Source organism: Falco biarmicus, chromosome 2 (genome assembly GCF_023638135.1).
Source record: "Falco biarmicus isolate bFalBia1 chromosome 2, bFalBia1.pri, whole genome shotgun sequence".
In the NCBI taxonomy this organism is placed as follows: Eukaryota; Metazoa; Chordata; class Aves; order Falconiformes; family Falconidae; genus Falco; species Falco biarmicus.
This window is the reverse complement of record NC_079289.1, coordinates 20,635,981-20,708,069: the sequence shown is the minus strand read 5'-3', so window position 1 is coordinate 20,708,069 and position 72,089 is coordinate 20,635,981. Positions and strand designations below refer to the sequence as shown.

The window sequence follows — 72,089 nt, the reverse complement described above, 5'->3', positions numbered from 1 at the left end:
TGCTCTTCTCCCAGGAATTTTTTTCTTCATCATGTTTCAGTCACACCAGAGATCCTGGACAACCCAACCATGTCCTCCTATCACCTCTGTTGCCTTTACTCAGGACTTGCTCCTTCTGCCTCACACCCTGCCACCCCCACCGACTTCCAGACACCCCAGCCTTGGTCATCCTTTCCAAGCTCTTCTTCCCAGAAGAACTGCCCTCCCCAGCCACTGAATGTCATTGCTTTTCTTCTAGAAAAACAACCTCCTCTGCAAGTCCTTCCTTCCCATTTTAATTTCTTCTTCATTGCTGCTTCAACACCTGAATTTTTCACCCATTTTGCCTCTGCCTGGGCTAAACTATACCCTCTACTGTGAACAAGGACTCATTTTATTTGCTTTGTAAAACATCCACATACATGGATGGAGCTGTATAAATAATTAATACATGCCTTAATCTAAAGATTATGAAGAAGAAGGTGGTGATTGCTGCAGAAAGATTAATGTGAACGAAATAACTCAACCAGACTATAATTTTTCTGGCGACCCATGAAAGAATTAAGCCAAAGGAGGCCCCCTTAAGTACTTTTGCAGATAGCCCAATGAATTCCAGGTATGGCTTCGCTTTGCATTCTTCATTTTCCTCTTTCTTCCAAGATATGTCTGCCTATCTTGTATACAAGCATACACATATCCTTGCCTGTTCCTCTGTGGATAGTTTCTCCAAGGCATTTCACACTGTAGCTCCTGATAAATAGTGTTATTTTTTTCATGGTGCAGGCAGGGTAGCTGGAGAGCAGAAGAGGCAGTTACCTACATACCTTTTTGCAGAGAGCTCAAGTCACACAGTATATAGCTCTTGAAACAAGGACTTAGAGCTTCAGCCTGGGTGCAGAAATGCTTCCTGGTCTGACGCTTATTTTTAAATGTATCTTCAAAATACATCCTCCAGGCTGGAGCTCAGCTCCCGCTGGGAGGTAGGACAGGCAAACCAGCACAGGCAAGATCTGTCAGCAAGCTGTACAGAGCTCTCCAAAACAATTTGGTCAACCCAGTGTTTTGGCCAAGTTAATGAATCTTGCAGAAGGACAGAACTCATTAACAAGCAGTAGCCTGGTGCCAGCCAAGCTAACTGCTTCCCAGATCCCAGACTCAATACTTCTGTACCTACCAGCTTATTAGGATTCAGCTTGGATCTGCCTGACCCTCAGGAGGCTTAAGACACCTCAACCGGGTGGGAGCTCTGTGTGTGTGTGTGTGTATCAGAGTGTGGGCATGTTTCCCCAGCCCCCAGCCAGAAAATCTCCAAGAATTCCCAGCTCAGCGACTGCCAATGGCAGCAGGGTCCTAGCCTTGTTTTCTTCCTAGGGTCAGCCCAGTGCTTCTTTTGTAAACCATCCATTTTCTCCATCCTTTGCTCTGAGAAGCTGTGAGAGCAGTGGCTGGATGGGCTGAGGGGACTGTGAAGAGGGAGGGGACACAGAAAGGAAGCACCTGCAGCTGGGGCAGCTGAGGCTGAATCCAGCCAGTCCACCACAGCTGTGAGGGGAAAGGTCTCTTTTTACCCTTCTGTCTTTCTAGCAATTCCTTACAGGGAAAAAGTAATTTTATAATGGCTGGAGCTTTCCGATGCCAAAGAGGAATGAAGGAAAGTTACTTAAAAGCCCAGAGCAGGCTTGCACCAGACATCATGGTAGCAGCAGACAAGTGAAGGATGGATACTTTCCACCCATGGAAAAGCCTTCACAAGGAGCGGGACAGAAGTGGTTTTGTCCCTCAGGGCTCACAGAAGAAGCTGAGTATGTGTAAGCCTGAGGTTTTATGCCTGGCGTGGGATCTCAGTCCTGTTAAGGATGGGAACCTGGGGAGAGCATACGCAGCTGGGTTAGGTGTCTCAGTGAGACACAGCGCTTGTGTTGCCTGATGATGATGACGATATGCAGAGGACAGGTGAAGCTGGCACAGAGAAGGACCAAGTCTGAAAGGCTTTCAGGCACCCCAGCAGGCCCATGCATCCATTTGCCTCTAGGTCTGTACACAAGCACATCACTGCCAGTTCCTGCTTTCTTTCCATCAGTGCCAGCTTATGCCTGGTGGAATAGTCAAATGTGAAACTGGGTACAATCAGGGACCACAGAGAATAATGCAATGCACTGGGGGCTGCTTCCAGCTTTGCTAAAATTCATTTATCTGTTTTTTTCCAGGTGAGACCACCTGCAAACTGCACCATGTGCAGACACAAGGCATCCTCACACCTTCCTGGGCAGAAGGGGGAAGCAGAGGTTGCTTTGCTTGAAGAAGAAAGGACAGGCACCTGCCCCCCTGCTGGGGACATTATCACCTTAAATCTGTCCCTCCCCTGCCCTTTGTGGGGATAGGGAGGAAGCCCAGAGACCTCACCCGTATGGCTCCTGCAAGCCCTCATTAAACCAGTTGTCTGGCAACTCACCCTCTCCCTTCTAGCCCCTTTGAGTCTCTCATTGCTCAAATGTCACAACTTGCTTTTTGAAACACGGGATTTTGATCTTCCTTCCAGATCTTTCTAGAACTTTCCTCTGATGTCACAGAAACAACTCCAGTATTTTGCATACAATAAATCACCTAAGTGCTGACTCAGTTTTTTGCAGAAGACATTCAGCTTCCACTGATTTCAGTGGGAGGCGAGGTCATTCAGTGCTTTACAAGATCAGACCTTAAAAGTAGGCTTAATGGTAGTCCCTGAAGCTCAGCTTTCTCCTTTGGTTTACCTTGAGTGATGACTACCATTTGTTCTCTTTTTCTATAAATTTGCATGTCTTCACCAAAGATACTGATTTTCTTGCTGGTGTAATCTACCGCATGCCATTTATCAACCTATTAAAAAAAGATGGGTACAGTAATTTCTTATATGGATTAGGTGTCTCAGATAATTCCCAGATACTGCTTATCTATTTAGCAGATTTCTGTGCTCACCTGCAAGCTTTGCCTTGATCCTTTTCTCTGCTTAGCTCCCACACATAAAAAGGGAGACTCAGCTGCCCAAACACACACTCCTCAGTAACAGTTTACATCAGTGCCTCTCTGCTTATCCTGTAATTGCAGTGTGTATACTCTAGCTCTTTGCATTCATGTTTGTGGAAGTGGATGTATCTTGTGTGTACCTGTTTTATCTATCATAACACCAAGAAAACAGAGACACTTCGAAGTACACATTTGGAAAGTGCACAGTCCAACTGTTCATAAATACACTGGTTAATCACTTCATCCATGGGTGGAAAAGACTGTCTTAGTCTTGAGAAATGTTGGGTGTACAGGGCATTCTGCATTACTACTTTTCAAGATCCGGAAGACAGATTAAGCTGTGAAGATTTTTCTTACATATAATATTTTGCCTTTTGGTTTACAACCAATGCCAGTGTCTGGGCTACGAAAGAGTCACCAGGAGTAACGGTTTCTGATCACACAATTAAGTTTTCATGACTACACAATAACTGAATCATGTTGCAGTTTCAATTAACATGATGTCTCTGTCTTCAGTCCAAATATGTTGTCTAAATAGTGGTGCATTAACTAAACTGAATAAATCGATGATGGCATCAAGTAACTGCTAGGGTGAATAAAATGCCTTTTAAATGAAATGAGAGGATCAATGCTCCCTACGTGCTTACCTATACTGTGCATTGCAGCATGCCTATAGAACAGTTTAGGATAGAAAGATTCAATCCTGCCATGTGCTACACATTCTGGACGCTCTCCAGAAAAGCCCTAAGGGCAGTCTTGATTTCAATCAAATTAATAGCTCCCCCCCGCACCCTTCCACAATACAGTTATATGTGCACTCTTAAGGATGAAGGCCATGGTTCCCCCAACATTGCAGGATGCAGTCCTTGGCAAGGAGAAATTCAATATGCAGCAGTAAGCACCGCAGGCTAACATCATAGTGAGCCGGGGAGCGGGAGGGAGGGAGGGACCTGCTCCCAGAAACAGGCTGTGCGCAGGCTCCTGTAGAAGTCAGTGATTCAGGATCAGATCAAAAGGGATTTAAGCTATAGCTGAAAAACAGATGGGGAGTTGGTGAGGTGGAAAGAGAGAGAGAGCAATTAATCCAGACAGCTGGCACGGCAGCGAGGCGGGCCTGACCACCAGCGGTGGAAGGGAGCGAGGGGAGAGCCAAGGGACGGGCGGTGTGGGAGGTGCTGGGCGGCACGGATGGGCTTGCACACGTGTGCAGGGTACAGAGGCAAGAAGCTTCAGAGCGTGATTCTTAGAGTAGAAAATGAAATTGCTAAAGCTCATACTAATTGTGAAAATCTTGTCGTGCTGGCGGTGGAAAGCTCAGATATCAGTGATCCCCTGAACTAATGTGGGCAAGAAGGGAGGGAGCCAGCAGCCTCCACAGCAGCCTGGCATTTGTGGGGCTCTGGAAGAGTTCTGGGGAGGAGCAAGAGTTACAAAAGCATGAAGCATCCTGCATTCAAATGAGAGATCAGCAGAGCATATGTCAAAGCCAGGGAGCTGGACCTGCAGAAAGGCAGCTTGCCTTGGAAAAAACATGATGTCAGTCGAAGCATCCTCCAGTGACCTGTGTGCTGGGGCTTGCACAAGTGCCACCAACACTGCGGCAGGCATATACAGGCAGAAAATACATGAAGTCTGTGCTGACATGGGGATACAAGACGTGGTGAACAAAATCATACACGAGAACTTCTCTGCCTACACATGCCTGCAAGAACCACCCCCATCTGGTGCATCAGGAAGCCTGTGGGCTTTCCTGGCCTCCTTGGGATAAGCTTTACCTCCTGATGCCAGGAGTAGTTTTTATAGAGTTTCAGCCATCACTTTCATAAAAGAAATAGGCTGGGGCCCTGCTGACTATGGAGGAAAGCTTGAAAACTCTAAATCAAGAGCTTCAGAATCCCAGTCAAAAAATGACAATATTTACCTCTATTTGATGACATTCTGTGGCTTGTGGTGGTTTGGGAGTGCTCAGGGTGGGTGATACAGCAGCAGGCAGGAGGCCGAATCACAACCTCCTACAGCAAGCGTGTGGGCAGCGCGGCTGCGCTCCAAGGATAGTACCTGGTCATCTGAACCCAACACAATGCTGCAAAGCAGGTCCTGTCTTTGGCTGTCCCGGGCAACAGAGTAAGCTCTGATTCATCACATTTTAGCAGCAAAATGATGGTTTCTGCTGTTAGGTAAGTATTAATTTCAGTCAGTGTGGGCTTTATCGTATTTCTTTTATTTTTCTCCCTTTCTTTCTAATCATGAATGTATGTGCTATATAATTAGGCTGTATTCAATATCAAAGGCCCTGCAGAGTGAAGAATGCTTTCCAAAAGGCTTATGAGTCCCTTTTGAAAAGGACCCTGTGGTGTGGTTGCCTGCAGTAGTGAAGATTGGATTCAGTGACCTTAGAGGTCCCGTCTGGCCCTATCTATTCCTTTCTCCCTCCATACAGCTTCATTCTGGGGTATTTTATTTTTAAATAGAAAGTCTTAAGACGTTTTTGTGCAACATTAAAAAGCTGCTGAACATTCTAGGAGACCACAGATTATGATCTAATTTGTGAAGTGGACTTCAAAATATGCGTATCCCATCATCTGATCCACAAAACCAACTTGGCTAATTGCAGCCCTTCAGCAGTAGCAGCAGAGCACTATGACACAGTGAGAACATTAAAAGGTATCTTCTTGCGTAATAAAATGATGTGCTAAAGCCAGGGAGAATTGGGAGACAACAGTGCTGTGAGGATGAGGATGCAGTTAAGCATGACTTCACTTCTCTGGTACTTATCGCAGCAATGCCATAATGCATGTTAACTCAGAAACTTCAGCAAAACTAAACCAAACTACCTCTTCGAGGTTCTGGTTTCATATGACTGCTTTTGATAAAACTCTCTAGAACTTCAGGGTCCGAACACAGCTAATCCCATTCTAACTAAGGTTTTTACTGGCTGAAACTCACCATATAAATATAATGTTTGGTTACATGTTACTGTAGCATTCTGCAGTAAAAATAATTTTTTGGAAATAAATTAAACAAAACAAACCCCATGAGTCTAAATTATTAATGGTTTATGCTGGTACAACTGCTGAAAGCAGTACAATTAATCCAATTTTCAGCATTGTATGGTGTGAAGTAAAGCATGTATTCTAAGCTGTTAAATCCTTTTTAGCAGTATAAAAATTAAACTTAAGCAAATTTTCTTTTGTGCCACCTCAATGTAGAATGTTTATTTTAAATTAAAGCACCTAAACTCAACATTGGAGGGTTTTTGATATGTAACTTATTTCTAGTAAATTTATAATGGCTGTTACTTTTCATATGTAGCATGTGGAACTTGTTAATTAAAAGCTACTTCCTTGTGTTAGGTCCTGATCACGTTCCAGCATCTCATACTTAATGTGCTATTAAAATCACTCTTTGACAGCCCAGACCGCTGAACACAATCTAACTCCCAGTTGCTTTGCACTTTGGAGGTTTTCAGTGGGTTAAAAGTCAGGCAGGACTGTCATGATTGTCCCAGCTGGGTGAACATCTACCCCCAGGCTCCACATACTGGGGAGGCATCAAGTCCAGGGCTCTTTCCTCACCAAAATTAAATTTTGAGTAGTTAGGAGCAGGCAGAGAGTACACACACGTTAGCCACACTTACCTGATGGCTCACTGATTTTACTCAGGGACTCCTAAAGGAAGAACTGCAGATACTGAACTCAGACCTCAAAGCTTTAGAAAAAAAGGGTATTATTTTACCAGCTATGGAGAAAAGCTTTGGGGAAACAGGCTACAGAGAAGTGCAGTTCTCTCACCTTCCTCCATTAGTAGCTTGGGAACATTTATCTTTTAGCACCTGCAGGGCTTACTGGCATCATCTTGGTTCCCTCTGCCTACGTGTAGGTCCCCAGTGACTGCTGCTCCTTGGGAGAGACAGGGACTCTTTGGTCAGAGTGCCCTGTCCTTGGCAATTCACATTCAAGTCCTGACTACATAAACCAATGGAGAAGACTCAGCATCAAATCTAGCCAGGTTCTCAAGATGCCTCTGCTCCATCACTGCCTTTCCAGCACTCACTGAGGCTTTTGCTCTTTTTGTATCTTTTCCTTTCAGCTATCCCAAGGCTCTGCCAGAGGCAGAGATGAAGTCAGGCTCAGATATTAGCATGGCCAGGACAAGTGTATGGCATTCCCAGACCGTGCCAGAGCAGCCTGGACACCTAGAGGAAGTCCCTACATAAAGCTTACTACAGAATTTACCCCAATGGTTCCTCAATCAAGAGAAATACCTTTCTAGGGAGACCACAGACAGTGTTTTAAGGTTTCTGGTCTTGATTTAAAGCATTCAGGTGGTGCATTCTACTACATCTCCTTCATGAGCCTTCCCAATGATATAATTGCCCATGCCATTAAGATGTTCATTGTGTAGTGTTGTTCTAGCAGGTTTCATCTTTTCATTTGTCAATTCTGCAAACTTAATTATGTTTTTTAGCATATTTTTCTACATGGCTTCCTTGCCATTTGAAAAAGGAAAATGCTGATTCTTCCACTTCTCACTTACCCTTGCAGATTTCCTGCTTGGTCCTGTCTGTTGACCCTCAGTTATTCCCCCTTCACCATCCTAACCAGTTTTCCCCCTCTCCTTTTTCACTGCAAACCCAGTGCTCAGGGCACTTATGCACAGTGCTCCCACCCTCAGGTCCCATCTTGAACTTACAGCTACTACCAGTGGCGCGGTGAGTGCCCGATGTGTGGACATCTGAAATACAACTTTCCATCCCTGTCTCATACAGCTGCTCCAGCCTGCATGGTCTAGTTATTCCTTGGGCTGGAGAAATGTGGTTATGACTCTGCAACCTGGGCTGAGCGCCCTCGGAAATCCTGAAAACTAGGTTCGGTTTCTGCTCCTGTGCTACTTAATATAAAACTATAAAATAGTGAAACAGAAATTCAGGTCTTTCTTTCAAATCTCTTCCTGCACAGTTAAATAGTTTCGTCTCTAAAGAAAGAAATGCTGCATGAAATCTTCTTTAATTAACTCAGACTTGGAGGTAATCTCAAATCATACCAAGGATGGAATTAAAGACTCTTTGCCCTTGCAATTTGTGGACAGGGGGTCGATCAGCATCTGCCATCTGCTGATGTGCCTCCCTCCCTCACTCCTGCCTTCCCTCGCTTTCTAGCAGTTCAGCTTTGCTTAGCCAGGCACTCACAGAGCTGGAATACTGGCAGTACCTGGCGCAGCCAGACACACTTTGTGGAGGCCAGGCTCTGCACACAGTGGTCCTCAGGAACCAGTGCCCACCAGCCTCTGCACAGCTCTGAAGGGACTCTGCTGAAATGAACTTTTCTGAGGCAAACCCGTGGGTGAGTGCTAAAGGTCAGGATGCTGGCAGGGAGAATATATAGCAAAGCATAAAGGAGCTTTTCTGAGGAAGTGCTCTTGGATAAATATACTTAGTTCTGAGGAAATGCCAGAGTAGGCAGCAAGGGGATTGCAAGCCATCCCATTAACCAGGGAAGAGGCAGCAGCCACACGCCTGCCTCCTGACCTGCCCTGGGCCAGCAGCACCCAGCAGGGCCACCTGGGTGGAAGGGCATCCAGCTGCACAGCCCTCATCGCCCAAGGATAAAAACTATTAGGAGAGCTTGAAAGTGCCACTGGGGTCATCAGCGATGTGCTAACAAGTGAGGTCCCAGCATGGACTCGGTTTCCTCTAGCCACTTAGCAAGTGTCATCAGATAGCAATATTTGCTCACTACTGAGCTGGCTGCATCCAAACCCTCCTCCCAGTGCCCGGGGGTGGGGGGGCTTCCTGCCACCCAAAATCTCTATTTAAAAAAGGAAAGTAGTTACCAAGATGTATTACACATGGCAGGTTAAGATTAAGACTATCATTTTTACCAAACAAATAGCCATGCATTCCTAAAGGTCAATAAACTGGCAAAGGAAAATGTACAGCTAGTCATAAAGAAGCTTTTCTGTGAAAGTGTTCTTGGATAAATAAACATGAGTTCTTGTAAACACTGTGTACTCTCCAGATGTAAATATTCAGAAGGTGTGCTCAAAAAGCTTGAGATGGTTCCAGCTAAGCATTTTATTAATAGGAGATGGTGAATTTCTGGTGAGATATTAAGTACAACTTAATGTGAAAAAGTGTTTGTTTGCCTAACAAGACTTACTGCTTACACCAAGCTGCCTCCAAGACTTTGATAAGAGTTTTCAGAACAGTAAAAGATACTTTGGATGTTAGCAAATACCTTGTGCAATATAGTGAGATTAGATATGAAGCAGGTCGCAGGATGCAGGCTGGGACGGAGAATGGGGCAGGGGGCAGTTTACAGAGTTCAAGCAGGGGTAGAACAGGACAGGTTTGCTTCTGCAATATTGCTTTGTATCATTAGAAAATTATAGGGTAATTTTCTGCTTTTTCCTTTTGAATTTGAGCTTTACACAAGCCTGCAAGTTGTTTGAGCCCAGGATTTATACTTGCTGTGTGAAAGGTGGAAAATCTGTTCTGAAGACAGTAACCCTGCTGGGCTAGGAGGGCAAGGCGAGGTGTTGTTCCAGTTCAGGAGCACACCTGAGGGGACAGGTTTAAAAACTCCGGGCTGCTCTGACGGTGCAGAGGAGGTCTGGGGCATCACTGGAGAGCACCAGCCCCTGCCATCGAAGCAGCTGCCTCTTGAGGCCTGGCACCCTCGCCATGGCCCCATGGGGAGTTTCAGGAGGTGACACTGCCCTGTGGGCAGCAGGGCAGTCCAACCTTATTAAACCAGCAGTTGTTTTCCTAATTTGTCCTCACAGTCTTAATTACTGTTGCTCTAAGCACACCACCACCCTCCTTCCAAGAAAACTGGACAGAAAGCACCTGCTGGGGTTAGGCGGTTCACCTCCCTCCTGGTCTGGGAATACTCCTACTGTATGGTTTCTGGCTTTTTTTTCCCCTAGAATGACTCCAAAACCTCTAAGCAGCAAGGCTTCTGCCCCCACCTCCATCTGCCAGCCTGGTGCTAGGGGTTGGGAGAGCACACTGGCCTTCTCCCCCCCGCCCCCCCCCCCCCAGAAGCTGGGATTGCCCATCCTGTGTGCTCTCAACTCAAAAATGGGAGTTTTCTTTGCATCTCGATGGAGACAGTGGAAAAATAACTGTATGCAAATCAGCATAAGATACACATCATACACAGTACCTGTGCAGTCTGGGGCCCAAACACAGGTTGGATATAAACAGTGCAGAAATGCACTACAGAACCTTGCCATGCGAATAACGCTGACATCCGTGTATGGCCTTGCATCATGTCTCCTTCTCCAACAGGGTGAATCTGGCACACAGGGCACCAGGCTCACCCTGGGACCTGGAGCCTACTTTTCCCCTCTGAGCAGCACACAGTGGTTCCCAGCAAAGGCACTGCCAAAGGGCTGAGTCTCAGAGGGGTGGGTTTGGGGAGATGTGAGCCTCTGGGGAGAGTCCAGCTGTGCACAAAGCCCTTTAAGGGGGCTGGATCAGGTGTCATGTAGCAACATACCCTAAAGTGACTGCTGAAATGCCTCTGACCCCTCTGCTTTGGCCCCCTTTGTAGCTCATGCACAAGTCTTCTAGTGACAAGAAATAAAGAAGCTGTGATCCTGCACCGTAGAAAGCTCTGACAAAAGACCAACACAGCATGTAACCCAGCCCCAAGGACAGCCCAGAGCAAGGCTCTGAAGATGAGGGTCCCACTGGTGCTCTCAGAGCCCACTCTCTGGTTTGGCTCCTGCTGGCACTGAGCTCCAGCTCCACCATGGCCCTGCTGCTCCTGAGCAGCAGCTCCCAACCTGCTCCCATCTCAGGCCCCTTGTGTCCATCTTTGTCCTGCCTGAGTATCTGAACATACCCTCACACCACTTATCCCCACACCCCTGCCAGGGCAGAGCCAAATGGCAGCAGTCTCCCCGCAGAGCCTCCAGGCGCTGGGTGCTGTGCTGCTGTGGGCACTGCACCCCATGCACATCGATGCCCAGCTGGGTGCTGCTCCTGCTGCTTGTTAAGTGAGGGGTTCTTCATTGCTTCTCTCTTTATTTGCTGAAAAATAGGGAAAGAGGAAACCAGCACTATCAGTCACACTATGCAGAGTTTTGCAATCTTGTTTCAGAGCACAGGAATTTCCTCCAAACACTCTCCCACACAGAGGAGTCCAGGAGCAGATGCAGAAAGTGTGCCTGTGGGAAACGAGGCTGAGCCAGCCACCTTGCACAGCACCCCGAGGTCCCCATCATGAATGCCATCTCTGGCATCATCTTCTCAGACACAAGAACCCACCCCACATGTGTCTGTCAGCAAGGCCAGGGGTCCCTGCACACAGCTCTGAAGTCCTCAGCCATCAGCCCTGTTTGGTGCTGCAGCAGACCTGGGGTGACTCTGGGATACCCAAAGCTGCTGCAAAGGGCACACACTTCCCAGGAAAGGTCTAAAAACATCTTCCATTCCTACAGTGTAGGCCACATCTCCTTTGCAGTGGTGGTCAACCTTGGAGGATGAAGTAGGAGGAAAACTTGATAGACATGAGGTCAGCTTGCTTTCCTTCTTGCCATGTACAAGAGTGACTTTTCACATTTTTAAATCCATTTTTATACTAACCAGAATGGAGATTATTTCCTTACTGCTTCTCTACTGTAAGAAAAACTCATCTCCTTTCTTCTTTTTAGTCAAAGACCAAAAGTATTCACCAAAATCTAAGAAGAAACTCACTATACTCTTGGATAGAAATGTGTCTTTACCTTATGAACCATCATGCTACTAGGGGTCCCTCCTCAAGGTAGGATGAATGTGATACTTTCCCAGTTGTTTCCATCTTTGTTTCCAAGGTGAGAGGACTCCATCCTCAAGGCAGGCTCAGTATAGCAAACTGCAGAAATATGGAAAACTCTAGCTAGATCTGGCTATTCAACAGATTTACACAAGTCCTCTTTTGCTCACAAGTTCACGTTGGAGTTGAAATAAATTCTCCCTCTCTCTTTTCTGAGATTAAAGCTGAATTTAGGGAAAGCCTAAAGCAAAAGAGTAAAATGGAAGTTGCAGAGGCACAGAAAGTGCACTCCTTACAAAGAGCAGCAAAAGCTGGAGAGAAAAGCCGATCATTTCTGAAAGTCAGATAGCCTTCACATACTGGTTATATGTTTGATCCCTTTTTAGATAGCTGCCTCCATCCAGTTCACAGTTGTTCACAGCCTACCTGAACATTGTCCTCCCCCTCAATTTGAGGGACTTCCCATTTCTTCCTCCCCAGCACGGTTACATGACCTTTCAGCAACAAAATGAGCTGCCTTCCTCTATCTCTTTGCAGATAGAAACCACTGGAGATATCATCCAATAACTCTCCCCTCCCCTCCTCTTCCTTGCAAAGCTTGCAGAGGCTGCCATCTCCATCCTTTTCTCCAAAGCAGGGCTGTTCTCCAGAAAGGGTCTCCATCTCACTTCAGGCATGCCCTGGAGGTACCTGCCTGAAGCACACTGAACTGCACCTCACTTTGAAGCCTGACATAGCCTAAAGCAGGCAGCGTGAGCCACCTGTTTTTTCCCCTGGATCATATATTGGTAAACTCCAGACATCCCTTATTATACTACTTCCAATCATAGCATTCAAGATTTTTTAGTTTATTGAATGCTGCCACAAATCCTTTATATACTGTGGCATAAGAGGCAGTTTTTGGCTCATTCCTCACTTCTTTATGTTTAGAGCAGAGAAACAAAGGAAAGGGAGGGTGGAGTAATCTTGACACTGTCTATTTAAAGGCAGTGATGGCTGTGTGCAAACCAAAGCGCACAGCCATGGGAATTACATGGCTGGAGAAAACAGTTGGATGGGTGTCTTCTGTGACAACCTTTTTCCTAACGCATAGTGAAGGAAAAGAGGTGCAGAATTCTCACATCATGCAAACTCCAACAATTGTTGAGAATGTACTAATGAGAATTAAATGCTGGTAGGTGCTCTCAGATGTCATCTGAGAAACTGAAGTGGTGAGTACCAGAAATAGGTGGCCAGCTGTCTCTGGTCATATTCTTCATACAAGAATGCTAACAGTTCCCCCTCCTATACTCCCAGGGACAAACTCTGCCATGGTGTAAATCCATGCAAGCCTCCAGCTTCTCCAGGACTGCACAGCTGTAAAAGGAATCTCACAGTTTTATTAAAGGCTGAGAAAAAAACACTTGGCACTGTTGCCGGCTGTCAGCTACCACCTTTCTGGGAAGTGCTAGCGGTCCAGCCTGGCTTGCAGCATCTCACCCCCCACGGCAGGCTCAGCACATTCAGCACATCAGGAAGGCAGTATTCTAATTGGCTACAGTATGGGCAAAAATGCCCTGCACAGGGAAAAAAACAGATGGGTGCCAGGCATGCTGAGTTTGATCAGACAGGTTACTCGTGGCTGCATTACTCTCTGTGCTTGCTCTCTCCCTGGGTGGTGCAGCCTTCTCCATGCTGCACTGCAGCTCTGCTGTGTGTTGCTGCTGCATGGGGAAACAGATCCAGGTCAGGCAGAGCACAGACCCCGCTGCTGCCTTCTCCGCAACACCCAGCGCAGTGGACGGAGCTGCCTCGAGGTGTGCATCCTGGGGACCTGCACCCACACGGATGTGAGAAAGTAATTTCCAAAAGCCCCATCGTCCTCTGTGATGACGGTGCCAGCTCAACTCTCACTGTGACAGACCACATATTTAATTTTGGAAATTAATATGCTCTGATTGAAGTCTGAACACCACTCCTTGTTACAGACTTAAAAGTGTCTCCACAATAATTGTATCTCTGGTTTGAAAATTCCCTGACTGGAATATTTTCTGCCAGTAGCCCGGTCCCAGCCCTCCTCTGTGTACAAAAGATACAAGGATAATCTTCTAATTCTACTTTATGGTTAATAATTACTGGGAAAAATCACCCTTCGTCTCCTGTAGTTTCATCGATTATTTCTGCTTCACCCCCCAATTTGCTGTCTATGAATACCCCCTTTTCCCTCCTCTATTCTTTAGTACCCAACATTTTTGTGACATAAGTAGCCAAACTTCAGTGTCCTACACGTTTCCATTGGGAAGAGAATGACGCAAACAAGGATTTCTTTTGTTTTCTGCTGCAATCCTGTTTATTTAAAGACTACACATAAAGCCCTGCTGCCCTAAACCCAGCAGGACTCAAACCTCAGGAGATGGTTTCTTTGCTCACTGACCCAGTGACTGTCCCATCCCCCAGGGCACTCCAAAGCCTGTCTTGCCCGGACCCTCAAAGGCTTCCCAGCTGACCCACAGCCCTTGCCCTCTTCCCACCCACTCCCCTCCAGTTTCCACCATTACACAGGTTGGCCCAACACTGGCTTCTCTGGGCAGCCCTCTCCTACCACCCCAACAGGGACATTAAGCCTCTTTGGTGGCTCCCAGTACTTTGGCAATCTGTAAGGCAAAAGCCACTTTGTTCTCATGTTAAGTTTGAATTGTACCTTGCTACACCCACCAGGAGCAATGAGGCTTCTCCCAGGTTATCAATTTTAAAAATAATGTCTGACTTGTATTGTTCACCTCTGTTTTCCTGATGGATCTCGGGTGCTTTTACTGAAGCTCTAATGAAGTTCTCAATACGTCAGTATTTATGGCAAAGGGAACAGCGTTACCACAGCTGGGTACAGCTCAGCACGCTGGGTGCTGTATCAGATCTCCTGGAGTCAATCTGAAATTTTTAGAGGCAATGAAGGAAACTTGTACTGGGCAAGCTGTCCACAAGAAGCAGAAACCTTTTCTTCAATAAAAACCTCTAACAATCAGGAATTGGAGAAAATGTTGCCGAGATGTTCTTTTGAAGGTGGAAATTGCTGCCTCCTAGAATTAAATTACACAAAGCTGGACAAAGAAAGATAGCAAACCGCATGCCAGACGAACTGCCACTCAGCTAATACATTACTTTCTAAATATAAAACCAACCTACTGCTTACAATGACAGCTCAGCACATAAGCAAGAAGGGAATTATGTACAACACCATACTGAGCTGAGGCTGCAGAAGCACATTCTCATCTTAGTTTCCTTTCTGTAATTCTTTATGAGAGAGTGCTGGGGAGGTAGGGGAAAGTGTGTCCAAAGAAGAGGAACAGCAGCACAGAGGTTGCTCAGCTGAGCCCCTTTTAGCCACAGGGGTTACCCAAAGCCACAGCTGGCACTGGTGGTAGAGGGATTTTTATCCTATTTCCCCCCAGGACAATTTCTTGCCTTGTTCATTTATGTAGGTCTTAGAAACACTTTGAAAAAAATGCCTGTAAGCTGCTGCAGTAGCTTCTGACATGCTTGGCCATGAAGGCAACCCTGGGCTCTGCCCAAAGTTATCCTGAAACCTGTTTGTGGAGAAAAGCATGATATAAAATGCTCAGATGTTTATACCCTTCTTCATCCCGCTCGGCTCATTCAGCACTGCAGATAACCTTCTTCAGTCTTAACCAATGTCAAGTACAGGACACCCTGCAGATTGACAGTTTCTCATTTTATTCCAATTCCCTAGACTCATGCAGCGGGAGTAAGACAGTGAGAAGAAGAAATCAGCAGATATTTTTTTTTACTTTTATTTCTGTAGCCTTTATTTCTCATCTGGCCAGCCCCACTAGAATGCTATGCCTACACTGGGCTTCTCTTTCCTTTTCAAATTATAGTAAAATCAGTTCACTTGTGTATGAAGTTATTTTTAGATCTAGTTAAAAAAATAAAAATCCATCTGTAACGCTTTTCTATAGTTGAATTTTCTAAAAAATACAGCTTTCTGAAAGACCATGATTCGTAAAACTGAAGCTTACGTACAAAATTCTATTGATTACCTAAAAACTTAGGGAATTACATGCACTTTTGTTTGAAATTTAAAGCAAAAATTCAGATCTTGGGAAACTTTGAAGATCTCCTATCAGCATTAAGTATGTTGATGCAAAAAATTTTTTCCTTTAGGGGAGAAAATTGTCTCACTTTGGACAGCAGTTCATGAACTACTAGATTTTACCCTCATGCTGCTTCAGCAGCATCATACTTTCTCCTCCAGGCTTCAGCTCTCAATACATTTTCAAGGCTGCACTCTGAAAGTCTGAGGACTAGAATTGTGGTCAGTCATTAGCCCCAGTAGCTGTTGTGGCAGCTAAAGTTGGGTTAAACCGAGAACAGGAGCTGAGAGCATTGAGGGAGCTGGGAGCAGCCCTACTTTAAAGTGTATGCTCTTAACTAAGGAAGGTAATACCTTAAAATAGATTCTACATGGTGCTGAATTTTAGCATTACAAATATTAATAGTTTAAACCGCTAAGTTCTGAATGTTCCTGTTTGTCCTCTGTTGTGTCCCTATGCTAGCCCAGCACAGAACCACTGGTTACTGGGAACCTGGAGGAAGCCGAACATGGAAGCGCTTTATGCCTGCACCTCCGTGAGCATTTGCACAGGCAGGTTCTGCCTGCAACAGGGTCTCACTGAAGCCGCTTAGGTTTGGAGAGAGTGGAAACACAGCAGCTTTCTGAATATTCATCTCTCTAAAGTCCAGGAAATTGTTGACACCTGACACAATTTAACATGGCAAAAACATTGAGAAATTCCTTTTATTAATTCAATATCTCCCACATTTTTAAGACTCAGCATTGCCTAACCTGTCCAGCGTAGACATATTTTGGTACATCAGGTTAGATAACTTTCAGGATTAGTTTTGACAGAGCAGAAATGCAAAATCTGCAGCACTGACTTTGTAGAACCTTTTCTAGTGAACAAAACTGAAAAAAAACGAGTTTGGTTTCACGGGTCCTTTCAGCAGCTGGATCCCCAGCCAGTGAAAGTGCTTTGTATTAATTTCAAACGCCTGCATCATGATTCGAACCTGTTCTTATGCCAAGTGGTTTCCACTAAGTTAACAAACAGAAGTATTCAGCCCGCTGCTGGAAATCTATTCACATTCCAGAGGACTTGAGTAGATGGGCACTGGGTTGTCATTCAGATACTCTGTCTAGCAAAACAACGTTCCCAGCTTACTTACACAGAGCAAAAGTGTTCTAGGAATTTGCATGTGTGGTGTTCTTAGAAACAGAGACCTGCGGCCACTTCTCCTGAAAGCATAAGCAAGCCTTGCTCGTGGCTTGGGGACAGATACTCTGGGGGGAACATTTGCATTGGAAAGGTCAAACAAGTAGGGGGTGAATAGCTTCAGCAAAGCCGTAGTGCTTCTCTGGCCCTGGGGGGTATCTCACAGTGTTGTTAGCACTGGATGCAGGGTGATTCATACCAGGAGGCAGGGGCGACTCACATCCCAGATGTCTGTCTTTCTGTCTGTCTAGCTGGAGGCTGTAGGTGAACATGGGGTGGGTGGGGAGGTAAAACTTGACGATCCGATACACAAAATACCATAGCTATGCTAACAATAACTAGAAAGATACTGTCAAATGGAAAATACAAATAGACTATAAATATTCTGAAAATATCAAGAGAAAATATAAAGAGAAGGCAAACTCAATATGAAGCTGGAAGGAATGAACTGTTTACAGCACTGAGGCCTTCGTGTAACTCAGACTCCAAACGAGCAGGTATCAGCTCCCTGCATTTCCTTTTTGCAACTAAGATGGCACTCAGGTAGGACACACCAGATACACTGCTGCACATCAGATACATATTCAGGTGGTTCCCACTTGAGCATAGCTGTTCGGCCTGTGAGGGGGAAATGCCACCTCCTGTTTCCTCCAGTTTTAAAATAATGTTGCATCAGACAGTAAATCGCAGATTTGCTCTTTCTGGTCTGCCGTAATAAGAATGACAAAGCAACTCAACACTTTGTGACTCAGTCCTTTAGACCTCCTTGTGGGTTGCGGGAACTCCCAAAATTCCCCTTTGAATTTCTCCATCTTGTTTTGCCCCCTGTGGAAGAAAAAGGTATGCAAAGAGAGAGCAGCATACACAGTCTTCCATGAGCACAGACTCCAGTCCTACTGAAAATGTCTAACTTAGGTATTGCCCAAATGTTACATATCCAAAATATATTTTCCACACAGGACTTTCCTCTTGAAATGTCTAGCTGAGCTGAAGTTTTGTCACTGAAGATTTTATTTACTGTTGTTCTTCCACTGCTGGTAAATGAGGACTCCTGTGCCTGTGAGATGGAGTCTTTTCATTTTAGAGGGTTTAAAATATCAAAGTATCCAGTAAGAAATAATCCTAGTTGTCGCAAAATGTCCTAAGAAGATTTTTTTTCCCCCACATCTGTGGTACATGTTTTCAGTTCTAGTGTGTCAAGTTCAAAAAAAATACGCACCAGTTTGAAATACCAGTGACATTTGCGTGTATTTATAATTAAATTATTTCATAGAGTAACTAGTAACTTGCATAGCTTCCCTCTTTTTAGATGCAAAAACGAGAAGCTCAGACCCTGCTGAAGCCAACAGCAAAGTTCTGATTGGCACAAACAGCAACAGGCGCTCACCCGTAATCTATATCATAAAACCATAATTGGCCGTCTCCATTAGGACTAAAGTAAGAGGAATGTTGTAGGTCAGGATGAAGGTGTATTTGCAGCCTGCATAGTTTCTGCACACATTAATAGTCCTTCATGAGTATTATGTTCACATTTTTCAGAATGTATTTGTGGTATTTTATTTGCTAAAGCCTGGTTGGGTGGTCACTGCTGTCTGAGACAGAAAATGATGACAGTCCCGGGCCTAACCAACACAACTGAACAGTGGCTGAGCTCACTTAGGTTTCTTGATAAGCTGTGCTCAGTTGGTCAGTTGGAAGCAGTGCTGCCCATTGAGTATCTTTCTCTAGCTGTCTTAGGACATCTGGAATGAGACAGGAGAAAAAACTCTTTGGGAGGGATGAGAAATGATGAAAATGCACAGTACCTACAGCAGCAGGACTGTACAGTTTGCTTAATTTGTCTCTTTTTCTGTCCCAGCAGGAGAGGAAGCTGAGTTTACAGAACAGCAACTACCTAACAGCAGGGAATGCATTTAGCCAAATCCCTACTCACGCTGCTGGTCTTTCCTGGGGCCAGGGGCTCCACTTTTGCATACTTACTGCAGCAGCAGTCAAAGAAAATCAAACCTGGCGCATTAGACAAGTGGCAGTTATGCATGGCAGCTGTCATAATGTTTGACTTTCAGGGCCAAATAATCCGCTTTGGTAGGGTTTTTTTGGTGGCAAAAAGAAGGGCAGCAAAGGGTGCCCTGGGCAGGAGCTGAGCTGAAGCCCATCTCCAAGCCTGTGGGATCCTTCCCAGTGCCCCTGAGATGCCCCAGCTGCATCTCCACCACAGGAGCTGCTGCCTCTGCCTCTGTGCTCCTCCAGCCCCTAGGCAGGGCTGGTCCAGGGGGACTGGGTGTTGAGGACCACGTTGTGTGCTGGCTCAAGCCTCAGGCTTCCCTGCATACCAATGAGCCTGTTTCACACAGGCAGGCTCTGTGAGCAGCAGCGTTGCCCACCTCGGTGCCACATGCCCAGGGCTTACAGCTACTGCCTCCCTGCTAGCTGCAAGGTGGAGTGAGTGAGTTTGTGTAGCAATAAAACAATAAATATCACATGAAGGGAAATTATATTTTGATCTATTTCTTTGTACTTCGCTTTTCAGCTACCTTTTCATGCAATTCAAACAGGTCAGTCCAAAAACTGGCCGTTCAAATACCATGGTAAAACCAAGGCATGAGAGACAAAATGGGAGAAATTCCCCTGGTCTAGTTTCCACGGTAGAGTATGGACCTTTTTCAACTGCTTCTCCTCAAATATGTGTTGTCATGAACACAAATTAAAACAAGCCTGCTAGCTACAGATTAATTAACATTCCAAATGCATGGGTTTTGTTTTCAGAGAAAGGATTTTGCTACTGAAGGTCACTTTGCTCTGAAGGAGCCAGGAAGAATGCATTCTGCTGCACCACGCTCTGCAGCAAGTGCAGAGATTTAGTCCCATCAACCAAGCACTTCTAGCAGATCTCCACCTTTTGATATGCTTAAGTAACTGGACACGTTGCTCTAATCTAACACATTAAAGCAAGGACAAGGAAGAGGGTGTGAGTTCGATAATTGCATCTCGTGGTATGAAAGGGACTTGGCTCATTGGAGCCCCATTATTTTTAATAAAGGAGGTGGGCGATGTCTGCAACATGTAAAAAATGGGAAACGCTGTGTCCAGTTTTGCACCGCATGCATACAGTTTCAAAGGGATAGCAAGAAACCAGAGATGGTCTACAATGGAGAGTTACCAAGATAGTTACAACAAATGGCCTGCAAAGGCAGATAAGCATCCTATAGCTACCTGAAATACAGGAATAATGAGACCTGAGCCAAGACTGGAGCAGAAAATAAATCAAGAAGCCAAGGGGCTTCCAAGGCTGCATTAATAAAACAGCTACTTAGTGAGCTAAAGTAGAAGGGTCTGAACGGCAGTGGTTCTGCTGCTTCAGCTCACTAAGTAGCTATTCATTTTACCGTTTGCTGTTTAAGACAATTTTCCAATGACAGAGACTTCAGGAGCAAGTGAGATGTTTTTTATGGATCTTACAAGAGTTTCAGTGCTGAATGCTCAATTAAAAAAAAAAAAAAAAAAGGAAAAAATTAAAGCCAGAACCTTGAAAGGACAATAAATCTTCCCAGCCATTCTTTGTTTCAGTATCACAGTTTGGGGTGAATTTTTTTAGATTTATTTTGTTTAGCTTTGGAAATCAAATATTCTGCTGTGGTTTTGCTAAGCATGCAATTTTTTTGTGTTTTCATTAAGCATATCGTCATACAGGCTGTGTGGTTGCAAATTTAAACAGCTGCCTCCCAAAATTACAACATGCATTCAGGTATTGGCTCATCAGCTGCTGTTCCAGTCCCCTTGCAATGTGCAGGTTATTTCCAAAACACCTGCATAACTCATTAGTCACAAAGTGGGAACTACCTGTGTGTTTTCAATTTTTTTGGAGATGGCCCCATCCAAGTCTTCCCAGAACCAATGGCTGGTGCCATCCTTCCTCCACAAAGTAAAACGGAGCAGGCAATTGCATGTGGTTCCCTGTGATTTTCAAAGCAATTCAGGACCAAGTTCTGCTCAAAGTCTCATAGTCTGATATATTTAAGATTGCTGTCAAAACATACATACGTCCTCTAATAGAGATCAGGGGCCCTTCAGCTCTGCTGCCACACAAAGAGCCATAGCCTATTCAGGCAGGGTGACAATCTGCTCTTTTCAAATGTATTCATGCAGGGCGGTTTGGTGGCTGCACTGGGACTTCGCTTCCCCAGAACAGCTGCAGGTGAGCTGCTAAAATAGTGCCAGTTCAGCCAAGCTGTGTAGAAGACACTGAGCCAATCTCAGTTTTCCAGTTTGATTTATATTGCTGTTACCTCAGCAGAGTGAGTGTGTGTGTTTCCACCAGTTTAAATGTCAGATTCTTGGCCCAGGCTTTCTTTGGGTGTTGGGGAAAGGGAAGAAGAAGGTTCTTGTGCATCTCAACAGGAGCTGTTCCGTGTGGATGAGCAACATCTTTGCTCATGTCAGAGAACACACACCTTTTAGCCAAGGCAGGAACAGCAGCATGAAGCTTCATGGTCAGAGCATGAGCAGCAACATAAGGTTCAATAGATGAAGAATTGCCTGCTCTTACGAGACATGAACAGAGGTAGCGAGTACTACAAGATCAATGTAAGCTGTAGCTCCTGATGAGGAAATGATACCAGAAAATGCAGGGGTTTAGCTAAGGTCTAACAGTTTCTTTGTTTGCTTTGGGCAGGACATTCGATTTAAGAAAGGTGAACTCATTGTCTGCGTCTTCTATAAAAGATTACAGGTGGCAAGCTCTGTGCTTCTGATATTTCCCAGCCTTGTAACAAACACTTTGGAGAAGGACAGGTGAAAGCAGAAGCATTTTGCTTCCAAGCTCAGTAGCAGGTTACCACTCCAGGTGGTAGGACACTGCTGTACTTGATGGTCAGTGTTTGGAGAGATTATAAAGGGACTCTTTCTGCACTTTCGGGAGGCAGAAGTAAAACAAAGTGCCAGCTTTCTTCCTTAGCCTCACATCTCCTGCCTTCTTCCTAGAAGAACCACACTGCAATGGATTTCCATTAGTCTTTAAAGGCCCTAATTTAGGCATTAGCCTTATGGACATGATTAAAGCCCTGTCCACCATAATTAACTGCAGATACAAATTGTCATTCAAGAATGGAAAGGAGAAGAGGCAGAGAAAGTTCATGGAAAGCTGCTATTTGGATGCTTTTTAGTAGGAAGGGTAAAACACAAAGAAAAGAGGAAAAAACTTGTTGATCCAGGGACATGCCTGATAGCTTCTAAAAATAACACTGGGACATAAATTTTCCCATTTATCTTAATCAAATCTTAACCTTAGGAGAAACCCCTACTTTTAAACTGGATGTTAATTCTGAAATCTGGGGACCTTTTGATGAGAGAGAGCTGGAGGAACTGATGCCGGCATTGAAATGGCTTTGGTCCTGCCCCCCAGATCCACTGCTTGAGTGCATGGAGGCTGGGACAGCTGGTCCTTGGTTCCTCTGAAGCAGAGGGCCACAGCATCCCTCCTGGACCAGCCCTTACCCTCAGCATCCCAGAAGCAATGAGACAAGGCCAGGGTGAGTGCCCCATGGAGTGCTGTGCACCCTGCCTGCTGCTGCCCATAGAGACAAGCAGCAGGTCCCGGGGACAGCAGTGGTGGGAGAAGCCTGAGGTTACCCAGATGTCCTGCTTCAGATACTTGGGTTTTGGTTCAGACCAATCTAGAACTAACCGTATCTTATTTTCATGTTATTTTCACCCTATGTGATGTTCACGATGTTGTTTTTATACTATGCATTTATTTCTACAGCAGGATATAGCTCAAATAATACACCCTAATGGGCTGCTGGAGACCAAGCAGTGAATGAGCATGACACTAGCAAGAGGAACACCTCTACAAAAAACATAGATTTGTGTCTGTGACGAGCAGCATTATGGAAGAAAGGAAAACTTCAAGGCTATTCTACCTTCTCTCACTATTAAGCCTGATTGCTTAGTTGCATCAGTTACACTGATCGTGCAGGTTTACAGTTTCCTCCAAGCCAGAGCTTAGCTCTAAACTCATTTATGTGAAGATGAAGTAAGAGCAAACTGCCCACACCTTCAGCAGCTGCCTAGGATCACCTGGGGATTTTGCAAAGAAGGGGCACAGACGTCCCCTGATGCCAGGCATTGCCTCTGCTCAGCAGACACCTTAGTTGTCATCACCACAACCCCGCACACACCCCAGCAGACCAAACCCTGCGGCATCTGCTCATGTCAACTGTGGGGCTGTCACAGCCCTCAATATGTGGAAGAAGGGCCCCCTAAGCGCTGCAAATCAAGTCCTCCTCCATGGTCTGAATCTTTTCAGTGCCACCTGAATTATGGAACTAACCCTTGAGGTGGGTCACTCATTAAAGGTGTGCAATGCACGTTCTTCTGAAGTTGCTAAGAAGCTCCAGTTACTTTAATTACAGCTCATGATAGCTGGGAAGTGAAGAACAGCAGGTGTGCTTGGGGGAAAAGGGGCAGCAGACAGGCAAAGCAGGGAGAAGAAACAAACATTTGTATTTCTTTGTTATGTATGTCTCTGCCCCTGCTTCCAGCCTGTGCTAATCTTCCCCTGGCAAACACAGGATCTTCATGGTACCCCTTCTTAGATGCATCTTGTCTTCTCCACTTCTCTCTTTGCCACCTCCCTCTCCTCTCCACAGGGACCTGTGAGGCGGACAAGCGTCCCAGCCTGACCAAGAGAGCATTTATGCTTTTTATCCCAGTGGAGGTTCAGCCCTGCAGCTGGGCAACAGGCAGCCGAGGGGAAGGTTTAATGGGCATCTGCAGCAGGTGGGCAGTAAGCACTTTTACTGTGCATTAGAGGCTCCACATACCCATGTAACAGCTGAATATGGTCTCCAAGACTACATTTCTATGAACAAATCACATTTTCCATCAAGAAAGAAATGGGCGTTCAGCTGCACATTGCTTCATGAGCTCTGGAACAGTTACCTGACTATTATCACAACTGAAACTATGACTACAAGTAACATGGCTTTCAACTCAATATTTCAGCTCAAGAGTATCTTGGCTGATATTTAATTGGTTGTTTCAGTAATGCAAGAGAGGAGCTGGAAATAAACTGGTTTGCAGGTACTCTCAAGCCTGTTGTTCATCTAGATTATTTTTTTTTTTTAACATATCACAGCCACCAAGTTTATCTGCCAAAGAGAGCTACTGACAACTGGGACAAGAACTTTGCCTGTTTTCCATGATGCTGCCGCAGGAGAGTAGGGATCCTCCTGGAATGGAGTATCCTACCTTAATCTAACCAAGCAGGCCTGTGGTCTTAAAGAGAAGGAAGGCTACAAGATCCTTCTAGCCACCCTTGGGAGAAGATGCAGTGTACCTGTGTGTGCATGTACCAATACAAAGACAGCCCAGGAGAAAAACACCAGTCTGCTCAGAACAGCCTTCTGGCATACACCAGCGGTGCAGGTTTCAGATAGATAATAAGGCCATAAAAATAGAAACATTAAGTGCATGGAATATGGGCCAAGGTGGGAAAGATAAGAGGTACAAATTCTACTGAAGCCAAGTATGAATTCCTTCACGTGGTCCTGGAACTAGGAAGGTGGTCCCTTCCTGAGGAAACTCCTGAGGAAACAACAACCTGGTTGGAAGAGGGTTTTTTTTATTAAAAGGAAAAGAACTAATACAGCAGAGCAGGTGATACAGGAGGCCATTTGGGAGGGGTTTCCATGCACATTGAGGAGGTCAAAAGGAATGCTTTCCTCTGAAAGACAGCGAGGTGGACTGCTGCCAGTGAGGAAAATATCCGAACTGGAACTGGAAATGTACAGTAAACCAAGAGACAGCATCTTCCTTGCTATACCAAGCAGCAGCCTGGCAGGCACGTTGTTACAGAGGCTGAAACAAGCAGGAGACATTTGGCTTGGAAAACAGCAGGCTGGTCTCAAGAAATTGGAATTGTCAGTGGCCACAGCAGCAAGAATATCCTCCTAGCAGAGCATTCAAGGAGTTCATTGTACATGAACTTCACAGACATTGAAGAATCTGCTAGGATGCAGATAATATCACTTGGGAAATAATGGGACATTACAGAAGCCCCAAAAGACAGTTAAGAGTATGGAAATCTCTTAAGAGGAATCTTAGCGTGATCAAGCTTGCATTAGCTCTCCTTCAAGCCCACTTGAGATGAGGGGTAACAACATGTAGTTTTCTTTTCCTTCACTGTTTCTTCCAATTTTTTTCCTGGACAAAGATTGCCTTAATTAAAAATGAGGGTACATTGGACCCAATCACAATTATAAAATACAGGTTTCATTGACAGTATCTGCCTCAACACCCAAATACCACAGAATGGAATTAGGAAGATTAAGTTGATAGGCGGAAGCAGCTAAAAAAACCCCAACAACCTGGCTGGAAGAGGGGGTTTTTTTATTAAAAGGAAAAGAACTAATACAGCAGAGCAGGTGATACAGGAGGCCATTTGGGAGCGGTTTCCATGCACATTGAGGAGGTCAAAAGGAATGCTTTCCTCTGAAAGACAGCGAGGTGGACTGCTGCCAGTGAGGAAAATATCCGAACTGGAACTGGAAATGTGCACGTGACTTTGGTTCTTCAGAGAACAATTCAGGTCTTACAACGGAAGCGATGGACAACCAAACTTTGCATCTTTAACACACATGTCAAATCATTATGATTAAATGACTTGCAAACATGGAGTAATACAAAGCTGCTGATGAAGAGTTTTCAAGTTAATAAGGTGATGTCTTCAATGGACTTCAGACGCTAACTGATCCTAATGGATAATAAAAAAGGGCTTACACAGAACACTGTGGAAGGAGAAGTGGAAATGGGTATGCCACATCTGTATAAAATTATATTGTATATGAAACAACCTTCTAATGTTCCTATTAGGAACACAGGAGAGATAAAGACCCAAACCATCCTGAAAAGGAAGACAGGAGCACCGATTCCATCTGGAGTCAAATCAAAAAATGCCTCAAGGGTGAGAATGCACAGAGGATCATTAGCAGCAAGTCTTCTGCTTCCCTGGAATGAAGATAAGGCAGGACACGCAGTCTTACCATGCAGGTTCTTTGTGAAGGTTTGTGAAACTACAGTCCGTGAATAAAAAAGACTGATTGTGGCAGGAAGAAGAGAAAATTAAAAATAAGGGTCCTAGCTGAGAACTTACTATCTTGCCTGCCATAAAATAAGAGGTCCAGAAAAAGAAAATTGCCCTAACCAAAGAAGGCAGAGGTAAACAATTTGGCTGTAACCAAGCCAATGTGTGTAGGACATTCATAACAAGCAGAAAGGTTTCTAAAAAGCAATAGAAACTATATTTCACAAGAAATATAAAAGAAGTATGCATTCAAGAGCACAGCTGTGAGGGAATATTTCAAGACACTGTTTCAGTGTTTACATTTACTCTCTCAACAAGGGTAGAAATAATAATTTTAACTAAAGCTACACTTTGCAGGGGGAGGGGGGAGTTGTCAATAAAATGAATGAGTTACAACATTACAGAAATGCTCTTTTCACCTAGACTTACTGCCTCCAACAGTAAGATATACATAAATCCAGGCCCTCTGGACATGGAAAAAAAAATCTACAGGGCATATTTTGCATATCACTATAATTTGATGGTCTGTGATTTCTCAAGAAAACAGAAATGTGAGAAACATGTTGACAGTTCAGTCTAATTCCAGAATTCTTTTGACTATGTTGTAGTTGCTACTTGTGAGTACTGCACATAAAAATAACTTCCCTCGACCTAAAAAAAAAAAGGAATTATTTCTTCTTTTAATTTTTTTTGTATGAGGTGAAACTCCTCTGCATCACTAAGCAATATGGAGCTAAAATTTACTTTATACACTGATCTCAATGACAGGGTATTTGTGAGCGTGTGTTCAAGAGACAGATCCAGGTTTAATAAATCCAGCAGGACTTGGTGATCATTTGAAAAGATGTCTCCTGTGATAACAACAATGTACAATGTGTTAAGGCACAAATAATGTTGTAGACCCCTGTGTAATAGCTACAATAAGATGAGGTCATCCTATGGACTATACCAGCTACTCTGAGCACAACCACAGCATGTTAGTAATGCATCTGATCCTCTGTCTGAACTCAGGATCACATGGCGACTTTCCTGCCCCAAGGTTCAGACCAGAATAACTGAAAAATTATACAAAGACAGCTGGACTTCAGAAATAATGAATGAAAAATAAAAGAGTCTTTTCCAATACCATCAGGTAGGAGAAAATGGACACAAGCTACTAAAGTTACATAATCATTGGGGGGAAAGACAAAAAAACTGAGTTTTATAAACTCCTTTGCAGGTGGAACTTGATTATTATTCTCATTTCAAATTTCCTAAACATCAAGAAACATTTTCTGCCTTCAAACCCCAGACAACTGAACTGACAAGACACCTTGCACAATAGCATCTTTGTTTGTCATCACTAATTCTCTTTCTCTTCCTTGATGGATAAATTTTATAAATCATAAATTTAAGCTGCTAATTAGCCATGTCCTGCTCACTTCACCATGCCAAACTGCTCAGCAACAAACTCTCGGGCAGGCTGGTCCAGCCTTTTGACAAGACAAAATGAGGTTATACTACTGGTACTTCTTTGCCAGATGGCAAAACCACCTTGTAGTGTTATGGTAAGGTGAAAGATAGCAGCAGGGCAGGACAGAACAGACCTGTGAACAACCCATGGAGAGCTCTAACACTTTAAGAACAGACATGAAATTCTGGAAAACAGAAGTGTTCTTATTTCTAGTCTCACATCAGCAAACGATATGCTGTGTGCAAAAGAAAATTGAGGACGTTGTTGTTGGTTACTTCTCCCAGATTCCCTACCTACAAATACGGCTGCCTACACATACACAGCTACATCAGCAGGGGCTGCGTTTCCAAGATTTCATCGAAATTTCAAAGAATTTGGAACCTTGCCATTTCTGCAAAACAAACTGCAGTTGTCAGGTGCCTGGCCATATCCCTCTCTCCATGTTGGCTAATGTACCCCACAGGCACCTCGCGAGAATTCACTGGCTGGGACAGGACTTCACATGAAAAGGTATTAAGCATGGCTCACAGCCCATCTATTTCTACTCCTATAATCATGGGAAACAGAACTAGAACTTACATTCGCTTCTTTACTTGGTACAAGAGTATGCACAGCAGAGCATAAGCTAAGAAGATGACGCAAGGGACTGAAAGACATGCTGCAGGTGCATCTTGTCTTACCTCTTGCCGTATTCTGTCTCCAAAGAAACTTAAGAGGCTGCCTTGGAAGCAGTCTCCTCAAATCCCTCCTACTTGTGTTTATTAAACACACATTTCTCTTCTTCAGGGGGACAAGAACAATGCTTGACGTTTTACACCAGAGTCCCATCTCCAGCCTCCACATATTGCACTCAGTCATTTATGAAAGACATCTTTTTTTCCTTCCAGTTGGTAGGCAGTTTAAGTTCTGCACTGATCGGTGACAATTTAAGACAATTTTCCTCTGATTTTTCTCTTTCCACTCTCTGTACTGCCCAGCTCTGCTAGGTTTCATCCACCCCACTTAAGTTTGGGAGCACTGCCTGCCACATTACTAGATGCAGCTGAAAACCAGCCCATACAATAATAACATTGCTCTCATCTCCAATATTTTTTTGCCTATGCTGCTTGCCTAGACATATCTCTTTTGGGTGAAACGCTAATGCAATTCTTGCCAAAAAGATATCCCCCGGCTTTTTTCCAATTTAGCAAAAAGACATAGAAAATATTGATGGTTTTGGTCTTCCTGGAACTTTCTCAATCCCTTTCTAGGAAAAAGAAAGGACATCTTTTTGCAATCCCATTATTACATAGGTGCATGGTTATAAGAAAATGCTCTGAAGGGACATCAAGCAAATAATACCAATTTTCAAAATTCTATAGCAATGTATTTATACAAATTACAGAATTCTGTATGTATTTACACACCATTACAGAATATAAAGTAAATAACACCAATTTTTCTTTTGTTTTTCCCTCAGATTTTTCTTCAAGGAAATTTTAGTGCTCAGGAAAGGTGCCAGATGGGGCTAGCACTAGAAAATGAAGACTTCTGTTTGCCCGCAGCACAGGAGAAGCAGCACTGCAAGGCCCCTCCGCCCCCCGCCATTTCAGCTCTCCCCAGCCCCATTTTAGCAGGGTCATGTAAGGAGCAGGAGGGCACCCATAGCCCTTCACGCCTTGCCAAAGGAGCTAAGCAGCACCCAGGTGACAGTGGGTTTGCCCACCCCCCACCAGAAAACCAACAGAAATAACTCATTTTACAGAAGCGACTGAACAGAATCTGTCGTTCGCTACCCGAAACAGGTTGAATCTGACCCAGTGACCCTGCAGGGAGCGGCAAACTGCCCGCTCCCAGACCATCCAGCCTCGCGATAATGCCTACGTTAAATTTCATGTTTCTGTATTTACATAAAGTCAGTATTTACACACCATTACGGGTTATTCGAGTAAATCAGTTACAGTTTATTTATATGGACTGCCATAAACTCATAACATATTTCTTGGGTTTAATCCTTTCTTTAGAAAAATACAAATAAAAAAAAATAAATTAAATAAAATGTGTTAACTAGTAGTAATTATTTGCCTATGACTAAAAATCCAAGTCGATTTAACATTAAGACTCAAACCGTGGCCTACTATTGTGGCCTCAACTCGTAGTATTTTTAACCTTTGCAATTAATTTCTCGGTGTATGTCAGATTGCTGAAAAAGCTGAGAGTTGTACCCTTCCTCGCAGTAGGATTGATCTGTTTAACCCTGAGCAATGAACCCTAGCCCTCCCTAGAAGCTCGCTTTCCTCTCCCGCAGTCCGGCACAGCTTCGTATCGCCCAGATAAATGATTCGGCACCTGCTTGTCCTGCAGCAGCCAAACTGCCCACAGGTCTCAGCAGTTCCAAAGGGTTAAAAACAAACTAGTGGGCTGCAGTCGAGGGCTGTAAATTCCCAGGCAATAACAGTCCCTAGACAAGCATGTCTAACTGTATCTCTCAAATCAATTAATGTAACTTATGTATCTTTTTCATTCATAAACAATTATAATAAAATGCCACAGCTTATTTAATATCACTGGTATCGCTGGTTGAGGCATGGCCCCTGCTACCTGCTCAAGAACAGAAAGGTCACATTCATTCAGGACACCAAGCCAGAGGTTATTCCAGAACAGAATTACATTTCAAATAATATATATCACATGGACAAGAGTACCTCAGAGCAAAAATTACTTGATTACGAATAGGCTACAGACTTAGGTATAGCTCCTCCAAAGTACATCTGTGCTTAGCCTCCCTGCCTCTGTGGACAGCCAAGGGTGTCAGGACCAGCCATGCTCCTGACAGATCCAATGGCAACAGTCACACTCAACTTAATGGCATTGGATTCAAATCCTAAGGGATACAACAACCACAAAATCCATTTGTCATATGGACCTTATGTGATTTTTTCTTTTGGTTTTTTTTATTTTTTCCCTTCAGGGTGCTGGGGAAAAAAATGCCTCTTCCTAAGGGTTAAATCTGAAATAGTAACTGCTAATCAGCATGTTTGTGTGCTTAACGTAAAATGCTACAATCCTTTAAATATTACATACTGTCAGCTCACTTACGGTTCATGAATATTTGAATGTACTTCAGGAAAAAAAACAAACCCAAGTCTAATACTGTCCCCCTCATTGTCGTTATTGATAGATTTATTAGTTTCACTTTGCAAGTTTTACTTTAGGAAGGGTGCTAATATCATGTATCATGACAGTTCACACTGAAAGCAATTTTCCATAAAAGATATTACAATGACCCCTATGGAACTTGTATAATTTCATAGTAGATAGTCTAGTGCACAAATAAACATGTTTACAAGAGTGATCCTGTTAACCTGGTTCTTGCCCTCTGAAACCGTTATGTGCTAATTGTGGAATCTTAAAATTAGTACAATTGTTGATATTACTTATGTTGTTTCTGGCATTCTGCTTTAGAAAAAAAAAAAAAGAAAAAAAAGCATATTTATCATTTAGCTTTGGTATAAACTGCAATAGGTTTTAACAAGTAGAATATATTCCAACCCCTATATTTTCCACAGCTGTGAAGTTTACAATGATGTAAGAAGTCACTTTATCAGAGAGGAAATATTACAGACACATAAAAAAAGGTAAGACCCAGTTTTCTCTTTAATCCTCTGGGGGTAAGCTATGAAACAAGCAGTCAGAAGAGTGAGGACTCAGTGTCATGAGTGTGTGCATACTTGTACAATAATACGGGCACAAAAGAGATTGTCGCCTTTAGTACATGAGGGTCACTAGAATTTATTATTATTATCTTTTTATTGTTGGTTTGTTTTTGTTTTTTTTTTTTTTTATCCATGCACCTTTATATTTACTTGCATGAATTTACCACAGGTTCATAGTGGCCTTTGCCATTTTAATGCTTACAGAGCCTAAAGCTTCCAAAATGCCTATCTGGCCTGTACATATTTCATTAAAAATAAACTCTATATAATAAATAAATATATAAAATAAATAAAATGTTGCCTTTGGAATTTCTATAAATAAATTTAACTTTTTATTTTTATTTTTTTACTAAGAGGTCTTTGCTTTAAACTCAGTGGGGTGAGACCCAGAGAGCGATTAACTGAAAAGTCTCTTGTTTAAGTAAGACTGCACCCTCCATGCCTTTGTAAATGCAGCGTACACTTGAGCAGGCCACCAGCCAAAAATCCTGATGAATCAAAGTATGGCAGCTATGCTGATATATGACGAAGTACAACTGATCAAAAATTTAAAAGCGTGTCTATTCCCCAGCATGCATCAGGCCTTCCTCCTCCTCCTCCACCTCCCCTTGGCTCCTCTCTCTCACGCTCTCACTCCCATTCATCCTCTCTCCCTCTCTCTCTCTCTCTCTCTCACTCACTCTCTCGCGCTCCCTCTCGTACTAAATCAAGCGAGTGGGCATAGGCTCTCCTCCAGGAGGACAAACCTTTAAGTGCAGAACAAAATCAGCATGTTCCATCCAAGCCTCCATCATACATTATGCATGCGACAAAGTTTGGCAACAGTGGAGCTGATGTGATGACACAGCTAATCAATAAGAACCCACCGCATGAAACCTTTATAGTGGTTACTTTTTAAGGGCTCAAGTGAAGGAATTGTCTTTGTCAACTTTGGCTTAAAATATCCTTATATAGTTCCGGTACTTTCTCAGGGTCCACTGGTCTAGGTAAAAAATGTGTAAATTTTTGATGCCGTTTAGTCCTAGTCCCTTCTCTTGGAGTCCCATCTTTATTTAATGCAACGTAGTATCGTCTTCCAGTGTCCACGTGTTTATATAGATTTGATGAATATGTGTTATACCAGTTTTCTTCAAACTGCTCTCTGAATACACACTCCTGGGTTAATTTTTCCTATGGAAAGAAAAGAAAAAGCAGTAAGGAGATAGATAGCCACAAAAATAAGCTATTTTTCAAAGAATTACCGTTTTCACGGCTTGAAATCGGTACCTCCTTGCTCAATTCATAATGAACCATTTCGATATTCCCAGTTTTAGCTAAGTGAAGACGTATTGCTGGGTATTTCATTAAGCAGTCACAAGGGTGGATAATTATGTGAAGCAAAAATGATTCTCAGAAAGCTTCACTGCCCAGATCAAAACATCAACAACAAAACTGAAAACAGATAATTTGATTCCTGACCATTCCCAAGCAGCTCAAAAGAAGTTACTGGACTTGTGTAACTGATTGCTTGAATCGTGAGTGCAGGCATTCAAACAAAGAGAAATAAATAAGAAAACTAGAACTGCTTTTCAGGGCTGTGATACAAATTGGAGCCTTAAAATCTCTATGTCCTTTCATTGCGTGGAGAACTCGCTATGTTTCCTTAATTTTAAAAGATACAATTGACTACCCTTGGTTTGGTTTATAATTTGTATCACAGAACCACAACCCAAGAGAGATTCAAGAAGGAGCACGATCACCATGTGCTGAGATGAAGTTAGGTGAGGAAACTCCTCCAGGCTAGTGCTGTCCACATGTCCTGTCCCACTGATGGAACCCACTGAAGACAGTAACCATTCATCAGAGCCCCCCTGCTACAGGCTCCCACTCCTTCCAGTTCACCCACTGGTTCATTCAGTTTGTGTGTACTCCTTTATATCCTTTTGGTCCAAATAGATGGGGTTTGCTTAAAAAGCAGCCACCTGATAACCAGATTCATCTTAGGAAGGACTCACACAAGTGACTGAGCAAGAAGACTGGAAAAAAGGTGGTAAGGTCTAAGGCCAGAAAGCTGGGAAAAATAAGCCTGGATATAGTCTTTTCAGCTGGCGAAAAAAATATAATAATGATAATTTAATGCATTTTTACATAAGAAGAGTTCTCACTTGAATAGCAGTCACAATGACCAAACTCAGCTTCCAGCTGTGAATCAATTTCTAATTATTACAAAGCTCCACACAACACAGACCTCTGTGCATGTGTTTTACAGACATTAAATCTTAAAACAGTCCTTTTAGATAGATACACAGAGAAGGGAAAATGAATACCAAGGCCCAGATGCAGCAAAGCATTTAGGGCATCTAAGCTGTAAACGTGTGCCAGAAAAACAACTAAGGAGCCACAGCTCAAGCTCCGATGCTCTCAAGAAGCCACCATCCATGGAGCATCCCAAAATCCAACATCACCAAAGCCTGTAGCTTGCCCTGGGGCTGCAGATGCCTTTGGGGCCACCTCTGCTTCTCAGGACTCAGCTCACAACCCTCTCCCAAAGCGATGTGCTTCAGCCCAGGTGTTTCACTTCTGCTTTGTCTGGCAAGCATGCTGCTCCCAGGATAGAGCTCTGCAGTGCGCCAGGGTTGGGACCAGCATCCTAGCCAGTTCCAGGGAGCCCTATGCAACTTACAGGAGCCACTCAGGAACCTACCTGGGGAGAGCAACACCTGCACAAGTGGTGAGAGCAAGTCAGCACCCCTCTGCACCCCTGCAAACTGGGTACGGGACTGCAAAAACAGGGTCCTCCTCAGTGCCTAAAAGTTTGGGATTTGGAGGTTTCCTCTAAATTCAGCCTGTGGCAACTCCAGTAGGCAAGGAAGGCAGCAACTAAGCAGGTCCTGACTTCCCCTTTGATGGGCATTGGGAACCTCATCACCCCTTGGGGAAAGGGAAATCCCCAACAGGACCAGGTTTGGGATATTAAACACTTGAGTATTCACTACAGCAGTGGCCATGTCCCTGCATGGGCCCAGGTGGCTGAGGCTTGCATGGTCAAGGAGAAGCCTATGGTGGAGAAGAAGACAGCAGTCCCATCCCTCACTCCCTGTCCTGCAGCTGGACCAGGAGACGTCCCTCCCTGCAGGTCCCACCAAGCAGCACGTGCAGAAGCATGAGCACTTGTGGATGAGCATGTGTGCAGGCTGGTTGTATGTAACAATTTATTTTAGAGGCATTTCTAACTACAACATTTTTAATGCGTGAAGTAGCTCAAGCACAGCAACACTCCGTGCTGGTTATAGGGAAAAGCAGAACAACTCTGTTTACGTTAAATCCTTATCTACAGGGCATATCCTGCAGCCTCCTATTGATAATTGCCTCTGTCCTTGGACAGCTGGAAACTGGAGCAATTTTTATTACTGGACATCAACAGCAACTTAAAGTTACACACATTGCAGTAGCCCCCTTGTACAGCCTCAGCATACAAACTATTATAAAAACTATTCAGCTGCTATAAAAATTGTCTTTAAATACAGCTTTCATTAATGTTTTATTTTGCATGAGGTCTAAAATCACTTTGTTTGCTTTAAGGCAAAAACAGATGCTAAGGGTATTATATGCTTGGCCTATAGGTCCATGGGGAAAGAGAAACTACTTTAAATTGTTTTCCTGCTCTCAGAAGGCAATGGGATCACATGGCAAGCACTGCAGAAGCACTCTCTGCTAAAAATAGCATAATTTTAGGAAGATATTTCAGTCCTGTCTTGAATTCATTAATTATTTACTTCATCTGCATTTTTTTTAGCATCATCATAAATTTCTATCTTTGCAAGAACAGAACTTCCCCATGCCCCGAAGCAGAAATTTTAAAATAGCCTCTCTTTATCTGGCAGGTTTGATGGATCATGACAGTGCTGTGGTACACTTAACTAGCAGACCTTGAATAAAGGGGTTTGCACGGTACTGCGCTCTGGATGAGTTCAATGGATTTCAAACTTACAAGTTCAATCTCTGTTTTACAGCTTATCCTGGTTTTAATTTTTATCCTCTTACGACACCACTACATCTCTTTTGTCCTTCATCAAAATTCTCAGAAATTCATGTATAGACAGTAAGTAAATACTTCAACATTAACTTGACCAAGCAATCAGGACACAGGTTGAGATATGTAGGGACACTAACAAGACACCTAGAAATTCTGGTTGTAGTCAGAGACCGCTGGAGTAAATCAGTGCTGGTGACTTTGGACCAGGCCTGCCCTGTAAATAATGTGGGGATCAAAATGCCAGCGTATCCTTCTTCCCATGCCCTGGGAGAACCTTACAATAAAGGCTCATCTAGTACCACAACAGACAGAAGTAGAATCATAGAATCATTTAAGTTGGAAAAGAGCTTTAAGATCATTGAGTCCAACTGTTAACCCAGCACTGCCAAGTCCACCACTAAACCATGTACTACCACAGCACTACTTAAACTAGCTTACAGTCATGTTTTGAGCACACAGACCTTTACTCAAGCCAGAAATGAGCATAATACAGGGGTGAGGCTGGTCCATCCTGCCAACAAGCACCTTCTCGCCTCATCAGCTTAGGATGAGAAAGTCTTGATGAAAGCCAGCTCTCCCAGTATGGGAAAGACATCCCAAGTGTCCTGCATTTCCCCTTCTGGCTATGACCTTTAGAAAGTCCCTGTATGCACAAGCAAGATTCAGCCCTAGAATACAGCAAATTTTGCATATTTTTATTCTAGCAACTGACCTCTCTATCATTTTTCCAGTACCAATATTTCCTTGCACCATACTTAATGTCACTAGACATCTTTGTCGAAGGCTGACACAAATACCAAACATACCCAACTGGAACAGCTATGGAAAGTAACTTGCATTCCTGCAAAAAGGGAGGCTGCGTGCTTTGATCAAATCATCAGGTGCCAAATGATGTGACCTCAAAATTACATAAATCAAATGTTACAACACATACAACATATTTTCTATGAGGACTGTTCATAGAGTATTCCACTACATAGTGATTCCCATTTTACTACATTTCCATGCTTAACCTGTTGGGTTTATTCACCTGTTATTTAACTTGGAGCATTCAAATAACTGAATTGTGCAAAGATATACATACCAGAAGGGCAGAAACCCAAGGCAGATTTAATTCAAAAGTCTGCTAATGCCTGGTCAGTGTTAGTAATCCCAGAATTCCTTCCCCTTCCTACGTTTTCTACCATCTGACCAAGGAGAAAAATAATGTTATCCTGTTTCCAGGTAGATTGATTAAAAGTGAGATCGCAAATTAATAAAGTTACAGCCACCACAACAAAAGATTTGCCACCTTGTTGAAAAATAGATATCTCTTGTGAAGCAGCATATTGGAAATAAGTAGAAATAGGCAAAACATACGTACAGTGCCCAGAGAATGGTCTCATGACTCTAAAGAATGGTAAGACATCTGTGCTGCTTAGTTGTTGAAAGCACAGTACAGGGTCCTGTATAAAACATATCAATATTCTTTTTTTCTTTTAAATAAGCCTACAGAGCTGAAACTTTTTTTTTTTTTTTTTGGTAACCTGACAAAAGGAAACCTCTTTAGATCATCGTTTCTAAAATCACAACAAATTCATTTCATGTCTACCAAACTATTCTGTTCTATGTCACGTATAGTTTTCCCTTTTGCAGACTGCTATGCTGACTCCGTAGAGACACTCCACAAGAAAATACCTAATGCAGAAGTTGAAGCAACTATTAGCAAGGAGTATATCTGAAGTAGTCAGCACTTCCTACATACCTGCTGCATGTTATCACCATGTTAATCCACACTCTTAACAAAATCATGTTTAAATATAGTCTCCTAAATAAATTCATGCAAATCCCTCATTATGGCTATATGACACTAATAAAAACGGCAAATGTAGTGAAAAGAAACAAACCCCACCCCTATTCTCATCCAAAGTGGTTTTCTTTGCTCTTCTGCCTACAAACACACAGATTTTACATGCAGTTGGCCCTTCCCATGCTGTAATGCAAACACCCTCTAGAACATACTACATTCAGCTAATAATTAACATTCACCCAGAGCTGTCATAAATAAAGGTGTAGTTCAGCATTTGCTGTGGTGTTGCCTGACCTCCCATGCTAAGCCTGTTTGTGGCTGGGCAGGCAACCTCCAGCCACAACAAGAAGCCAAATACCGGTGTCCGAGCAGTGCCACTTTCCTTTCCAGGTTAGACAGCGATGCCAGGCAAGCCCTGCACATGGAGTGCCTGACTCGGTGAGTGTCGCAGGGTTTTCTTTGAACAGTTCCTCCAAGCAGTGTTTTTTTCAGAATGCTTTGTTTAATAATTTGACAGAACATGGATAAAAGGAAGCAGAAGGAAAAAGAAAGTCTGCCAAAAGGACTAGCTGACTGTGTCAGTGCCTCTCCACAAGCACTTCAGAAAGACAGCAGGAAACCCTGCCCTGCAGGGCCAGAGGAGAGACCAAGCAAACAGCCAGGTACCTGTGCTGCCTCTCACACGCATTTCATATTCCATGGCACTTTTTATAAGATGAGGGAAATTAGGCAAGGTGTCCTGGCAAAACCACAGCTGGGCAATTGCATTCTCCCTACCTGAGGTCACCTTGTGCTTTCAGAGAGATGGAGTATTCATTTTAGTTTCTCCTCCTCAACTTCTAGTTAATTTGTATAAAGGTTTTATTATACATAAAACTGCACTTACAAAAAAAAAAAAAAAAAGTGTGACCATTCTGTATTGCTGCCATGGAGCAGTTATAAGAGTGCTTAAAGATTAGTATCTTTCATACAAAAAGCTTGTAAAACTCCCCAAGACCTGGCAGAACCTGGTCCCCTTGGGAAATTATCATCAAAAGCTGCAACAACCACACAGATACAGACACCATGATGCTTCCATGTCCTGAAGAAGACGACGGAAAAGCAGAGCTTCCTCAACAAAGCAAGCGGACTGCAGCATCAACAATAAAAGCCCAGGAAACTGCCAATGTAGGAGGGATTTAATTGCTTCTCCCCTTTGGCCCATTGCCCCTCTTTTCCCCCTCCCTTGCTCTCCACATCATCATGGACCTCCTCTAGAGGGACCAGTCTGGGATCCGGCACTACGCTATACCAGGGCTGTTTGCAGAGCCCTTCTGACATGAACTGCAGGAGGATGAGACACCAATTAGGCCTTTATCCATTTTTGCCACTGCCAAATCCACAGCTCTTGGTTTTACTGATATCCACTCCTTTGAGACTTCAAGTTTGCAGCATCTGTCAAGCTTTAAGCATGCCCTCCCTGGACATGAAATCATTATAGGAAAAACAACCCCACCGTGCCTGAGCTTGCACCTGCCAGCACAGGTTGCCTATCCGCCGCCATGCTTACATCCACAAAGGTTTGATTTAGATCTTCCCAGCCAAGTGCATCAGATGCAAACTCATTTTCACCTAAACACCCAGGGTCTGCTCGTGCTTCTGTTGGAAGGCATGACACATCTCCAGGGGTAGGTCCTGAGGCCACATAAGCTTGCACAGCACTGTTCCTCTGGAAGCTGAAGAGCTTCCTTCTCCAAGCCACAGCAGAGCAGAACTCGGACAATGTCAACTCTTAAAAAACAAACAAACAAGCAGGTGTGTTCCCCTCCCTCCCGCGCCAGCAGGACCGGGCCCACACTGTGCCATTTACTAGTCAAACTTCTGACCTCTATTTTATTTTTGGTTTCCCTGGCACAGTCAAGAACTGCAGTCATCAATGTTATCTAAGCATCTAATTCATAACGCTTGGCTGAACCCTTCCAAGAATCAGAAAGCAAGGTGGTATGCAATCTGATACGAGGGCCGGAGCCAATTTTTAAAGAAGACAGGAGAAAAGTTCCCATCAGCTTAAATGGAACTTGGATCAGGCTTGCAATGATAAAAAGGCAACAAATATTTTAAGACACTAAAAGAACCATTTCAGGCACGCTCAGATTTACTGAAAGCTGTAACTTGAACTAACCCAGCTCCCCACTCCACAAATTCTCTTCTATCAAAAGACAACGTCTATGTCAAACCAGGGCTGTTATCCTACAGCTACACACATGCTCTTTAGCCTGAAATACTAGTTACGCTTTTAACTGAATAGAGAATTTTAACTAAAACATGCTTCCCTTAAATACAGCTGAGATGGAGCACAGCGTCATAGTGTTTTGTAAGTATTTTTTACTTTCTTTTGTGGTTCTCCATGCAGAGAATGCTGGGTTAAAGGGAAGGTAGCCCTCCTTCAGCAGAAAGTGCTGCCTTTTGCAGGAGCAGCTTAACTCACACACTGAAAGACATTGTAAAGTGGGTGATAAAAAGCACTTCATCTGCACAAGTCTCTACAGTCAGCGAGTCCCCCTCTCAAACTGAATTTATCCATCATTAGCAAAGCACCTTAGCTACAAGGTGTCATCATAAAAACAGCAGAATGCTTGGGCCTTTCATAAAAGCTTTGCCACATGGGCCAAGTGATTATAATAAACATGTAGCAATAAAATTGTGCACTACAGAAGTATCTCATGTTTTATTCTTTCAGCAAGATGACTTGGTCAAGGACTGATGAACAAAAGCCTGTCTCTGTATTGTTATTTACTGCATGTAAAGCTAACTGCTAGGTACTAGCTCAAAGGACAGGGACATCACTGGCCATGCAGTTGTTCTGGATAGGGGGGTCATCAAACAAACAAAGCATCACAGGCTATCACATTCTGGAAAGATCCAGCCCTCCTCGCTGAAATGCCAAACATCCACTGGAGTCTTGGGAATCAATAAAATTGCCAGAGACATTTTAAAACCTACAGTGCATTGGTGGGCAGTAGAGCAAAGGGTTGGTACTCCAAGACCTTTACCCAGCAGGACTCAATTGTGTATTCAGTTTGAACTGTTTAAAAATTAGGCCTTTTAATTTCCCACCTTTTTTGGACACAAGAGCAGGCCAGCATTTCAAAGAGCTGCTGCTGAAGAAAAGATGTCATGTTTGCCCTTTCAGACAGCAGTGCTCCTCCGCCGGCAAGCATTTCATATAAGCAGTCTCTCCAGAGAGGACTCTCTGGACACTTCCCCCGTTCCTTTTCCCAGAAGCAATCCCACCATAAAGTCATGAATCTAGATACACAATTTTTAGTATTTCACTTTCAGAGTAGGATAGAAAAAGATTTCCCTAAGATTTCTCAGAAAATCCACGTATCTTTGGTGTTGCTATGCCCTGACTTAGGTTCTCAGTGATACAGCTGACCCAGCCTTTGAGAAATGCTGGAGGAAGTTGGGTGGCTCTGCTCCTCCATGAGCCCCCTACTCCTCACACACACATGCACATCAGTGGACCTGTCTTTCAATGGGTCAAACTTCAGCCATGCAGTTAATTTCAGCTTTGATGAAAGAAGTTGTCAATCTGTCTGAAAAAAAAAAAAGAAGATACATAATAATAACTTCAACAGAACTGGTGACTGAAGAACTCAAAGACCAGACAGTTGGTCTACCAGGTACCAGCAGCACACAGACCTTCCAAAGATTTTTAAAGTATAAAGAAAAAAAAACCAAACAACCTGATGATTTTGTTTAAACTTTACAACATTTGTATATGCTAAAATGACCCAAAGGATTTTGCTGAAGTCTTCCCCAATAAGTTTCCTGTTCTGAGTCCAGATTATATACCAGATGCTGTCTTAACAAACGCGTCAGCAGGCTAAAATCCCTCTTGCTATGCAAAAGCAATAAACACGTACATGTTAAAAGGCTGTCTTTAGATTGCAGACTCTCATGGGCAGGAACCCTATCTAGATTCAGGTTTTTAAAATAATGAATACAGTAGAGCTCTTATCTTCAGTGGGGTCTGCTGACACAACCATAAAATTAGTTGGTGGTTTTACAGGAACAGGTCCAATCCTGATTCCATTGAAGTCAATGGCATTTCAAACGTAATAGAATCAAGTCAAAATTTCTCCTGAGTCACATTTGCCTCCATAATTGTGTTAAATTTGAAGAGTAAAGTTTAGCAGATTAAAGATGCACAGCCTGGGCCAGACCTCAAAAGCGTGCAGCATCCACACCACAAGCCCAGTTTTTCCTCAGCAGCAGTCATGGAGCATGAATATAAAATCTGATCTTCAAATCAAAAATAACAGCAGAGGTCTGCCTTTATAAAAAGAATTAAAAAGAAACCAAAGGGCTTTATAAAAGGGGGGGAAACGGATTTGCACTGTAACAAGCTTTATTTCTTAAGCTTTTTGAATGTGACACAAATGAACTGCATTACTGCACATCACCAAATCAGCCTGAGCACATTCAAACTGCAAAGCGAATCTCAACCTAGACAAAATCCCTAACGAAGTCCCCGCAGGGCAGACTTTTTCTACTCCGTCTTAGAAAATGATGAATGGTAAATGGGAAAGAGTGCCACATTCACATCCCACTGGCTCCTGAGTCAGAAACAGAGCACATCAGATCTTTATCTGATGCAGCGAATAATCCCCAAGCATATCGCAGTGTGTCACTGCACCGCTGGTGATGTTCTTTTAGCATGTCACTTCAACATAGCATTCTCAGATCAAATGAAGACACTGAACCTTTTCACACCTCCGTATCATTCACAGGGCTATAGCTCCAGAAATGTGCAGTGACTGGGGACCTACACAACTGCAAAGATGTGAATCTGAAGGCATTCAAACTGAACATACCCCGCGCGTGCTCGCTGGGTAGGACTCGGGTTTGCGGTGCAGTTATGCCACTTTAACAACCAGCCGCCGTCAACAGCAAGGTACTCAAGCCCTGTCCCACCCCATGCTGTAGGTGATTCCCCCACTGAGCGCTAGTGCTTGCCCAAACAGGCAACAAGCCAGTTCAAGGAGCTAAACCTGCAAAGAAACAACCTTGAAAAAAAAAAAAAAAAAAAAGATAAGCTTTCTTCTGTGGCTTTGGGTCCCTAAATCAGCCTCATGACAGGTCAGATGCGTGCTGGTGTCAGAGCAAGGGAGGAAGCAGAAGCACGCAGCGGAGGCAGGGAAGCAGGGCTGCCTTTTCTGGAAGGGGTTTTCTGCAAGGTGTTAGATCACCTTGGCTGCCTCCTCAAGCAGCACCTCTAATCTCCTGTTTATGTAGGAACACAAAATTGCAGACATGTTTAATGAGGGAAAAGTATATCATTAAATTAAGGTTTGAGGGGGATTTTGCTTTACCAAAGCTTGGCTTTATATACACACACACATTTATAAAAATATACAATTTGTGTAGGAGATATTCTAATACTTTCCTGTTCCAGGCATGTAGTGAGAATCTAAGTTCAGCACAGAATTGCCAACCAAGGTAAAGATCGCTGAGGGCTTTCTCTCATATAAAATTTGCCTCAGACGTAGTAAGCACCTGGAATGAAGTCCTCTGAGCAAAATCAAAGACCTGAGGAAAAGCGTAGTATCTATCCCACAGGACGCTATTAGCAGGTGTCCCTCTTTGGTGACAGGTGTTACAACCTGTGAAATTCTGATTTAAAAAACAGACCGAAGCCTTAGTTTAAAAAGAACCACAACAGCTGCAGTTTCTCACAGAGCTTTCTCCCATATTACCTGTGTTAAGCATATGCATTCACCTACCAATTCTTCCTACACCAGTAGCAACGTCTCAAAAGACCTTTCTTTTTTACAGTGCTTCATACCTTGCTGAGTGGGTTGCAGTTTCTGCTCTCATCACCAACGCCAGCACCTGCGAGGAACACCATTTAACAGTACCCAGCTTTCAGCAAGGCTGCCCACCTGAACTCAGAGAGGCTCTCTGCAAAGGTGAAGTAGATGAGGTTGTAGACAAATCTTCCCAAGAAACTAAAGTTTCAGGGCTTTTCTCGGACCTATGCCCTCCACAAAGAAAACGTCCACAATTACAAAGCTGTTTCCTACTGTGCAGTGCAGAGAGGAAGCGTTTGTTCTTCATCTCCCACCTCCCTGCAAAAATTCCTCAGACCAGCTCAAGATCTCACTTCCTCATGACCTGAAACTTCCTCATTATCCAGCCTAAGCTTTCCTGTTACCCATTCAAACCAATTCATTCTTGTTCTCTATTTCAAGGACTTTTTTTCTCGCCTTGGTGTTAAACCTCAGTGTATTTACAGAGACGGAGAGCGTACCCTCTCAGTTTTCATTCTGCAGGCTAAACAAGCCAAGATCTTTAGAGTCTATCATCTGATAGTCTTTTCATCCCTCTGATCATCCCAGTAAGCTCCTTCTGCACCTGTTTCAGTTTCAATTCATCTTCTTTAACACAAGTGACCAACTGCACTTTGCATTTAGGCTGGATCCTACCAGTGCTGTACACAGTGGCACCAACAGAGCTCTCCCTGCGCCCCGTGTGAAATATCTTGGGGACTTTAGGTCACCAGGTCCCTTCTGTGAAGCTGCCTTCTGTGCTGAACATACTTCCCAACTTTGCAACAATTTCAATAACACACTGCTACTTTTTTATGACAAGATGTTTAATGTCCCTAATAAAAACAGGGAGTAAAACTAGCCCAGGGGCCAGTCCATAAAAACTCTACTTACAGCTTCTCTCCAGTCAAATACTTTTCAACACTCCCCATTGTTGTCTTCACTTTTTTCACCATCTATCATACAAGTCTTCTACTAACACCCGTTTTACCCACTGTAGCAAATGCTCTCTTCTGCAGGTCATACAGGTTAGCACAATCGTATTTCCCATTTCTAGAAAAAGAAATTCCTACCAAAAATAGAACACTAGGCTTGCCTGAAACTCTTTATCCAGCTTCAGTAAACTCATCTTGTACATACATTCAGGTTGTCCTCTACTCTTTCATTTAAAAGCACGTTCCTATGCCCCGAGCACAACCCAAATCAGACAGATAGCCCTCCCAGCTTCCTAGGTCGTACCTCCAGCCAAACACAAACCACGTGGCTGGAGGTCCACAAACACCTGAAGCCAGCAAACACCTGCATTTCCTCAGCAAGGAGCAAGCTCTCCCTCAGTCGGGCTCGCTCCCACCTTTGCACCACATCTTGCAGTGACCTGGGAGGGAACTGCTGCGGCTGAAGACAGCCCTTCTGCTTGACCACATTGTTTTCCAGTTCCCTGCTTCAATTCATTGGGCAGCAACAGAAATGCTTGTGCCAGCAAAAGGGAGGAGAAGGGTGGCTGGAGGGAAAACTGCTGCTTCTTTTAGCGGTGGTGTCAGCTGCCCTCACTCCCTTTGTTAATTGCACAACAGGGAGCCCCCCCTCCCCGCGCTACCACCCCAAGGAGTCTGTCAGAAATACTGGCTAGCCCAGTCAGCAGTCACATTCAGACTACAATGCATTTACACTCCCACCTGAATACACTGTGTTTGTAAATACTCTTGTTCCCTTCTCATTTATATAGCTTAAAACATTTTTGCCCTGTATTTTAGTACACATTTCAGGGCCCCAGTCAGCTTTCTTGCAGCAATTTCCATTTTATCCCCGTGCTTCCATACTTCTAAGGCACAGGCTTTTCTGCAACCTGCCCTCCTGCCATTCCTCACAGACCCTCTGCCAAGCACCCACAGCCTACTAGCTTCAAAATCCTCCCCAGCAGTTTCACACTTACTGGGATACCATTTCCACAGGATTTCTACATCTCTGATGAAGTTTCAAGTTTCCTCCACATCGAGAGCCATAAGCACGTTTTTGAACTGGGCCTCTTCAGATCCCAAAGTTTGCCCTGTCAGATCAGCTACAGGCCTGTTTCTCACAACTCTTCTGCTTAAAGTGGATTTATCCAGGAAGATACAAGTCACTGCTACTGCTGAGAGACACCACAGGGTTTTTGATCACGGGGTGGCCAGGTTTCCCTGAGCAATGCTGCTTGTGCCTTGGGCACCACCTCACCACTCCTCGCCACTCAGCTGCCCCAGGAGCTGCCCTCTGTCTCGCCACCATTTGTACCATTTACCAAAAGGTGCTTTATTATTTTATACACAAGCAGGGTGTTAAACCTGCTGCCACAGCCGTTATCCCTTCTGGGATCTGACAACTTTCAGTCTAGAACCCTGCACCTTCACTCAGGGAAATTGCATTTCATTCTTCCTCCAAAAATTATGCCCTGTAACTGTCCTGTATCCAAGCTCACCTCAGCTACAGGCATCTGCGTGTACACTGATGAATAGATAATCCAAATTATTTTTTAAAAATAATCAATCTGCAGCATATGGCATCGCTTTAGATCGGAGGTGTTTAACAGGAAAGCGTGAATGATATTGCAGGGTAATTTATTTATCTATCCTATTGTTAGATATCTGTAATAACTGTATACTTGGCCCACATGCTGCTCCCTACACGCACCTTCAACCTGGTTTTTTCTTCACGTTGTTTCCGTGCACCTTGACCTACCATTTGAAGGGCTGAACAATTACTCTCTCTTATTTGCATGGGAAAGTAAAAGATATTTTTACAATGCAGCAAAACAAATTGTTACCTATGCCAAGTAATTTTCAGTAAACTATGAAAAACTGCCCCTTTTCTGTCCAAAAAGTTTCTGTTCACCCATCTTTGTAGCTGCATAGTCCTTCCAGGACTGTGGTGACCCAAAGAAAAGCAGAAAACACTGCAGGTGCAGCCTTGCTGGGACAATAAAGAGGCGTATCATCACCTCCCCACATGCTTACTGGGAAAACATGTTTCCTCAAGGACAGTACTTTCTTTCCTTCCCAGTAGTTTTGGGAGCAAAAGACAGGTTTAGTGTCCCAAGAACATTGGGACAAACAAGTTTTTAGATAATTTTTTGAAGGACAGCAATGCATTACCCTGTTGAAGCAGTCCTAAATCCCCCTTTTCTGCACACACCCTGTAAGTCTGAAACCCAAAGGTGAGGAGTCTGCTTCCCTGGCTCCAGATCTGGGCTCTTTGGCTCTGTCCCAGCTGCTCCGTGGACACACGAAGCCTCTCTCCTCTCCTCTCCCTGCAAAATTCTAGCCCCCTCTCCCTTCCCCAGAACCTCCATCATCTCCTCTCCCACCTTCCTCCTCGCCCCTGTACAGCTCCCCTTGTAGCTGCTCCAGATCTTCCAAGTCCCAAGTTTGCTCCTGAGCACTCAGCCTGAGCTGCCTTTTCCACCTGCCAAGGACACAAGGCACAATGGAGACATCAGCGTTTCACAGCATCATAGAGTCATAAAATGTTTTGGGTTGGAAAGGACCTTTAAAGGTCATTGAGTCCAATCCCCCTGCAATGAACAGGGACATCTTCAACAAGATCAGGTTGCTCAAAGCCCATCTAACCTGACCTTGATTGTTTCCATGGATGGGGCATCTGCAACCTCTCTGGGCAACCTGTTCCAATGTTCCACCACCCTCATCGTAACAAATTTCTTCCTCTAGTCTGAGAAGAGGAGTGGGGTAGATCTGTGTCCATGGGAGAACAGTGGGACAGGCATGCAAGCAGCAGGATGTAGCACACCTCTTTACTGCAGGAGAGCCTGGGACAGCGAGGGCAGCTGAGGCAAGGATGTCCATGGTCCTGCTGTGCTCAAAGTAGCACAGCACTGCCTCAGAGGAAGCCTGCAGTGCAAACTGATGGGCATCCCCTGGTGTGGGTGCTCATCACTGCCTGCCATGTGGGTGCCAACTGTTGATATTCCTAAGGCTACATAGGGACAGCCCATGAAGGTATGAAGGTCATGGGACTGATCAGGAAGACCTCCATGGCATGGCACTGAGGAGCACAGCTAAGATGCATTTGCTAACACCCTTGCCAGAGCTGTTGGCAAGAGCCTTTTGGCACTGAGGAAGGAAAAAGGTCTTTGTGTCTCCTCTTAACACTCTTCAGGTCCTATCTGTAGTTTGGATTTTTTCCTCCTCTCCAGTGACAAGCACAGTAGCTGTTGTGAAACATGATGAGTCATAGCTGCAGGCTGCAAGGGGAAGGCAAGGTAAAGGGAGAGCAGGAACAGAGTGAGATGGAGGGAAAGCTGCGGTCACTAACCAGCCTCTAAGTCATCGTCTACATAGCTACCGCTGGCTTTTCTGCAGTACCACATACATATATGTTCAGCTCTCCTTGGTTAAACCCACAAGATGAGGAGGAACTTGAGAGCATCTCCCCTATGTTATACATCGCTGCCTGAGAGCAACAGGAGTGTCACTGTGCTCTTTTAACCAGAAGATGTAGTAGGAACTGCCCCCTGTAATGGTGGCAAGTTGGGAAGAGTTTGTCAGGTAGCTAATCTAGGAGGACAGCAGTGCTTTAAGAAGGCCAAGAGGAACGTGTCTGGATCAAGATACACTGAAATTGTCTTTACTGTTGCCTTTCATGAAAATTGGCAGCGATCACCCATCCTGGCTGTTCTGCTTCGCCATATGTCCCATCTCCAGTGGCACCACAAATATGCTGGGAAAAATCTTCCTGTGCCAAATGTTTCAGACACAAATATAGAAGGGTAGAAGTCTTTTCCATAGCTGATTTGAGTCACATCTAATATATTTTTCGTGCAGTAATTTGCATATAAATGTGATAGTGTCATAGACACAGGGCATCTATTCTGGCAGTGTCAAGTGCTGCAATACTGAATGCCTGCAGAAACACACCTGCTAAGATCCACAACGCTGATGCAGAGCAGGAATTTCTTCAGTTGCTATTCAGTTCTGCATGGGAAAGTTTTCCCACCTTACAAAACACACTCAGCCTCCTAAGCGTACCTGCTCCATGACAAAGCTGGTGCTATTCACAGCCCTAAGTGAAGAAACCAAGACAAAGGGACCCACCTCCCAGCATGGGCAGCACAAGGACAGCTTGCTGGTGCTACAGAACAGTTCAACTCAAGTGACCGCTCTGCTTAATTCAGGTGAAAAACTTGAACTTCAGTCTTTTACGTATCAGCCTTGAAACTAATTTCATTTAAACTGACCTTCCCTCTCACCAGAAAGATAATTCTGTGCAGGATTGTGCCTTGCTTCTGGTTCAAACTGCAACATTTATTCCTATCAGAGAACTTCACTTTCAATTAATTGCATTTTTTGACCAAAACCAAAAGCAAAACACTGTCACTTAAAAATGTCCAGCCAATTCTACACGAAAATCTGCTCTGAGGCCTGCTTATCTCAGTGTTTCTACAAGGGCTGACAGTTGCTGAAATATAGGCACTAGGATTGCTAGTGTTGACAAGGCTTTAAAGCATCGTCACACTGACTAGCCATTAGAGGTTATATTTCATTGGAAGTAATGTAATTCAATTACCATCACTCTTTAGTATGTCCCATCTCTGGAGGCTGACAATAAGCCATATCATCCATCAGATTTTAACCTGAACTTTGCATTCTGGCCCTATAGATTGCCAGTTCGCCATTATGAATGGCTTCATATTTTTAGCATCATTTCTTAGGGAAAAGAGGTTATCCAATTATATAGTACATCCATCTGCCTGCCTGTCTGTCCTTCCTTAGCTTTTCAACCAGTTTCAATCAGGAGGCAAAGGTCTTTAAGAAAATTAAGTTCCTATCAGCTTTGCAACTAATCAGAGGCAGGGTAAAGAAGAGAGAGCATTTGCACATCCCGCTTGGGAGTGGTGAGCTATGTAATCCCCGCAAACTGCAAATCCAGTGAGCATGGACAGCTAACACTGTCTCTTTCTCCATGCAAGGAACACAAAAGGCTGGGAAATTTGTGTTACTGCAGGGACAGAAGGTCAGGGAGACCCATGTCTTGGACTGTGAGACACAAACCCCTAGGAAAGCAGGCTCCTTTAGAATGGCTGTTCATGGAACAACTATTTTATTAACACAGTGAGCTTAGTAATACATAAAGAATTCCTTGCACACATTTCTTCAGCAAAGGACGTTTTGAGTAATCCACTCTGATAGTCAAACATATTGCAAGCACAAAATATAAGTTGCACAGAAAAGTGATGTAACACTTGCTTTCCTAAGTCCATACATTTAAGCTCTATTAATAACCACATTTTCTTTTTCTGAATATTTGAAGTGTACAGCAACTGATACACTATGTTTATCTGTTTAAAAGATTACTCTTACTGATGATTATTAACATTACTGATTCATATTACTGCTGTTCTGCCTTTTTGCTGCCTAACTGAGCCATAACGGTACTCATGACTTCACTGGTTCTTTATCCCATTCATCAGCTGCACAAGGATTGTGACTTAAGACAACTTACTCCTCACAGGCAACATGTTTACATCTGTCATTGCATATCTGTCTCCCTTTCCCTCTCCCTTTCTCTTCCTTTCCATCCTTCCAATATTTTCTTCTTTCATATTGCCATTTGTGCTAATTTTCTGGCCTTTCCCACTCACTGGTTCTCACTGTCTCTGCACCTTCCCTACTCCCATGTCCACACATTCTCCATCCCAGCCTTTACCCTCATTCTACCACCTCTTTTTTGCCTTCCACATACACTGTCATGATCTGTACCTTCTGGCTTCCTCCCCTAGCCTGCTCTTGTTCAGAAGACAGTCCCCTTCCCCGCTCTACCTTCTTCTCTCACACAAAATGTTAACTAGGAAGGGATCAGTGAACCCAGGCACCCATACAAAAACACTTCCGCTGGACTTCCTGGTCTCTCTTCCTCACACTTCTCCATGGACCACGTATACGGAAGCTGGACTTCCTTCTCACTCCTTCCATTTTCACCTGCCCATTGATCACCATCTTCTCATGTGTCCTCCCTCTATCCCTGCTGTCCCACTCAGTTCCCTCCCAGTCACCACTGCTCCCCTCTGACACCTGTATCTTCAGCTATAGCCAAAGCCACTCTCTGTCACTGTAACTCCTTTTTGAGTGTCTCTCTTTGCAACATTTACACCATCAGCTGAGTGTTGTCACCTTCTCCTCTGTGCCTCTAACGAACCCCAGTGGATACACAGCCTCCCTCCACTTTACACATTTGCTTACCCTCCGACCTGTCACCCTCTTCCTCAAATGCAACTGCTGCTCTAGTCCTTGTCAACTTTGGAGGTTGATACTGTACTGCTAGAAAAGGTTGCCTTCTGCTGTTTGGGGAGTTACCTGCTCGACTTCAGATTCCCCCACCCACGACCTGCCCAGGGTGTGAACCCCGGTGTACATCAGATGTCTTGAGTACTCCCAGGTCAGGGTCACGCCGCGTGCATGCATGCACACACACACATTCTTCTCTGCTGCAAGACAGCCTGTGTTGCCCAGAACCGTCACCCATCAGCTGCAGGTAGGCTGCTTCGCCAGCCTAACTCCCACATCTGAAATACCAAGTTTTACTCCTCCCTCCCACCCGTTACTCACTCCTGCTGCCATCCCTCAGGATGCACCAGCTGAAGTTTCAGATCAAGACCATCAAGCCTCTTGCCCTCATTCCTATACTTTTTATAACTTTTATCTACTCCTATTTCTCATTTTCTCATGCACATATGCCACTCTTTACCTCCCCCTCCACTTTCTTTTGTCAATTCCTAGAAAGCTCTCTGCCTACACACAAGAGGCAGCGACTTTGTCTTGGTTTAGGTCTCTACTGGAAGGACACATTTACAAATCTTACAGTACATCCTTTAGTCTTCAGTGACCAGCTCTGGCCATCAGTCTCCAATTGCCTGTATCTAAATTGTCATCCGTCCTCGTTATTACTCACTCCCGATTGTGCCACCTTTTCCCTCTCCCGTGTTCGTTACACCACCCACAGGGTCTTGTTTCAAATTAGACTGCAAGACATTTAGAGCAGAAGCAGTGCTTGTACAGCACCTAGTGCAACGGGGGCTTATAGAAGCTAGCAAGTATTTTCCCCACAGCGTGTAAGGTTCATGACTGCCCAAGGCCAGCAGGAACTTACCGAGCCGTACAGTTCCCCTTTCTCATTCATTCCAAGGTAGAGTCCACTGTCGACTCCTCGGATGCTGACCAAGCCCACTGCTATACTGATAAATTCCAGTATACCTATAAAATGCAGGAAAAAACAAACAATGTACATACTATTTCCATGGAAATATTTTTTTTTTCAGGTGTGACTGATCCCTGAATGACAAGCAGATATTTTCAAAGATGTTTTCCTATTTTCAGAGTTGTTTGGAGGAAGATGAAGAACAAGCGAATACATTTTAAAGTATGATAGCTGAACAGTGAAGTCCTTGAGTCTCTGCTAGAATGATGCATTGCAGACAGCATTAATGTACCAAGTTAAAAAATTACTCTCAAACTTTCTCATAATTTCTAAACACAGATCTAAAGTTCAGTCATATTCTGATTTGTACAACAAATAATACATTCAAAGAAGAAATACCCAAGTTTTTAGATGGCCAAAATTAGCAGTATTAAAAGGCCTATGAAATTTTTCTGGCAAAATGAATTCTAAAAAAAATACATTTGAATCAGAATTGTGAGATAAAAACAACATTACACATGAAACCAAAAGATCTACTTCCAGGCATCAATGAATTAAGAATACGGGGAAAGGTTTACTCACAGTATGATCTCCCAGAGGCTTGAGAAAAGAAAATCCTTAGTACAGTCCAGTCTCACACATTTCTGTCTAGATAGTAACTGTTCTCTCTGGTGTGTTATTTTTTACTCATCTCAAATTCAAAGCTTAAAATACTCTAAACCTAAGTAATAGTGTATAAATGATTAAGTCTTCCCATGCACGCAACAGCAAGCTCACACAGACATTTGTGCAGTGGAGATAACATTTTGCAGAAAAGCACTGCATCTGCAAAGCTCCTGGGTTCAGCATCAGCGCGCACAGTAGAGCAAGTATCTGTCTCAAGTATCAGCTCATCTGGTTCTGAGGGTTTGGGGGTTTTTTTTTGGCAGCCTTCCCTGCAAATTGCTTACCTCTTCAATGAGGATGCTACCAGCCAAACCTTGTGTGAACCTAGAAGTCTTGTGGAAAAAATGGAAATTGCTTCCTATTTGGGAGTGCTCGTGTAAGACTGTCATGATTTCACAGGAGTTATCCAGCAACGTTCAGAAGCACGCTGCTGCATTACGCTACTTTCTGAGCCACAAAATCAAGCACAGAGTAGCATTTTCCAGATATTTTGTGAATTTTCATGTCTAAGCACAGCATGTAACTATTTTTAAAGCTTATTGGAAACTACATTTACATGAAATAATATAATAACAGTATAGTATGTGTTGAGCCTCACGTGGCCAATAAAAAAGCACTTTCATGGATTTTTTTAACAATTAATTTGGCATCTCCCACAAAATAGTTGTGCACTAATCAATAACAGGCATGAATCACATAAATCTAACACAGCAAAATCTGAAGCCAATAGGGAAAATTTATGGCCAAGCTAATGTAAAGATGAAATGTATTCCCTGTAAGGGATTATTGATCATTACCTTATATATTATTCAGTACTACAAACACCATAGTCTTATTGTTTTGATAACCCTGTTTTAAGGCCTGGGCATCTTAAATTATTCTCTACATATGCACAAACAAAAAAATACTGGGAGGAAATATTTATAATTATGGATGGTGGGTTTTTTAAGTAATAAAAAGTGGTAGTATGCTGTTTATATGCTATATGCAGTATCTGAGATACAATCGACCCATTGAAACAGCTTAAACATTCCTATTATATCTGGATAAGCAGTGCTTCCAGATTTCTTACTAAGGCTTTTTCTGTAAAGCTTTTACCAAACTATCATATTACCTGATACATATTACCAAGCAATTTTAACTGAGGTTGAATCTTAAGCATGTATTATACCATGCTATAGCTAAGTTAGCAAGTCTGACATCTTTCACATCAGTAGAAATGTAGTCTTTAATTGCTGTCCTCATTTCAAACATGTGGGTATATGCTGCTTAGTGTGTCAAAAGAACAAAAAAGCACTGTCACATCCTATTGTAAGTGCAGAAGAATAATTTAAAGTACTGGGCAAAGAGCATCCATGTATTTGAGATCAGAGTAGACATTTCTTCATCTGAAATATTCAAAAGCCTATTCACAGCAAGTTTTATGTGCCATGCTGTTAAGTCCTTCAAGATATTACCTGGAGCCAAGCATGCAGTCTTACACAAGTCTTGCCAGTTTAAGGATTGCATGATTTGGCCCAACACTCCTGTGAATATTTGCACTGCATAGTTTTTGTAATACACAGATAGTGCTTAGGACCTGAACCAGATACTAAAGTAGATAGATATTCCTCTACAAAATGAGGCTGGACCAAATGAAAAATCAGGACAGCTCCAAACTCCAAAAGCTAGGGCCCTATTTATAGCTAAAAAATGGGAAAGAGAAGAAAAATGGGGAAGAGAAGAAATGACTGTCTTAATACATGGGATTCTGACTATCTTCTTGTCAGACACGGAGCATTTTCTTTAATGAAACCACTTCAAGGCAAAGACCCACTCCTCCACAAAGAGGGCAGGAAGAAAGTTTTGGGGAAAGTTGTTCCTTGCATGTCCACAGCAGCAGCACCTTCTGCCGCATGATCCAGCTTTGATGGTGCTGAGCGGGTGGGCCAGCCCTGCTCTGCTGCCAGGCTCAAGGGGAGAGGAGCTGGGTCATTGACACAAATTTCAACTTTCTTCTGGTTTAGCTGGGGTGAAGGCCAGACCTACAGGAGCATTTGCCATGGCTTTAAGCAACGAACATCTCTGCAGCTACACATCTTTTTGTTGTTGCTGTTCCGCTCTTTGCACATTTTTGTCTTTGGCTATACATGGGCTCTCTTTGTACTGCTGGATTGAAGCAGTTGAGCTTCCACTTCGCACCCTACACGCCATCTACGACAACGAATACGGTAAACAAGCACCTCTGCCAGCCACTTCTTTGTAGGACTTCCAGGGACCCGCGGGCTGCGCTGCCCCGCACCTCGCAAGCCACGATTCACCCAGGGAAGAGCAGAGGGGCGAGGAAAGCAGAGCCCTTGGTGGCCAAGAAGCTGCCGGGGGGGTCAGCGCGGGGATGGGGCGAGGGCAGGGGCTTCCCCAGCGTCACCCTGCCCCCGCCGCCGGCCGAGGCTGCGGCGCTCGGCTGAGCAGAGCGTTCCGCCCGGGATGCGTCCCGCCTGGCGCAGCTGTCACCGCTCCGCCCGCTCCCCCACATGATGCCAATTAAGAGACGGGAGCGCAGACAGCCACAGCCCCCCAGGAGGCAGCAGGGCCCTGCTTCAGTTTCAGGCTCTTACAGAGCTCTTGTCCGTTCCCCCCCCGCCCCCAGCCGCCCCGCATCCCCTCCCCTCTGCAACGCTCAGTAGCGGGGCAGACTGCGGGGGCTGCTCGGGGCTCTTCCCTCCCCCTAAAACCTGGTCCCCGATTTCCACTCCCGGGGGCCAGAGCCCTCCGCATGCATCACACGCCGCCCCTCCGCCCCGCTCTGCCGGCTCCGCCCGGAGACAGCACGGCGGGGGGCGGGATGGGGGGAGGCAGCCCCAGCCCCCCGCACCAGCAGCGGGAGAGGCCGCAGGGACCCCCCAGCCGCAGCCGCCCCCCGCCAGCCCGGGAGCCGGCGCAAGCAGGGCGAGCTGGAGGCGCGGGGGGGCGGGCGGCTGCGCGGCTCCCGCAGACGATGAACGCAGCGGTTCCTTGTAGCAGCAGGTCCCGGGGTGCGGAGGTCACCTGCTGACAAGCTTTTTTTTTTTTCCTTTTCCTGCATGCTCCTATTTTTTTAATGCTGTGCATGCAGTACTTGTGCTGACGCAGAGAGGCACGCCTCTCCGCTGTTACAGAGTTCCTGAATTTACAATGACTCCACTGTCTAGCAAATGCCCTAGACTAAAGGAGACTGCATCAAAAAATTTTCTTTTGTGACCCAGGAGAGATAAAGCTTTGATCACCTGGGATCGCATTACGGGGGGGACCGAGCCGGGGTCTCCCGGGGAGCTTCTCTTTTAGAGATGGACATCTTGCTGCAGGAATTGCGAAATGCCAGGGCTCCCAGAACCGGGCGAGTATAGACACACAATATGGCTCGGTTTATTGTATGCAATAGGCACACATCCAACATAGCATCACAGAAGAATTACTCTTATCTGATGTCTCTCCAGAGGTGTGTGCGCGTGTGTGTGTGCGCGGGGAGGGGGATTCCCACAGGGCAGAGCCCAGAGAGGAGTTTACGCGCAGCCCCCGGGGTTTTTTCTTTGTCCTCCTTATTCCTAGAGGAAAACTTCCTTCCGACTCGTGTGTCCCGTGTCCGTCCCCCCCCCGCCACACACACACACACGCAGATTTCCCGCACACGCTCAGAGGAGCCCAAGTTAGCCCGCTCTCCCCTGGGCAGCTCCCGAGTTGGGATGCAGACCTTCCCAGGATCATCAGAAGATTTTACAACCATCAAAACCCAAATAGCATCTGCTAATCGGTGACCTCCCGGCGAACACAACAGCAATGTCACGGCACCGATACAAAAGCATCGAGATCCCCGCCCCCAAATAAGCCGGGAGCCCCAACGCATCCCACAGCTTTGCCGTGCCCGGTCTGCCCGACCCCGGACTGAGCAGGCGCATCACCGGCGCGCTCCATGCGGGAAGAGTTATCACGAGGGTGCATCCTGGGGAGGAGAGGGCGATCAAACCGAGAAGGAAAAAAAAAAAATCTATTTAAAGCCAAGGCGCTGCAAGGGCTGGAAGAGCTGCCCCTCGGAATTGTCAGCTTCCTACAACTGCGGCTGGAAAGCCATTTTTAAAAATAGACGCCGCGAATAATGTGGTCACGGCCGCCTTGCGAAGGGAGCAGCTGGCGGCCCCCCCCGGGGCGGCGGGGCCCCGCGGTGCCGCCCCCCCAGCCCCGCCGCCGGTGCCCTACACCTGCCGCCGGCCCCGGCAGGGGCAGACCTGCGGCTGCGGCTCGGCAGCTCCGCACGGCGCCTGCCAGTGTCGAGGGAAATGCCTAGAGGCAAAAATCCCCCGTTCTCCTCACTGCCTAAAACACTTTCCGCACTTTTTCTCGCCAGCCAGCGTGGATGTCGGATCCCCGGGAGAGCCATGACGCTCCCCCCCCCCCCTCCCAACCCCCAACCCCGGGGACCCCGGGCGGGCTAGCGGCGCGGGAGGGAGGGAGGCAGAGCCTGGGAGCAGGGAGAGTGTCAGGGAGCAGCGGCTGGCGAGGGATGGAGGATAAACCTGCGACCATGCGAGCCTCAGCCCTCTTCCCACCCCCCCCGCCCGCCCCTTCTCTTCTGCGCCCTTTGGAGATCATCTCCTGCAACACCGACATCATCTAAACAGCTTCACAAAGCAATAAAATATAGCTTAGATATCGCTCAACATCTGGCATTAAAATACGAAGAGAGAGGGGGGGGGGAAATCACCACAGGACTTTGTTTTTACGACCGAATTTAAGTGCTGTCAGGTTGGTTCACTCACAAGTTAACTCCTTCCAACAGCTGGGAGCGTGGCGAGCTAACCTGGCGTATTTTCCTCACCCTCCCTTAAAAAAACCCCCCACAACCAACACCAAAACACAACAAAACAAAGAATCGGCTGGTCCAGGCTGTTTGAGTGACTTTGGCACGTTGGATCTGCCGGGCCTTTAAGAGCCTCCCCGGCAGCAAAGCAGCCCGCAAGCCCACGGGACTGGGTGTGCGGGTGTGCATGGCCGGGCTCCCAAGAGTGGCCGAAGCCATGAGTCCTGCAGCCCTCGCTGCTGAGTCACAAATAGCGTCCCCTGGAAATGAAACGCAGGGAATGCTCCTTCAGACTCGCCGCTGCCAGCCTGACACGCCAGCCGGCTCGGCAGAGGCCGGGTTTGGTGCAGGCTTCCCGGCGGGTGCGGGGCAGCGCGGCCCCCACCTGCGCTCCCTCTCTACCGGGGCGCCGGGCGCGCCGCACGGCTGCGGGCTGCGGGCCCCGCTGCGGGCTGCGGGCGCTGCCGGTGGATGCTCGCCGAGAAGCCCGATAGGCTGGGTTTGCAATTCAAGCAGTTACTAGGGCAGGTAATCGGCAGGGAAAACGAAAGAAAAGCCCTCGTTAATTTGCGTACAGGACGACAGCCACTCCCTTCAGGAAACTCGGTGGATTTTAAATTGTAGTGGTTAATGATTAAAACCCCTTTAAACTCGCGAAATCAAACCGTTCAGCAGAAACGTCCTAGGCAAAAATTCCACCACCGCCACCTCCCAGTACGCGTCTGCTCTCAGGCAGAACTTGGGGGCTACGCAAACATCGCTACCAAACACCCGGCGACTTCGGCGAGGGCTCCTGCTCCGCTGCGGTGGTGCCGCTTGTGTCCATCTGCAATCCCGGACACGTTCATTTTTCCCCTCGGTGGCTCAGCCATCGGCACAAACCCCCCTCCCCGCCCGCCTCGCACCCCCCCCGCCGTCCCCCCGCCCGCAGTTCTTCCCCATTATTTCATCACATGACCACTGAAGGGTTAAGGATAATACCTACCAAATCTGCTGTGGTCTTGCCTGGTTCCCTGGATAGTACCATTGGGGAAGATTTCTAAATGAAATCCAGTCCTGCAGTATAGCTGCCTCCGCCTGAGGATCCCCTTTAAATGGTCCAAGTCCGTGACCGCAGGCCCCCTGGGTAGCCCACCTGCCTCAGACTGACCCAGGTGGTCACTTAACAAAACCGGACTATCCACCGGCAAAACGGGCACATTCCCAAAGGGTACTGCATCCTGCACACCGAAATAGTTCCCAACTTCACCTAAGGGAGCCATCAGAAGATTCTGCTTTTAGAGAATAAGAATAAACAATAATGATGGTGCCAAACCCAGGAGATATAAGATTAGGTATATTCCACTCCTCTCCCCTCCCTAGCGCAGTTACAGAGAAAATGTTCTTTCTTCAATCCATTAAATGCATAAATAAAAGTAATATTCTGTTTTGACTGGTACAGGTTCAAGGTCAAACCAGTTAGTCTAAGAAACCACCACTTTATACTCACACACTGACATATTTATAAACATATAGATGTGTATATCTATATAAATGCATATATCCCCAGCTCTTAGCAAGCAATACGGTCTTCAGCCCATCCAACTGTAATAAAGAAAAAAATCCGTAGTTTCTCCATTTGGTTTAAGATAAGAATGACCATAGCAACTTAAATACCTAGGCGTTATAGGGATTTTTTTTTAAGATGCACAGGCTACGTCAGGATTTATGGATTCTGACTCCAGAAAGGCATGCGCTGTTTTTACTCTATAACAGACTGCATACATCAGCATGAATCCTGCAAAGGGGGAGGGGGGAAATCTCACGTTGTTGGCTGAGATAAATCCAAAAAAAAAAAAAAAAAAGGAAAAAAGAAAGAAAAAAAAACTTTTGACGTCCAAATCTATTATCCAGAATTCTCAGGAGGCTCAGCAGATGTCCACTGGTTTAGGATTATTGACGATCCACAAGCAAAGCAGCAACATACAAGTGCTTGTGTCTTTCTTGGCTGGCTCGAAACAGGTGTTGCTTCTGCAGGGCTCCCTGTGAAATGTTGTACTCCAGCACTGAGCTGCAGCTCTTGACTGTGGATCTCCATCCAGCACGCAGAGTGGCGCAGGAAGAGGCATTGGGCTGGGTTTAAGGTAGTCCTGATTGCTGCTGGAAGGATTCTCCGAGGTCCTAGCGCTCAGCCCTACCTGCTGCAATACAGAGCCGCTTCCAGCGCTAAGCACGGCGTGGAGCCGCTCTTACTGCTCTGCGGCAGCGCGGCGCACGCAGGCAAATAAATAAATAAGTGGGCGAAACTTTGGGGGAGGAAAAAAAAAAAAGCGGCGCGATGCTAAATATACCGAGCCCGCCCGCTGCGGGGAGCGGGCTCCTCGGGAGATGCCCGCATAGCCCGAGTCCCCCTTGACATTGGCGGGGGGAGCAGGGCGGGCAGCGCGCTGCCAGCGGAGCCCGGCCCCGGCCCCGCCGCTCTGCCCCGCCGCAGGGGGGGCGGAGGCGCGGCCCCGGCCCCGGCCCCGGCCCCGGCCCCGGCCCCGGCCGCCCCGCTCCTCAGGTAACCGCGCTGCCGCCGTCCCAAGTGGGGTTCAAACTCGGCTCGGGGCGGCGGACCGGCGGGGTCGCGGGAAGTTTGGGAGCTGGGTTGGGGGGTAGGGCGTTATCGCTCACGCCGCATTTTTTCCCGTTCTCCCCCCCGCCTCCCCGCCCGGCTGCCCGCTGCGCTCCCGCTCTGCCCCTGCGCTACCGGCGGCGGCCGGGTGCCGGGGGGGCAGCTTCGGGGATGCCGCGGCGGGAGCGGGTCGCGCCGGGACCCCCCGCCGTCTCCGCCCGGGGCGCTCCGGGGGCCGCGGCTCCCCGCGCCCGCGCTCGGCACAAGTTTCCAGGAGCGCGATGGAGGGAAGGGGGAGGCGGGCAGGAGGAGGCATGGGGGAGGCGGGGGTGCCGGTGCAAAGTACGTGTTCTACACCCACACACCCCCCAAAAAAAAAAAAAAAAGTCATTTAACACCGCCCGGCGAGACCCGGCGAGACTGAGAGGATTGCTGTTTCTTCTTACGAGGCCGGGGATTGGTGTCACTGTGGTTTTGCCCTTCGATATCCCTGCATTAATTGGCAAAGAAGCAAAAGGGTCTCCTGCCTTTGCAGAGGGTTGAGCTCAAGGACCGGGCATGATGCAGAGGCTCGCATGAGGGGCAGGGCAGCCCCTTGAATGAAGGGCAAATCCCGAAGATGGGCTTTTTTGGGGGTCTTGGGGGGAGAAAGGCATGGAGAAAAGGAGAAGAAACATAGTATCTGGTGCTGGGGGGAGAGATTGCACGGTGTGAATGATGATGTGCATCGATGAGGTGGCGAGGCCCAGGAAGGTCACCGGTGGAGTCTGGGAACAGCTCCAGAGGAGAATTTTGCAGGGGGGTTAATTAAAAATAATCGACTCCCTGCATGTCCTCCTGCTCAGTGGGCATGTGGTGGAGGGGGCAGCTCCCCTTGCCTTCCCCACCACTGAAGCCAGCAACCCAGCTCCGACTGGTGCAGCCTTTCTGCATCCCCCACTCGACACTGTGACTTAACACTTGAAAGGAGGGAAAGAGACTTCTAGTTTCCATGTCTAGCAGGGAAACTGCAGCAGAGCGAGGCTGTGTCCTGAACCCCCACAGACCTTTTAGGGAGCTGACACACTCCATGCCAGTGGTGTTTGAGCCACCTTGTTTCATTTGACTCCATTGGTCATTATTCCTATGTGAAGGACGGGATGCAGAAGCTCCACAGCAGGGTCCCATCGCGCTAGCTCTGTACAAACCCACAAAAAGAAACAGTTGCTGCATGTCAGTCCGTGCATTTCAATGTGCAAGCGAGCCCCCCAACCAACACCAAAGCAGGAAAGTTGGCACTCTCCGGTAAATAGTTCCATACCATTTACCCCGTGTATCGGGTTTAAGGACACTGCTCACACATGCACACTGGTTCTATCAGCGTGAACAACTGCAGAATGACTTGGGAAAACCCACAGAACTCACCATGTCAAAAATCATTATTCTTTATCAACTGGATCATGGCAGTACCCAGAGGCCCCCGTTCAGGGCTCACAGTCCCATTGTGTCGGATACTGCAGACACATGTAATAAGAGAGATGGTCTATGCCCAGAGAGCTTATGATCTTAACCCATGATGAAAGACAACAGGTGTATACTACAGACCCATGGGGGAAGGATAATGGAAAAGCAGCCCTGAGAATAAAAAGCAACAGGCCTGGCCAATGACAAGTGTTTGGTGTCAGAAAGAAGTTTTAAGGAGATTTGAAGGGGAACAATAAAGGAGCTTTACGGTTATTAATGGGAAGGTTTTTCCATGCGTAATGGCTAACTTGGAAGAGAACATAAAGTTGCTTGTTAGGGAAATGGACTGCTGAAAAGTGAAGGCTTGTGCCACTGGCAAAGCAGAGGGAATGTTGCAGAGTGACTGGAGGGCCTGGTATCTGGTGTGCTCTCAATCTAGAAACAACTGGGAAAGAGGCTCCCAGTACCTTTCCAGTGCTTTAAAATTTACATTTCTAGTCCCAGTGAAGAGTATTATATGGATTTTTATTTTTTTCTCTAGTCCATGCTTCAGTATTTTCTACCTTGCACTTCACACCAGCAGCATACTTTATGAAAAATATCTGAAGGTAAAGAAGAAAGTAATAGTATAGCTGTTCGTTGGGTTTGTTTTTTTTTTTAAATGAACTTAAATGAAACCCCACAGATTATTTGCTATAGGAAGTTTAGTGTTATAAAAGTGTTATAAAAGTGTTATCTAAGTTGAGGCTTTGATGTCTGAATTACTCATAAGTATCAAAGCCACACATGAATTATGCAGGACATCCCCAAAATTATACCCATCTGTGAGTAGGTGGTGTTCCAACCCTGCTTCACATAAAATCTATGTGTGATGTGTAATGTCAAACTTAGCCCTTACAGAAGTTTGGCATTACTGATAGCTGAGGCCATGTTAAAAACCTGTACTTTTATCCCCAAGACGCTGGGGCAGGAACATCCCTGCCCCTAGCTCTCCTCTGCTCAAGATTCACACCCACTTCCCTTATACCCTCCTGGAATTAAAGGCTGCATCTGCCACAATGAGTCATCAAGAGCTTACTCATCAGCTTTATGCAGGATTTTAACTCCTGCAAGCAGAGCTGGTCAGAAGGATCTTGCATTTCTTGAGGAGTTCCTGGCACATGTTTTCCTCACATTGATGTGATGCCTCTGGCAAGATTTAGACAGTATGACTTTTTTTAAAAAAACTGTTTCACCTGTACTCTGCCAGCCACTTCAGCTTTACATGAACTTTTCACATACCAATTTTTGAGTGTAATTTAAAAAAATAAATCAGCCTGCCATAAGAAAATGAGTTTTGGTGGTTTGGTGTTTGGTTTGGTTTTTTTCATTCCCCCCGATTGCATAATTTCACCAAAAGTACAGGATCCTGTTGTCAACCTACAATGTATCTAACTCATTTATTCCTCAACCGTGAGGATGGAGAACTGGAAGACTTAAAGTTATTAGGGAGAGGTGTGTTTCACAACTTCCCCATGAAACACATGGCATTTGCCATTTTTATTAAAATGTCTAGAGTCAGCAAACTTTTAAAGCTGCATTTTATAAATCAAGAATAATATAGAAAGTAATGCTGTTTTCAGTTTTCTTCACAAATAAGAATTTTTAGGGTACTTTGAAGCACAATATAAACTTGGATATGATAAGTGAGCAATTTTAGGGCACAAATCATCTGACCTATTCTAGGCATCTACTTTAGGATAACATGACTCACGCTCTAAAGATGCTCAATTCTTCCTTGTGTATGAAGGAAGCCTATATTAGATGTAGACTTCTACATGATAGAGGTTTAGATAGGACTGGATGGATCCCACCTGCTGTGCTATACATGTGATTCAGCATTTCCCCAGAATGGCTGGTGAGGGCACTAAACTATTAATATAGCTGCACAAATTAATCCTCCAAAGAAAACTCATGTCATCTCAGCAACGAAAAGTTACTGAAAGTCATGATTATGAAACATTAGATTGCCTGAAAATAAATAAGGTATTTGTGAAAACCTATTAGCCATGTGATTCAGGTTAACAGGATTAACATAAGAAGTGCCTACAAGTTCAGAAAACTTGATCTAGAGGAATGCATTTGCTTTCTCACTTCAGAAACTGCAGAAAAAACAGCAGTATTTATGACAAAAAAAATGCCTACAAGAATCCCAGAAGACAACATGTAAAGAGGGCCCGTTTACCAGTTCACCAAATTTTCAGACCAGAGGAGTGTAAAACATGCAGTTTAGTTGGAAAACTCTAAGAAAACACCAGCATCAGCATCACCATGAGATACAGAGCCATAGCAGGGTATCCGACACGGATTTCTTACAGTGTTATGGTATTTTGCTGCATACAGGAATTAGTGAACCTACGTTAAATAAGCATTGGCAGAATATGATCTTTGTGACCATCCTAGGGTGGGAGTTGTCAGGTTACATGTTTTAAGATATCTTAATTAAAGTACAAAACTAGTAATGCCATTATTGGTCAGATACAGTCGAGTGCATTGACACGGGTGTTGATAGTCTTTTGCAACGCGTGCCCTTCTCGGCGATACTTGGAGGCAGCCAGGGTGATGTAAGTGTACAAGCTGCCAAATATGCTTAAACATTTCTCCGACGCATGTGTTCGTACATGGCTTGTAGCTGCTGGTTTTAGTAATGAACTGGTTGTCCATGACGCTGCAAGCCCCTCCAGCTCAAGAGTCAAAGTGCCGTTGGTTGGATGGAGAAAAGGGGAAGAAACCAGAGTTGCCATGTGCGCAGGTGATGGCAGAGGCCTCTGCACGGTGAGCGGGCTGCTTGGCATGGGGGACAGGGCCGCTGGCTGTAGCGCAGCCCTGCCGCAGCCCACCCCTCGCCTTGTGCGCCCTGCCTGCCTAGGCGCACACGGCCTGTAACCCAAGCGGCTTCTGACCCCGTCATGCTCTCGATGCTCATGTGTGACTGCAGGCTTGGCGGGGCCTGCCGCGGGGCGTCCCTGGGGCTCCCCCTTTGCCCCATACGTTTCCTTTGTAGACAGTTCCCCATCTGAAAGATGACGTGATGTTCTATTGCCAGCCAAGGCAGGTGACCAGGCCATCAGCTGGATGCTATTGACCAGCCCGGGATGCCAGCCCGAGCCGCAGCCGGACACCCGCTCACCCTCACCTTCCTGGGGGCAGGGAGAAGGTGCCTGGCCTGGCGGGGGGTGGGTGCGTGACCCCACATACCCACCACTCGGTGTGCACTGTGGCCGGCGCAGCAGCCCCACGGACCTTCGCCCCGATGGGGACGGTGGCCCGTGCCAGCTCCGTGGCTGCTCCATGCCCGCTTTCTGGCATGGCCTAAGCCTTTGCTAGCTTTCCCGGTGGAAGCGATTACCTCTCCACCTGTGGCACCGTGGCCATCCAGGACATCCCCTCCCGCACCGCAGGCCTCGGCCCCGGCGGTCCCGCTGGCTCCGGGAGGCACCTCCGCCGGGGTCCCCGCCCGAGCAGCTGTCCCGGGGCGGCTGCCGCGGCGCCGGAACCCGCCGGACCGCGCCGGGGCGGCAGCGGGGCAGGAGCGGGGCTGGGCGAGGCGGGCGCCGGGGGCTGCGGGGCAGGGGCAGCCGCCCCGCCGCGCTTGTGCGGGGCTCTCTTGCCCTCTAGCGGGCAAAGCCAGCGGGGCGGCCCCGCCGTGCCCCCCGCCGCCGCCACCCAGGGGCAGCGCTGGCCGTGCGACGCCCGAGCCCGGCGCCCGCCCGGGACCCCCGGCTGCCGCAGCGCGGAGGGCCCGGCCGCCCCGCTGCGGCCAGCGGGCGGCCGGGGGCGGCAGGCCGGGGGCCGGGCCCAGCCCCGGGCGTGCTGGTGTCTGGGTGATGGGCGGCGGTGCCGCCGGGGGCGGCCAGCGCGGCCGGTGCGTGCCACGAAGGGCGCCTGTCCGAGCCGCCACCGGCACCGCCACCGCTCCGCCAGCGGCGGGGAGGGGGTCTCAGCGCCACGGGCCCAACGCGCGGCGCGAAGCTGATGAGCAAGACCGCGATGGGGCAGTCGGAGGCACCGTTCGTCTGCGAGGGGTGTGAGCCCCTCAGCTGATGACCGTGCGCCCCTGCCAAGACCGGAGCTGGCCGAGCAACACCCGGGCCCCGAGGGAGGCAGGGTCCGTGCACCCCCCGCCGCTGGGCAGCGTCCCGGCTGCTCTGGGGAAGGCAGCGGCTGCTGAGGCCAAGGTGCCCCCGGTATGGCCGCGCTGCGCAGGGCGCCGAGGCGGCCCGGCCACCAGCCCGCGGCCCGGCGGGGCTGTGCTGCGGGAGGGGAGGGCGATTGCGCTCATGTGAGGTGCTCTGGCTTGTTATAAGACCAGTTCTTGAAGTTGTCTAGCCTGTGTTTACTAAAAAAACATATCTCCTTTCTCGCAAATGAATTAGAAAATATTTCAGTATCGCCATCTCCCTCATCTTCTTCCTTCCCACATCTAAATCAGTTGAAACTTCATCCTTTCCTATATTATTTTAAATGTACTCTCTCCATCTAACAAAAGATATTACACCATTGCTAGGAATTCTTGCTTTACAAATATGTTCTAGAAAATTTGCATTTCTTTTTAAACCTGTCAGTGACTGACCTTCTTCCTGTAGTCTTCAGCTTGACTTTATTGCTTTTTCCCATTTTGTAAATAAATTTTATACTTTTGCTCCCCCCCCATTTTAAGAATTATTTTCAGTATTATATATTGCATTTTTGCTCTGATTGCTGTTATAACCACTGAACCACAACAGACTTAAAAGTTACCTTTTAAATGAAATTATTATGATATGCCTTGTTAGCTATCTAACAAAATTCAAAACTTGAGTTTGTTTTCTTCCTCTCTAAAGCTTTCCTCCTTTGACTCTCATTTATAGTTTACCATTCTTTGGGGAACCCTGGTATCTCTGGGGTGACTGTCCCCTGGAGTCATGGTTCCTTGAAGTAGGGTAGCGATGAGAAAGTCCTCCAACGGTAGTGAATGTAGTCGGGTCACTTGGCATGTAGACACTTGGAAACCTCTACTCTCTGCTACAGTTATTATAATCCTTTGTAATATTTTGCATGCCTGTGTCTGTTTCACTTGCTTAAATGCTATCCAATTACTTTGTTGATAACTAACATATTTTGCGTGGTTTTGCCTGTTGATTTTCTTAATCATTCTGCTGCTATTTCACCAATAACTCAACAGTATGTAACTGCCCTCCAATGTGAAGGGACAGAAAATAATATAACCGTTTTCTTCAAATAATTACTCTGGGTATGTGCTAATGTTTTCCTTTTGACTGGCCAAGACAAAAGCATCTCTGACTAGAATCTCGGCTTGTTTCTCCTACATGTCCTGCTTTTACAGCAAGACTGGAGACCCTTCCCTCTTGTACTGGGAAGAAAGGGTCTGCTCTGCAGAAGTCAGTAGTTGTGGGGAGCGAAGGGCCTGACTGTAAGATTACTAAGCTGTTCCCCATAGAGGACTGCCATCTTCTGTTTAAGCAATTTCTGTTTGCCCAGTCTGAGTAAGTTTATAAAGGAACTGGGCAGAAGTATGAGAATGAATGCTTTACATTTTGGAGGGAGTGGAAGTTCATGGAAAATGCATGCCATCTTTTGGGTCTGAGAGATGGTGCCTGACCTGTTTGATTCTCCAGTTAACGTAAAAGCGTAAGAAGATGGTTATAGCGGACTGAGGTACAGCTATGCCACTGCCTTCTCTGTAACAGTGGCAGTGGGAAGCACTGTCTAGGGAGTATATGTGTTCCTGGCTGCTTTCTGCAGTTTGATCCCCTTGTTCTACCTCAGCAATCACAATCACTGGATGAGGGATGTTAGAGGGTACTACCCTCTATACTGCCTTTAATATCTGCTTATAGACCTGCTGTCCCTGAATTTGCCTAACGGTGCTTTGACCCTGCCTCCATAGTCTCCTATGATAACAAATGCTGGAAATTCATTACTCTGTGTGTGAAAAAGAACTTTTTTCTATCAGTTTCAAACAATCTCCTGTTAGTTTCATTGCATACCTCCTAATCCTTGTGCTGTAACTGTGGAGTAATAGGTGAATAATAGTTACTCATTCATCTGATAAACTCTCTTGTAAACCTTACTCTTTGCTCTCAGCTTTCTCCTTTCCAAACTGAAGAGTCCTGTCTACGTAGCCTCTCATCAGGCACCCAGGAGGTGCAAGGGTCTTACTTTCCCTTGAGGAGACAATAAACGTGATCAACGTTACTGGAAACTTAGGCAGTATCAAGCTAAACTAAGGGATGATAGAAAATGGGCTGAGTGGGCTTATGAGATGTGTTATGTGCAGCTCAAGTGAGGCAGATTACCAACATCATTTCAGCCAGAAGAATCCCAGGGACATGCTTTTATTTGCTCACTGTCAGGTCAGTTCTCCAGGAACTGGTCAAGGAATCCAAGTTTTGTGTGCAGTATGTTACATGTTTTGTGGAACCCATTAGTGCTAAATTCCATAAAAGTATCTGCAGTGTGGCCATCATCACAGATACAGCATGCAATGGACCTTTCATAGATTGGATCTTGTAGTGTACCAGAGAAGTATCCAGGTGTTGACCACTATATAGTTCTGGTAAATATAGTTTTAACTATGGAGACTATATCATAAGCTTATCTCAAGTCTTGATTGCTTGGCTAACTGTGCTAATGCTGTGTGCAAATAAAAAAGCTCAAGTTCGACCCTAGCAGAAAATTCAATGGCAGTCAAGATAGTAATACGGTGGAGTGCTGGTCCTCATACAACAGGAGCATCGTGCACCATTAAATGAAACTGGCTAGACTTTTTATGTTTGGTGGTATTCACCATCTTAAGGCATTCAGTGTTCTTTCATCAGCGGCCAGACTATAGTCCTAACACTGCCAACTGTTAGTGAACTACTACACTGATGAGATGAATGGGGAGAGAAGGGACTGCACTGTACAAACTGCCATCAGTGTAATCTTTTCACATGCTGTTGTGAGCCACCAGAAGTATTTTATATATTACCCCATGAGCTGGTGAAGAATTGGCAATGCCCATGACCTAGCAACTACTAAGGTGTTTCAGATAAGTTTTTCTCCTCCAGATCTTTGCCATGCAGAGCTGCAATGTGTTTGATGTTACACAGGGAGTTAACCAACAGTAGCAGTGGTCTCTTCTAGGTTTAAAATATGTGAAAAATAGGCTTTCAAGAAAAGGAAGACGAAACCAATTACAGTGGTTCTGAGCTACTACACAGCCCTCGGCGTGGTCCTCCCTCCCTCTCTCTGGCTCTCAAGGCACTGCTTTTATGAGCACCACCAACACACTTCTGAGTACCAGGCTGTATCTTTATCCCTACCCATGATACCTCCTTGCAGAAGAACTGAACAGAAAAAAGTCTCTAGTCCTCTGCCCCCACCCCTCAAAATTAATACTAGGTTTCTACATTCTACCCTCAATTTCTCAGAAAAACGGGACAAGGAGATGAAAAGCTATTTACTGACAAGAATTTGCTTCTCTGCCTTCATAGCTGCTCCTAATAAAAAACAGCTTTCCCACACTGTTGTTTAGAGATTTCATCAAAGTCCGCAAACCTGAAATCCACCATGGGGATTCCGGTCCGCTCCCAGCAGCTGTTATTCCAAGAGAGCTTAGAAATTCACCAGAGGGTCTGAAAAACACATCAGCGCTGGGAATCCACAACTAAGATTTCACACCAGAAATAGATGCCGTCTGAACTGCTTTGCTTTTTCTAGGCATTGCAGTGCAATCACTGACAGGCAACGGGGGAAGAAAGCATTCAGGAGGTTCCTGTGCTTCCTCTGCTTTAAACATTGCTTTAGGTTTGAGGAGGAGAATTATAATTACCGCCAGGGATTATCAGGGACTGGCTTTATAGCACAACCAAGCACTGAGAACTCACTTCTGCAGACAGGGACAAATTGGCTCTGACTACTTTGCCCTTACTGCAGTAGCACTGCAGCCAACAGAACTATGCAGGCAAATGTTGAGACATCAGGCAGACCTCTAGTATTAGGTATCCTGCTTTTTTTGATGGGGGACAGGCTTGTGAAGAAACACACGGAAAAACTGAAGGAACATTATCTTGCCAAGCCTCGTGTTATGCTATTTGTATAAATCTTGAACAAGCAGAAGGAATTTGCTTGATCTTTCTGGAATTCATACCTTGTATTCCTGTAATCATCTGATTGTTCCAGCTCTGTATGTGGGAACCTGGTTCTGCTGCCCTGCTGAGGGCTGCTAAGGAGAGCTCCGATACACAGAGCTTGCAGGCTTGCTCCCTTCTTGAGAGTATGTGATTACTGGTTATGTCTTCCAGTGGGGTAATGGTGACAACACTGCAAACCCTGTTCCTCCAAAAAACCAGCAGATTCTCAGTTTAGGTAAACTTTCACAGCACCACCTTATTGCTGGAGCTCTGATAATTGGTATGAACAGAAGATAAGCACATTTGAGTCTTTTATTTCCTCAGTGAAAAATCCCTCTTACAGTTCTTCATTGCAAACCCTCAGAATTTGTGGGCCATCCTTGGCCACAGCTTCCATAATTGTGGAAAACTGTGGAAGTCGCCATAGAAGAATAGATGAAATGCAAAGCCTGGGTACACCAAGCACAGGGAAATGAATAAAAGATCTAAGAACTGCTTAAACATTTACAGACTAACTCAGTCAATTTCTGGAAAGACTATATGCAGTCCAGCTGCTCCAAATACTTGACTCTCAACTGTAAAATTGTGAGGACTGAGTCCTGAGTAAATGTTCTTGAATAACCCTCTCTGTAGACTTGACTGGCACCAAGTTTTTCCTGCATGCAGATTTTGGTCCAGTAGTCCCCATATTTTATTTATAATTTGAGTCATATGCTGCTTTCATAATTTTTTGTCTAGTCATTTTAAACATCTTTGTGTAGTATTCAGACAGCAAGTGAATCTTGTAGATATTATTGTATTTGCGGTTTTTCCCTTGGGTGTAAGCAAAGTCTATATAACACAGTCTATCAGATATTTCAAATTTATTGCATTCCAAAGCTATTAAAAAGTTGAGGCATTAGAGTTGTCTATTAACTTAACAATGAGAATGAAGCTTATTTCTTAGCATTTCTGAAAGGTAAAAATAAATCTGTAAGACACGCAAATGCCACACTTGAAAAATAACTGCATACTGGTAATGTGCTTGAGAAGAGTTGGTCATTTATAAGGATGTTTTACAGTGGAGTCTCTCTTCAGGAATCAAGTAACTTCCATTACTGTAATGATTTAAAATCATGTGTTTTATAAGACCAAGGGCAAATATTAAAAAAACAGAGCCTAAATTAAGACTGAAAGGCTAAGATTCTCAGAACTGCTCTTTGGTGTCTCTTTTTAGGCAATTACATACAAAAACTCTGAAGATACCTCATATGAGCACTCAGTAAGTGAACTTCAGAAAGTACAGAAAATTAGGTCCATTAAGATCTCATCATAGAATCGTTTCAGTTGGAAAAAACCTTTAAGAGCATCAGCTCCAACTGTTAACCCAGGACTGCCAAGCCCACCACTAAACCCTGTCCCTAAGCACCACATCTACACGTCTTTTAAATACCCTCGGGGATGGTGACTCAACCACCTCCCTGGGCAACTGTGTTCCAATGATCAACAGTCCTTTCAGGACAGAAATTTTTCCTAATACCCAATCTAAACCTCCCCTGGACAACTTGAGGCTGTTTCATCTTGTCCTATCACTTGTCACTTGGGAGAGGAGACTGACACACACAAACACCCCACCCCCCCCCAGCTCCCCCCCCCCCCCCCCCCCCCCCCCCCCCCCCCGACCTCCTTTCAGGCAGCTGCAGAGAGCGATAAGGTCTCCCCTCAGCCTCCTCCTCTCCAGGCTGAACACCCCCAGCTCCCTCAGCTGCTCCTCACAGGACTTGTGCCCCAGCCCCTTCCCCAGCCCCGCTGCCCTTCCCTGGACACGCTCCAGCCCCTCGACGTCCCTCCTGCAGCGAGGGGCCCGACACTGAACCCAGGGTTCGAGGTGCGGCCTCACCAGTGCCCGGTACAGGGGGCGGTCACTGCCCTGGCCCTGCTGGCCACACTGTTTCTGACACCAGCCAGGACGCTGCTGGCCCCTTGGCCACCTGGGCACACTGGGGGCTCATGCCCAGCCGGCTGTCAGCCAGCACCCCCAGGCCCTTTCCCACCGGGCAGTTCCCGGCCACTCTTCCCCAAGCCTGCATCCATTGCATAGGGTTGCGGTGACTCCCCAATGTCTTTAACTATTTACTTATGTCCTACATAAGGATAAGGATTTCAGTGCCCGATTTTAAGCTCCTGCTGTTTTAAATTCCTCGCCTCATCTTTCTGTAGTGAGATTACACTTTCACTAATCTATGGCATCTTTTTCATGTGAAGTTAACATACTTGCTTTACATCATTCATACCTCCTTAGCCTTCTGCAAATTATGTCAACCAAGTCCAAATCACTAAATGTTTCCTATTGCACAGAATACACAGAAATCACTAAGGTTTCTTATTTAATAGGATATACAGCTATGATCTTTGCTTTAGAGTATTTGGGTATCACCAGGGTAGTCCTGCCAGGTTATGGAGAACAGACATAAGCTGCCAAGAAGGCTGATAAGCATGGTACTTCTTTATTCATGGTACATTTTTATTCCCATGATTATTCTTAAGCAAACTGAGAAGAAAAGCTGGCACAGGCAACAAGACAGCAGCAAGCTTGTACGCAATATATACCATGAGACACAGGAACATTAGTTTAATACCAAATTCTGCCTGTAACTTGCCTTCCAGCCTGACCTTCCTAGCAATTTCGTTCAAGAATAGCCCAGAGATAAATTACTTCTGAGTAACACGTTGTAAAATCACTTTTTATTGCATCTTTTGAACAGCATTTAAGCACAGATATCACAGTCTTTACTCCCTTCCCCATTAAACACAGAGCAGTCTGCCTCCTCCCCCCTTATTTGAGATAGGCAGCATGGGCATAAAAGCTCACAGCTACTGCATGTTCAGGGCTGCTCCCTGACCAGGGCTGAATGTGGGTGCTTTGACCCTCACAACTTCAGCCACCTTTGGCAAGCTGCTAATTCAAATCCTACTTCTGTTCACTGGGCAGATATTAGGCAGCAACCTCAAACCTTCTGAGGTAAGCTTCACACAAGTGGCTCCAGTTGCAACTGATCAGTGGTACAGAACTGCACGAGCTTAACCAGTCTTACTCCAAGGGGGAATATAAACAGCTCAATTAAAGGTCAGTTTTGCCTAGATCATGACAAAACACAAATTCACACTGAGCTGGAGAGGAACTGTTCCTGACATTGCTCTCCTTCTTGAATACATTCACAAATGCAGGCACCCCTTGCTGGTCATAATGCTGGTATTTAGAACACATGTAACCACTGCAAATTAATATCCATTAGGCTGCATTTACAAAAAAGACTATTCCAGCTTCACTGAGGACCAGACTGGGTATCTATTGACACAAAAGAAGGGAAAAGCTAAAATTCCTATCTCA

At 45.5% G+C, this 72,089-nt stretch overlaps 1 protein-coding gene across 1 annotated transcript; it reads right to left on the bottom strand.

The window, feature by feature from the left end:
- Positions 1 to 30,449: 30,449 nt before the first annotated feature.
- Positions 30,450 to 59,412, bottom strand: FGF9 (fibroblast growth factor 9). Its single transcript, XM_056327510.1, has 3 exons — positions 57,510 to 59,412; positions 50,998 to 51,101; positions 30,450 to 32,414 (listed from the first exon to the last, which is right to left on the bottom strand). The coding sequence occupies exons 1-3, from the start codon at positions 57,784 to 57,786 to the stop codon at positions 32,169 to 32,171; spliced, it is 627 nt and encodes a 208-aa protein (XP_056183485.1). The 5' UTR covers positions 57,787 to 59,412; the 3' UTR covers positions 30,450 to 32,168.
- Positions 59,413 to 72,089: the final 12,677 nt, after the last annotated feature.

Coding starts and splice junctions, on each gene's coding strand:
- FGF9 (XM_056327510.1), bottom strand. CDS start 57,786: ATGGCTCCCTTAGGTGAAGTTGGGAACTATTTCGGTGTGCAGGATGCA. Junction 51,102..57,509: donor GCAAGACCACAGCAGATTTG/GTAGGTATTATC, acceptor TGCATTTTATAG/GTATACTGGAATTTATCAGT. Junction 32,415..50,997: donor AAGGGGAACTGTACGGCTCG/GTAAGTTCCTGC, acceptor TTCTTTCCATAG/GAAAAATTAACCCAGGAGTG.